General features: G+C 50.3%; 1 protein-coding gene and 6 non-coding genes across 9 annotated transcripts; all 7 read left to right on the top strand.

The window, feature by feature from the left end:
• Positions 1–24,910: 24,910 nt before the first annotated feature.
• TBRG4 (transforming growth factor beta regulator 4) lies at positions 24,911–53,564 on the top strand. 3 transcript variants are annotated; one of them, XM_073334886.1, is made up of 11 exons: positions 24,911–25,049; positions 26,831–27,329; positions 31,087–31,410; positions 34,011–34,182; positions 37,432–37,589; positions 38,229–38,339; positions 41,177–41,321; positions 43,363–43,608; positions 44,765–44,876; positions 46,307–46,421; positions 51,845–53,564. In XM_073334886.1, the coding sequence occupies exons 2-11, from the start codon at positions 26,907–26,909 to the stop codon at positions 51,944–51,946; spliced, it is 1,908 nt and encodes a 635-aa protein (XP_073190987.1). In that variant the 5' UTR covers positions 24,911–25,049; positions 26,831–26,906; the 3' UTR covers positions 51,947–53,564. The 3 variants fall into 3 exon arrangements, with proteins under 3 accessions (XP_073190987.1, XP_073190989.1, XP_073190988.1); XM_073334888.1 differs by lacking the exon at positions 24,911–25,049 and adding an exon at positions 25,320–25,585; XM_073334887.1 differs by lacking the exon at positions 24,911–25,049 and adding an exon at positions 25,602–25,948.
• LOC140907993 (small nucleolar RNA SNORA5) lies at positions 28,064–28,201 on the top strand. The gene has a single exon (XR_012157704.1). It is a non-coding gene; the product is annotated as a small nucleolar RNA SNORA5 (small nucleolar RNA).
• On the top strand, positions 32,553–32,692 carry LOC140907992 (small nucleolar RNA SNORA5). The gene has a single exon (XR_012157703.1). It is a non-coding gene; the product is annotated as a small nucleolar RNA SNORA5 (small nucleolar RNA).
• Positions 36,969–37,094, top strand: LOC140907998 (small nucleolar RNA SNORA5). The gene has a single exon (XR_012157709.1). It is a non-coding gene; the product is annotated as a small nucleolar RNA SNORA5 (small nucleolar RNA).
• LOC140907995 (small nucleolar RNA SNORA5) lies at positions 42,322–42,458 on the top strand. The gene has a single exon (XR_012157706.1). It is a non-coding gene; the product is annotated as a small nucleolar RNA SNORA5 (small nucleolar RNA).
• LOC140907994 (small nucleolar RNA SNORA5) lies at positions 44,274–44,411 on the top strand. Its single transcript, XR_012157705.1, has one exon. It is a non-coding gene; the product is annotated as a small nucleolar RNA SNORA5 (small nucleolar RNA).
• On the top strand, positions 50,595–50,733 carry LOC140907997 (small nucleolar RNA SNORA5). Its single transcript, XR_012157708.1, has one exon. It is a non-coding gene; the product is annotated as a small nucleolar RNA SNORA5 (small nucleolar RNA).
• Positions 53,565–67,234: the final 13,670 nt, after the last annotated feature.

A 67,234-nucleotide genomic window follows, 5' to 3' on the forward strand; every position in this document is an offset into this window, starting at 1 on the left:
TGTCTTGCAGGATTTACGGGATCTAAGGTTCTTGTGAGTGGGAGAGGGAGAGGGATAAAAATGCAAGAGACGGTCCACTATTACAAACAGTGGCAGTATTACAGAGCAATGTATCTATGGCAATAGCTTCTATACAAGCACAAAGACGAATAATGTGGTAAAAGACGTAAGGGATGGAATGAATGGGATCCTCCCTCTAGAAATAAGAAGTGTAATGTGAAAGCATGCCACTATTTTTGAGCAAAAGTTGTATTCTTGGTGGGAAAATGATAAATTTTACACATAATCTACAATTAAATCAAATTACCACCTATATAGTAGTAGTGTCTGATGCTCAAATAGAATGGCTATCCCCTATTGTAGCACTGGTTTTCATGAGGATTGTGTGTTATATTAAACAAATGACTAACTTCAAACAATTTACACCAACTTCTAATACATACACATTTGTTCCCTATATACACAACTACAGATCCATTAAATGGAAAAGGATCTAGTTGGTAGTGACACTCTTTTCTGAATTTAAACATATCATATGGTTGTACAGCATCATGACTGCAAACATATCCAATACTACGTTCTTCCATACAAGCTGCAAGTTCCAGTTTTTCATACACAGGTTTGTTTTATGGCCATAATCTGTGTTCCACTGGTTGCATCACACTTACTAGCATTTAATCCACTTTTGAAGGCACTCAGTTTGTTTTGAAATGAAGTGACATTGCCGTGGAGATCCACTACACTGCAATTTCACCCCTGTAGCTTTAAATTGAAACCATTTAAGTGGCCTGTCAAATCAATATGGAAAGCCAGGATGCTCATGCATGCAGCATCGCTCATAAACATGTAGCTCTTCTGCCTTTTTCCCTGGAAGTTTATGTAGATATTCTTCCAAGTGAACTCAAATTTCCCACAGCCTTCTTAGTACTTGCTCTCTGCTCAGACAACAGATGTCATTATGAACCCACAGGTCATCATACTCGGCAGATACTTCTGAAAGAAAACTTTTGAACTTTGTGTTGCAGTGCTCACTTGGACCAAAGAAGTTGACAAGTTTAATCACCGTTGACATTATATTAGTCTCTTCAAAAGTGATTTGCAGAGTTTGTCAAGGAGCAAGCACTTAATTTGAACTATCATCAGTTTCCACCCATAAAAAATTGAGAGTATGTTCCTTTTTTTAAAAAATTACATTTTCCACTGTATGCTCATAGGCTCATTTACACAGTCCTGACACAGTCAAGGAATTATGATGTGATTGGAATAACAGAGACTTGGTGGGATAACTCACATGACTGAAGTAGTGTCATGGATGGTTATAAACTATTCAGGAAGGACAGGCAGGGCAGAAAAGGTGGGGGAGTTGCAGTGTATGTAAGAGAGCAGTATGACTGCTCAGAGCTCCGGTATGAAACTGCACAAAAACCTGAGTGTCTCTGGATTAAGTTTGGAAGCCTGAGCAACAAGGGTGATGTCATCCCCCAGACCAGGGGGATGAGGTGGAAGAGGCTTTCTTCCAGCAACTAGCGGAAGTTACTAGATCGCAGGCCCTGGTTCTCATGGAAGACTTCAATCACCCTGATATCTGCTGGGAGAGCAATACAGTGATGTACAGACAATCCAAGAAGTTTTTGGAAAGTGTAGGGGACAATTTCCTCGTGCAAGTGCTGGAGGAACCAACTAGGGACAGAGCTCTTCTTGACCTGCTGCTCACTAACCGGGAAGAATTAGTAGGGGAAGCAAAAGTGGATGGGAACCTGGGAGACAGTGACCATGAGATGGTCGAGTTCAGGATCCTGACACAAGGAAGAAAGGAGAGCAGCAGAATACGGACCCTGTACTTCAGAAAAGCAGACTTTGACTCCCTCAGGGAACTGATGGGCAGGACCCCCTCGGAGAATAACATGAGGGGGAAAGGAGTCCAGGAGAGCTGGCTATATTTCAAAGAATCCTTATTCAGGTTACAGGGACAAACATTCTGATATGTAGAAAGAATAGTAAATATGGCAGGCAACCAGCTTGGCTTAACAGTGAAATCCTTGCTGATATTAAACACAAAAAAGAAGCATACAAGAAGTGGAAGTTTGGACAAATGACCAGGGAGGAGTATAAAAATATTGCTCAGGCATGCAGGAGTGAAATCAGGAAGGCCAAACCACACTTGGAGTAGCAGCTAGCAAGAGATGTTAAGAGTAACAAGAAGGGTTTCTTCAGGTACGTTAGCAACAAGAAGAAAGTCAAGGAAAGTGTGGGCCCCTTACGGAATGAGGGAGGCAACCTAGTGACAGAGGATGTGGAAAAAGCTAATGTACTCAATGCTTTTTTTTGCCTCTGTCTTCACAAACAAGGTCAGCTCCCAGACTACTGCACTGGACAGCACAGCATGGGGAGGAGGTGACCAGCCCTCTGTGGAGAAAGAAGTGGTTTGGGACTATTTAGAAAAGCTGGACGAGCACAAGTCCATGGGGCCAGATGTGCTGCATCCGAGAGTGTTAAAGGAGTTGACAGATGTGACTGTAGAGCCATTGGCCATTGTCTTTGAAAACTCATGGCAATCGGGGGATGTCATAAATATAAAGGGAAGGGTAAACACCTTTAAATCCCTCCTGGCCAGAGGAAAAACCCTTTCACCTGTAAAGAGTTAAGAAGCTAGGATAATCTCACTGGCACCTGACCAAAATGACCAATGAGGAGACAAGATACTTTCAAAGCTGGAGCGGGGGGAGGGAAACAAAGAGTTCTCTCTGTGTGTTGCTTTTGCCGGGACCAGAGCAGGAATGCAGGTCAGAACTCCTGTAAAGGTCTAATAAGCAATCTAGTTAAATATGCGTTAGATTCTGTTTTGTTCAAATGGCTGATAAAATAAGCTGTGCTGAATGGAATGTATATTCCTGTTTTTGTGTCTTTTTGTAACTTAAGATTTTGCCTAGAGGGATTCTCTATGTTTTGAATCTGATTACCCTGTAAGGTATTTACCATCCTGATTTTACAGAGGTGATTCTTTTACTTTTTCTTCAATTAAAATTCTTCTTTTAAGAACCTGATTGCTTTCTCATTGTTCTTAAGATCCAAGGGTTTGGGTCTGTGTTCACCTATGCAAATTGGTGAGGATTTTTATCAAGCCTTCCCCAGGAAAGGGGGTGTAGGGTTTGGGAGGATTTTGGGGGGAAAGATGTTTCCAAGCGGGCTCTTTCCGTGTTATATGTTTGTTAGACGCTTGGTGGTGGCAGCAATAAAGTTCAGGGGCAAAAGGTAAAATAGTTTGTACCTTGAGGAAGTTTTAACCTAAGCTGGTAAAAATAAGCTTAGGGGGTTTTTCATGCAGGTCCCCACATCTGTACCCTAGAGTTCAGAGTGGGGAAGGAACCTTGACATGGTGTCAGAGCGGTGGGATTAACCTGAAATCATTTTGAGATCAATTTGAGATTTTTTGAACCAGAAGCACAGATTTTAAAAAAGAACATTGGTTTTTTTCCTTTGGGCTGCTGGAAAGCAGGTTTTCAGCTGAAAGCAGTTAGAAGTTTTTTTGTCTCTGCTTGGGGGGCCAGAGCAGAGAAAAAAGGGAATTGTCTTTTGTGAGCTGGAGTTTTCTCTACCTAAAGGCAGGGTAGTTAACCTCCTGAAGGGAAATTCACAAGTCTTCACAGACCTGAAGTTGTTTTTTAGCTAAGAGCAACTAGAGGGGTTTTCTGTCTATTTGCCTGGAGACAAAGGTGTTAGGGTTTTTTTGTTTTTTTGGTTTTTTTTAGGGATTTTTCTGTAGGCTGAAATTCACTATCAGAGAACATAGGTATCCGGTTACAGCACAACCTATATATATATATTTTTTTTTGACAGGCCAAGTTTTTTGTTTGATTTTTAACTCTTGGGTGTAAAATTAGTTAAAAACAGAGAGGCTAACGTGACAGAAACCAAGGCACAACACAAACTGGAGTTAACCAGACTGGAAGCAGCGGAAGAGGCAGAAAAAGCCCTAGAGGCTGTCTACAGGAGAGCTATGATGGCAAAGGACAAAGAAATGTAGGCAAAGGAAAAAGATATGAAGGCAGCGAAAAAGGCAGAAAAAGCCCTAGAGGCTGCCCACAGGAGAGCTATGGAGGCAAGGGAAAAAGAACTGGAGGAGAAGAAAAAAGAGAGGAAGCATGCACTGGAGATGGAGAAGGTAAGGGCTGAGCGAAATCTACCAGATGACCCTAACAATCCTTCCCCAACAATCCACAAATGGGAGCGATTATGTCTACAGTATGCTGAATCCAGTGATATTGCTGAATATTTTCTCACCTTTGAGAGACTGTGCACTCTCCATAAAATTCCTGAAGCTCACAAGATGACCACATTGGTCGCAAAATTAACTGAAAGAGCTCTGGACATATTCAATAAGATGACTACTGATGAGGCTTCTGACTATAATAAGTTCAAGGATTTGATTTTAAAGCAATTTCAAATTACATCTGAAACTTACAGAGTAAAATTTCGAACCCTTAAGAGAGGGCCTGGACTAAGTAATGTGGCTTATCTAAACCAGATGAAGGATCTGTTAGATAAATGGGTCCAAGAAAGCAGTGTCACTAGCTTTGACGGAATGTGTGATTTGATAGCTCAGGAGCAATTCCTGAATATGTCCAAGGAGGAAATAAAACAGTGTTTATGGGATAAGGAAATGGACTCAGCAGAAAGTCTTGCTTCTTATGCTGATCAATACAAGCAGTCCCAGACTGCCAGAGAGGCAGGGCAAACCAGAACAAAACGGGTGGAGGGAGGAGAGAGGAACAACCCTGGTCGCAGTTGGAGCGGATACCAAAAGGGACACCCTCAGACCACACCCTACTACCGGGGGCAGCCCAAGGCCCCAACTACACACCAAGGAATACTCCAGACACCTTATCGTCCTGCCACACCGTTCTTCAGCAACCCACCTCACCCCAGTGACCCGTCAGCTGGACGATGTTTTAAATGTAACGAGCCGGGGCATGTGAAGGCCAACTGCCCCAAGAACCCCAACAGATTACAGTTCATTGCACAGGAATCACACCAGTGATCCTCAGGCCCAGACACCTCCCAGATACCCTTGGAACGGAGGGAAACTGTGAGTGTGGGCGGGAAGAAGGTCACCGCGTGGAGGGACACCGGAGCACAAGTGTCAGCTATCCATGCTTCCTTAGTGGACCCCAATTTAATCGACCCAGAGATCCAAGTGATAATTCAATCCTTCAAGTCCAACTCTTTCAATTTGCCTACAGCCAAGTTGCCTGTCCAGTACAAGAGCTGGTCAGGAACGTGGACTTTTGCAGTATATGATGATTATCCCATCCCCATGCTGTTGGGGGAAGACTTGGCCAATCATGTGAAGCTCGCCAAGAGGGTGGGAATGGTCACCCGCAGCCAGGCTAAGCAAGCCATCACGCCTAGCTCTGTTCCGGAAACTTCTACCAGAACCCAGTCAGAGGTGATGGAACCGCAGTAGTGAATCCAGTCCCAGAGACCCAGACAGAGCCAGTCCCAGAACCGGAACCAGTGGAACAACCAGCACCAGACCGATTGCCAACACTGAATCCAGTACTTGCAACCCCAACACCAGAGGGCCCCACCGAACCTGAACCGGCAGCAGCCGATAACCCTACACAAGAGGCTCAGCCGGAGCCTGAACCCCAACATAGAGCACCAGCGGAGAGCGGTTCACAGTCAACAGAAACAGCCCCATCCCCTACATTGCTTACAGAGGGACAGAGCATAGGTCCACAATCCAATGAGGAACTGATGTTTCCAGCACCAAGGGAACAGTTCCAGACCGAACAGGAAGCAAATGTACGCCTCCAGAGAGCTTGGACGGCGGCACGGAGCAACCCACTGCCTCTCAGCTCTTCTAATCGATCCAGGTTTGTTGTAGAAAGAGGACTTTTATACATGGAAACTCTTTCTGGTGGACACCAGGAAGACTAGCATCCTCAGAGACAGTTGGTAGTTCCAAATAAGTACCAGGTAAAGCTCTTGAGCTTAGCCCACGATTATCCTAGTGGCCATGCTGGGGTGAACAGGACCAAAGACCGTTTGGGGAGGTCATTCCACTGGGAGGGAAGGGGCAAAGATGTTTCTACCTATGTCCGGTCTTATGAGGTATGCCAAAGAGTGGGAAAACCTCAAGACCAGGTCAAAGCCCCTCTCCAGACACTCCCCATCATTGAGGTTCCATTTCAGCGAGTAGCTGTGGATATTCTGGGTCCTTTTCCAAAAAAGACATCCAGAGGAAAGCAGTACATATTGACTTTCGTGGATTTTGCCACCCGATGGCCAGAAGCAGTAGCTCTAAGCAACACCAGGGCTAAAAGTGTGTGCCAGGCACTAGCAGACATTTTTGCCAGGGTAGGTTGGCCCTCCGACATCCTCACAGAAGCAAGAACTAATTTCCTGGCAGGAACTATGGAAAGCCTTGGGGAAGCTCATGGGGTGAATCACTTGGTTGCCACCCCTTACCATCATCAAACAAATGGCCTGGTGGAGAAATTTAATGGGACTTTGGGGGCCATGATACGTAAATTCGTACATGAGCACTCCAATGATTGGGACCTAGTGTTGCAGCAGTTGCTTTTTGCCTACAGAGCTGTATCACACCCCAGTTTAGGGTTTTCACCATTTGAACTTGTATATGGCTACGAGGTTAAGGGACCATTACAGTTGGTGAAGCAGCAATGGGAGGGGTTTACACCTTCTCCAGGAACTAACATTCTGGACTTTGTAACCAAGCTACAAAACACCCTCCGAACATCTTTAGCCATTGCTAAAGAAAACCTAAAGGATGCTCAAAAAAAGCAAAAAGCCTGGTATGATAAACATGTGTAAGCAGAGACAGGGTGGGCTCCACCCTGACATCTGGTGGTGAGGTGTGGCAAGTTGTGGAAAAGAACTTCAGGGGCTGATCTCATTTGCATAGGCACACCCACCCCGCCTAGAATGAGGCCATAACTGCCCAAATGGTCACTTTGGCTGCTGTGGGATGCCCAGTGTCTCTGTTATTGGGGCGGGAAGAATAAATTGTTAGTACCCTGATTATGGGAACTGTGCTTGGAACTGTACTTGGCCTTTTTGTTATGATGGAGGACTCACCATCAACTGAGTAGCACTCACTAGGCAAGGGACATGGGTTCCAAAACTCTGTGAATTGAGAGAGACTTGAGACAGGTATTAGTGCCTGGTGGTGTAGGCCCCTTTGTGAGGGCCTGAAGCACCAATTGCACCTCTGTCTCTCTCCACTGTGGAATGTCAGAGCTAATTTTGGGTCTATTAAGAGTTTTGTTACAGGTACTGTGCTGAATTCACTTCAGCCTTATAGTGCACCAGCACTAAGGCTACCACTACTATGAGCTGAAATCACTGAGCACTGTGTCAAGTAGTGGGGAACCGGAAGATCTAGTGTGCAGTGGAGCCGGTCGTGAGACAGCGGTGTGTTCGTGAGACGGCGAGCTGAGCGGAGCCGGTCGTGAGACAGCAGTGTGTTTGTGAGACGGCGAGCTGAGCGGAGCCGGTCGTGAGACAGCGGTGTGTTCGTGAGACGGTGAGCTGTGCAGAGCGGAGCCGGTCGTGGTGGAGCGGAGCAGAGCCCTGTGGGGCAGTCAGCTTCAGGACACGTAAGGTGCCCCTTACCTCTTTCCCCCACACCCAGGCACATTTTAGCCAGATTGGGGAGTAACACTCTGCAGGTGAACTTTTGAACTCCGGGGCTGGACTTTTTTTGGACTTTGGGTGATTTGTGGATTGCTGGACTCAAGAGACGTTTGGGTTCTGGGACTCAAGAGCCTGAGGGAAAGGATGTGGCCCAATTTTTCTGGGGTGGATCAGTGTTCATGGTTTGGTTAATGAACACTAGTTGTGGTGTTTCCCCAATTTAATGCTGATGTTGTTTGCCTCATGTTATTAAAGATTCTCTACTACACCAAGACTCTGTGCTTGCGAGAGGGGAAGTATTGCCTCCTTGAGGCACCCAGGGGGTGTGTAAGATTTTCCTAGGTCACTGGGTGGGGGCTCGAGCCAGTTTTGCATTTGCTTTAATGAGAGGGAACCCCTGTGTACTGAACCCGGCCCTTGCTGCTATCAACTTGGCCTGGCAGAAGGGTTACACATGTCAGAGAGCATTCCTTCAAAGTAGGGGACCAGGTCATGGTCTTAAAGGCGCTCCAGCCCATAAAATGGAAGTGTCGTGGGAAGGGCCATTCACGGTCCAGGAGCGCCTGGGAGCTGTTAATTATCTCATAGCCTTCCCCACTTCCAACCAAAAGCCTAAGGTGTACCATATTAATTCTCTAAAACCCTTTTATTCCAGAGAATTAAAGGTTTGTCAGTTTACAGCCCAGGGAGGAGATGACGCTGAGTGGCCTGAAGGTGTCTACTACGAAGGGTAAAGTGCTGGTGGCGTGGAAGAGGTCAACCTCTCCCTGACCCTTGGGCGTATGCAGCAACAGCAGATCAAGGAGCTGTGCACTAGCTATGCCCCAACGTTCTCAGCCAACCCAGGACTGACTGAACGGGCATACCACTCCATTGACACAGGTAATGCTCACCCAATTAAAGTCCAACCTTACCGGGTATCTCCACAAGCTAAAATTGCTATAGAACAGGAGATCCAGGATATGCTACAAATAAAAGTAATCTGCCCCTCTGGCAGTGCATGGGCATCTCCAGTGGTTCTAGTTCCCAAACAGATGGGGAGATACGTTTTTGCGTGGACTACCATAAACTAAAAGCTGTAACTCGCCCAGACAACTATCCAGTGCCACGCACAGATGAACTATTAGAGAAACTGGGATGGGCCCAGTTCACCTCTACCTTGGACTTAACCAAGGGATACTGGCAGGTACCACTAGATGAATCCGCCAAGGAAAGGTCAGCCTTCATCACACATCGGGCTGTATGAATTTAATGTACTCCCTTTCGGGCTGCGGAATGCACCTGCTACCTTCCAAAGACTTGTAGATGGTCTCCTAGCGGGATTAGGAGAACATGCAGTCGCCTACCTTGACAATGTGGCCATATTTTCGGATTCCTGAGCAGAACACCTGGATCATCTACATAAAGTCTTCAAGCGCATAAGGGAGGCAAGACTAACTGTTAAGGCTAAGAAGTGTCAAATAGGCCTAAACAGAGTGACTTACCTTGGACACCAGGTGGGTCAAGGAACTATCAACCCCCTTCAGGCCAAAGTGGATGCTATCCAAAAGTGGCCTGTCCCAAGGTCAAAGAAACAGGTCCAATCCTTCTTAGGCTTCGCCCGTTATTACAGGCAATTTGTACCACATACAGCCAAATCACCACCCCACTGACAGACCTAACCAAAAAGAAACAGCCAAACGCCGTTCAGCGGACCGAAGAGTGTCAGAAGGCCTTTAACCAGCTTAAAGAGACACTCATGTCTGACCCTGTACTAAGGGCCCCAGACTTAGACAAACCGTTCCTAGTAACCACAGATGCGTCCAAGTGTGGTGTGGGAGCAGTTTTAATGCAGGAAGGACCGGATCAAGAACTCCACCCTATAGTGTTTCTCAGCAAGAAGCTGTCTGAGGGGGAAAGCAACTGGTCAGTCAGTGAAAAAGAACGTTACGCCATTGTCTACGCTCTGGAAAAGCTATGTCCATATGTTTGGGAATGGCGTTTCCACCTGCAAACCAACCATGCTGCGCTACAGTGACTTCATATCGCCGCGGGAAATAACAAAAAACTTATTCGGTGGAGTTTAGCTTTCCAAGATTTTGATTTCGACATCCAACACATCTCAGGAGCTTCTAACAAAGTGGCTGATGCACTCAACCGTGAAAGTTTCCCAGAATCAACTGGTTAAAATCGTCCTTGAGATGTGGAAAATATTATTACTCTTTATATACTTGGTAGTATATTTAGAGGTGCGTCTTATTAACTCTGTTTTCTCCTAGAGCTCCAGGAAGAAATCACAGCCAGCATTTCATCCTATCTGTGATTTGGGGGGCGTGTCATAAATATAAAGGAAAGGGTAAACACCTTTAAATCCCTCCTGGCCAGAGGAAAAACCCTTTCACCTGTAAAGAGTTAAGAAGCTAGGATAATCTCACTGGCACCTGACCAAAATGACCAATGAGGAGACAAGATACTTTCAAAGCTGGAGCGGGGGGAGGGAAACAAAGAGTTCTCTCTGTGTGTTGCTTTTGCCGGGACCAGAGCAGGAATGCAGGTCAGAACTCCTGTAAAGGTCTAATAAGCAATCTAGTTAGACATGCGTTAGATTCTGTTTTGTTTAAATGGCTGATAAAATAAGCTGTGCTGAATGGAATGTATATTCCTGTTTTTGTGTCTTTTTGTAACTTAAGCTTTTGCCTAGAGGGATTCTCTATGTTTTGAATCTGATTACCCTGTAAGGTATTTACCATCCTGATTTTACAGAGGTGATTCTTTACTTTTTCTTCAATTAAAATTCTTCTTTTAAGAACCTGATTGCTTTCTCATTGTTCTTAAGATCCAAGGGTTTGGGTCTGTGTTCACCTATGCAAATTGGTGAGGATTTTTATCAAGCCTTCCCCAGGAAAGGGGGTGTAGAGTTTGGGAGGATTTTGGGGGGAAAGACGTTTCCAAACGGGCTCGTTCCCTGTTATATATCCGTTAGACGCTTGGTGGTGGCAGCAATAAAGTCCAAGGGCAAAAGGTAAAATAGTTTGTACCTTGGGGAAGTTTTAACCTAAGCTGGTAAAAATAAGCTTAGGGGGTTTTTCATGCAGGTCCCCACATCTGTACCCTAGAGTTCAGAGTGGGGAAGGAACCTTGACAGGTCCCAGACGACTGGAAAAAGGCTAATGTAGTGCCAAACTTTAAAAAAGGGAAGGAGGAGGATCCGGGGAACTACAGGCCAATCAGCCTCACCTCAGTCCCTGGAAAAATCATGGAGCAGGTCCTCAAGGAATCAATTCTGAAGCACATAGAGGAGAGGAAAGTGATCAGGAACAGTCAGCATGGATTCACCACGGGCAAGTCATGCCTGACTAATCTAATTGCCTTCTATGACGACATTACTGGCTCTGTGGATGAGGGGAAAGAGTGGATGTGTTATTCCTTGACTTTAGCAAAGCTTTTAACACGGTCTCCCACAGTATTCTTGCCAGAAAGTTAAAGAAGTATGGGCTGGATGAATGGACTATAAGGTGGATAGAAAGCTGGCTAGATCGTCAGATTCAACAGATAGTGATCAATGGCTCCATGTCTAGTTGGCAGTCGGTATCAAGCGGAGTCCCCCAAGGGTCGGTCCTGGGGCTGGTTTTGTTCAGTATCTTCATTAATGATCTGGAGGATGGCGTGGACTGCACTCTCAGCAAGTTTGCAGATGACACTAAACTGGGAGGAGTGGTAGATACACTGGAGGGTAGGGATAGGATACAGAGGGACCTTGACAACTTAGAAGATTGAGCCAAAATAAATTTGATGAAGTTCAACAAGGACAAGTGCAAAGTCCTGCACTGAGGACGGAAGAATCCCATGCACTGCTGCAGACTAGGGACCGAATGGCTTGGCAGCAGTTCTGCAGAAAAGGACCTAGGGGTTACAGTGGACGAGAAGCTGGATATGAGTCAACAGTGTGCCCTTGTTGCGAAGACGGCTAACAGCACTTTGGGCTGTATAAGTAGGGGCACTGCCAGCAGACCAAGGGACATGATCATTCCCCTCTATTCGACATTGGTGAGGCCTCATCTCGAGGGATAGGATACAGAGGGACCTAGACAAATTAGAAGATTGGGCCAAAAGAAATCTGTGTACTGTGTCCAGTTTTGGGCCCCACACTACAAGGAGGATGTGGAAAAATTGGAAAGCATCCAGCGGAGGGCAACAGAACTTATTAGGGGACTGGAACACATGACTTATGAGGAGAAGCTGAGGGAACTGGGTTTGTTTAGTCTGCAGAAGAGAAGAATGAGGGAGGATTTGATAGCTGCTTTCAACTATCTGAAAGGGGGTTCCAAAGAGGATGGATCTAGACTGTTCTCAGTGGTAGCAGATGACAGAACAAGGAGTAATGGTCTCAAGTTGCAGTGATGGAGGTTTAGGTTGGATATTAGGAAAAACTTTTTCACTAGGAGGGTGGTGAAGCACTGGAATGCGTTACCTAGGGAGGTGGTGGAATCTCCTTCCTTTGAGGTTTTTAAGGTCAGGCTTGACAAAGCCCTGGCTGGGATGATTTAGTTGGGGATTGGTCCTGCTTTGAGAAGGGGATTGGATTAGATGATCTCCTGAGGTCCCTTCCAACCCTGGTATTCTATGATTCTATGATACACTGTTGAAAGCTACAGTCCATCCATTTCCCGATGCGACTAAGCTGCCGGGACACTGCAGACGTGAATCAGATGGCATCATCTCTGAACAGGCTTCTTCAAAACTTCCAGCAGAGGTTCCAAAAATTTAAAAGTGTTAAAGGCATCTTCCTGTTTGTAAGAAACCCATTCATGGTACAAGCAAATGGCACTTGTTGCAATCAAGCAAAAGCATCCTTTCCCGATGCTGAAAAAGCAAAACTACAGCTGGAGCTTACTGATTTACAAGTGGATGAAGTGCTTAAGATGCGGCACACTGAAGCCACATCTGAAACTTTCTTGACAACCCTGGTGCTGGACTCGAAGTATTCACACTTGAGGAAGGTGGCATTTAACATCTTGACTATGTTTGGCTCGACAAACGTGTGAGTCAGCATTCTCATAAATGAGCATTACATTGCATAATCACTCAGTTTTGACTGATAATCATCTATGCAATTGCCTCTGTCTTGCCTTGACTGAACTCTCCAAACTGCAAGGCCCTTGTTGATACAAGAGGTGTTTAGCTGCTCTATGCTCTGTAAGAAAAGCAGCACCAAGAACAGCACCCAGCCATGCAGCTGAAAGCACACAGAAAGGGACAGAAAACATAAAATTCACCTACCCCAGTTAGCATAACAAAAGTGGTGATAGTATCATAATGTCTAAACATGCAGTTTTAAGGCTTTTGATAAGTAATAAATAGTGATAGTTTAAAGCTGGTTTTCCAAAATGGTGGCCACAATTTTATATCAGAAAAATTAAAATGGAGGACTCAGGCTGAACTGATCAATAGCAGAAAGGTACCTGGAGTGAAATAAAGTTCAGCAAGGTGAGGCTAAGTTCACTCCCAAATACCTGAAGAGAGGGGTCAATCACGTGAGGAGGAAGTTCTCAGTCAGGTCCGGCTCAAATGACAGGTAAAGCTGCTTGGCTGAATAGGTACCACACAGGGAGGAACTAGCATTGAGAAAGCAACTGATCATAGGGTTACCATACTCCGTATTTTCTCCTCAGGCTTTTTGGTTCTTAAATCGCCGTCTGGGAGGAATTTTTAAATATCTAAAACCCATTATTGCCATTATTATTTTTCCCCAAAGAAGAGTTGATCATTCGAGAAAGAGAGGGAATGTTGATCACTCGAGAGAGTGCCCGCTTTTTCCCCCTAGCTCCCAGCGCTTGCGCCGCGAAGCAGCTGGGAGGGAGAGGGGAGGAGGGGAAACGCGGCACGCTCAGGGGAGGAGGCAGGGCCGGGATTTGGGGAAGGGGTCCAATGGGGCAGTGAGGAGGCGGAGTTGGAGCGCGGCCGGAGGCAGGGGGGCGCGAGCAGCCACCGGCGCCGGGGAAATTTGGTGCCTAGCCCTATGGTTCCAGACAGGTCTGATCATTTTTCCATAGTGGTAATAGTGCAACGTCAACAATTTCAGTGTCTTTTCTGAGTTCATACTGTGCGTGGTAGTGCTTCCTTAAGAGCTCTTTACTCGATATTTTATTTTACTACCCCCAAGCCCAATGCGAAAACGGTAGTGTAAATTCACTGCAGAACTAAAGACGAAATTCCCGTGTTTTCAAAGTGGCGGAGAAGAATGGGAAGCTGAGTTCTTGGTATGTAGACCTGGTACTTACGTCTCTGTGAAAAATAAAGGCACTAATGATTTACAAACTCAGGTGGACTCAGACAAGCACAAAAAAGCAGTTCGAGGAGAGAGCTCGTCAACAAAATTGACAGATTAGTTTGTAAAACCAGGCAGCGAACCAGAGGATGCTGTTACTGCAGCAGAGGGTGGTTTTGTATTTCACACCATTCAGCGTCATGATCACTTTAAGTCAATGGATTGCACATCTGTCTTGTTGAAGAAGACATTCCCTGATTCTGAAGTAGCACGGAAATTTTCAAATGCCAGAACCAAGACAGAAGCTCTGTGCTTGCATTGCATTCTGTTGATGGTGTTCTGAAAACGTTTGACAAAAATGACATAGCTTACTGTGGAGTTGCTACAGATGGAAGCAATCATGGTTCAGTGAAAATATTTCCAGTAATTATTCAGTATTTTGACGGAAACAATGGCGGTTTGCAGTCAAAATTGATTGAGGTCCAGAACACATCTAATGAGACTGCCGACACAATTGCTCATTACGTAAAAGAAATGCTTGAAAAAAATTGTTTGTTTGAGAACTGTATTGCTTTTACAGGTGACAACTGCAATACAGTGTTTGGAGGACTCCGGCGTGATGAAGATGGAAAGAATGTGTTTGCAAACTTAAAGAAGTTGTTGCAGAAGAGAACATTAATTGGTGTTGGTTGCCCAGCACACATTTTGAACAACTGTGTTCACCATGCAGCAAAAAGAATGAACGTTGACATTGAGAACATTATTTTTAAAATATACCAGTACTTTCATAGCTACACCGTCCGAACTGAGCGGCTGAAGTACTGTGAGTTTGTTGATGCTGAATACAGAAAGCTGCTTTCTCATAGCAAGACACGATGGGTGTCATTATTTCCAGGCATTACAAGGCTAATACAGACATTTCCAGCCTTGAAATAATTCTTTCGGTCACAGAACAAACCACCCACAGTGCTTAAGACATTTTCTGAGCATGAATTAAGTGAGATTTACCTCTGGCACATGCATTCACTCATGAGTGTATTCCAAACTTACATCCAAGAAATCAAAAGGGAAAGCAATTCTGTCATGGAAGTGCTGAAAAGTTTGAACTCAGTTCACAGTATCCTTCTTGAATGCAAGACTCACAACTTTATGTCCCTGAAAGTTAAAGGACTACTGGCACAAAAGTGCATGGAAGAAATTGATGAAGAGTGTGACAAATCTGTGCTGAAGTAGATAATATATACAGCAGATGCTTAGAATATTTGGAGAAGTGGCTTAAACCCCTGGAAGACTTATCTTGTTTCAGGTGGATTACCCTGAGACACCGAATTGGAGTGATGTGGAACCTTGTATCAAGTACCTGATCGCTAAGAGGGTGCAAATTGATGACGTGAAGTGTTTGGATCAGGTCAGCAACCTGAAGAAGTTTACGGAAAGTTGCAACAGTGATGAAGAGTTCAGTAATGTGCTAGCACACCAGAAGTGGACCAAATATTTTGACAAATCCAAAAACATTGAGTGTCATTCAGAACTGTTAAAGATTACACAGTTCTTCTTTGCTATTCCTTCTCACAATGCATGTACAGTGAATTTTTTCACTGATGCAAAGCCAATGGACAAAGGAAAGGAACAACTTGGATGTTGAGTCGCTGAAAGGAATTCTACTTGTACAGTACAACTTCAGACAACTTCTTGTAAAGACTTTCATGCCTTCTTAAAGAGCAATCAACCACTGCTGAGAAAAATGCGATCTACAGAGAAGTATGTGTTGGCACACGAGGAGAAAGGTGAAAGGAAAGGACTGGTGAAAGGACTAAACATTCTATGAAGAACTGGTGAAAGGAAAGGACTCACTACATATAAAGAAGTGCAGTAAACTCTAAATAATTAAACTTCACTTTGTAGGCCATATCACTTTTTCTTATATATACTCAATATAGACGACATGTAGCGCACAGCATATATAGCAGTATAATAACACATTCATACAACGCAAGTTGGTAGATAATCATGCAAATACCCCCCCCCCATCCCCAGAGTGTCCTCTTTTTTGAATGTTCAAATATGGTAACCTTAACTGATCAGAAAGGATCAAAAATCTTATATAAGGCAGAGAACTAACAGGCTTGGGTGTGGGTGTGTGAGCGAAGCAGGAGAACAGCAAAGGACCAGCAGGAGCGCGGATGGGGAACGGACAGAGGAGCATTTGACAGAACAAAAGGACCCATAAGACAAATCAGAGAGATTTTAAGGAGAGTAAATATAACCATTTTAAAATCCAGAGGATGTCTGTGTAGGATTGTAAATAAAGTTGGATGTCTGCATCTGAATGGATTTTTACCCAACCCATTCTATGATTGCCTGATCACCACTCATAGAATGTTTAGTCATGTATTTTAATATGCAATATTTTAATGCTGTCTTATACATATATATATAAGGGTTCTGTATGTTATATTGTAACAGGTTTGGTACTATATTGTAACGTGTTAAGGCTTTATATATGTTTTTATTTCATTTGACCAAATCCAACTTGTTGTGCTTTGACTTATAATCACTTAAAATCTATCTTTTGTAGTTAATACATTTGTTTGTTTATTCTACCTGAAGCAGTGCATTTGGCTTGAAGCATGTCAGACTCTCCCCTTGGGATAACAACCCTGGTACATATCAATTTCTTTGTTAAATTGACAAACTCATATAAGCTTGCAGCGTCCAGCGGGCATAACTGGACACTGCAAGACGGAGGTTCCAAGGGTTGTGTTTGGGACCAGACATATTGGCTAGTGTCATTCAGTTGCACAATCCAAGCAGCGGCTGGCCAAAAGTGCTCACTCACGGAGTTGGGAGCAGCTTACATGCTACAGGCTGTGTGTGAACAGCCCGGTAGTGGGGGTTCTCACAGCAGAGCAGGGTAAGGCTGGCTCCCAGAGTCGAGGACTGGAGTGACCTAGCAGATCACTGGTCCAGATAACATCAGAAGAACATCACACTCTTCTAAAGAGATTTTGCTTTACTTTCTTGTACAGATAGCGACCACCAACTTCTCTCCCTAATGAATGATAATCTCCCTTTTTGAGAGAGAATTTTATTTCTGATGGGTGAGGATTACCTGTTTGGAACAACATGATTGTAAGACTAAAATGGACCCCAGACATTCGTGACACATTATCTAGGAGATTGGAAGACTCTTAGATTTTTCAGAGATGTAATAATTATGTCCGAGAATTCCTCTCAAATTTGTGAATGATATAAGTTGCTGGTAAAGTCCTTACAATTGCTTGTCTCTAAACAAATTGATTTTGGTTTTAATATCCCAAAAATGCTTTCAAAGATAAGCGTACTTGGTTTGATGAGGACTGTGTGAAGGAAAAGTTTACTCTAGCACATAAAGCTAATAGGGTAAGATGCAGTCCCTCTCCTAACTTACTTCCTAATTTAGTAGCCACCAGAAGAGGATATAAAAAATTATATCAAAAGATCAAGAATATTTCAGATCCTAGTGGAAGGATTTTGAAACAGCAGCTAAAGTAAAACATTTTTCCACATTTTGGAAGATGGTGGCCTCAAGCTCTGGTAGATCCAGCTGAGGATCCCCATACTAATGACTGAGCACATTTTGGCCAGGTCTTTAATGATTCTCCCTGCCCAATTCTTTAAATCTAATTCTACTATACTTGATGTAATGAGGAATCCTCTCTTTGATTTACCACTCTGTCTTCCAGTAATGTACAAAAAAATCAGTCGGTTATTTTAGCCCAACAACAGAAAAAAGCTCCAAGGGAGGATTTCTTCTTTCTGAAGTTTTTTGGAAGAATCTTGATTGGTGGTCCACATTCCTGGCTAAATTATTGACTGTCATGAATCACGCTGGATAGATTCTATCTGGCTGGAAGTCTAGTATCATAGTTCCTATTTTTAAAAGGGAGCACAGAAAGAATCCTGCTTCATAGAGACCTACGAGTCTGGTAGATGTGGCACAGAAAATTTATTCCAGATTATTACTATCTAAACTTTAAATATAAATTTTGGACACTAATTTACCACATTAGAGCAGTCTGGCTTTAGGGCTGGTAGAGCCACAATTGACAAGAGTTTTATCTTACATGATTTATAAATATCATCTAGTGCTCTTAACCACAGTATACAGTGTATGCTGTTCTCATAGATCTAAAGATGGCATTTGATGCTATTAACCAAGAAACTTTGGGCACAACTAAGAATGATGCGTATTGATCTAAGACTTTTGTATATTCTAGAGGCTCTACATCAGAGCAATATGACAAATGTAAGAACTAAAGTCAATGGAGACTGTAGTAACATTTTCCCCTACTTTTCTAGCATGTCTTTTTAATTTATGTATTAATGATTTGGTGGATATTTTAAAGATAGATAATTTCCTGATGGTCTGACATGAAAGTCCTTTACCACTGCATAGGTTGCCTCTCCACTGAACTGATCCAGACCTATCAAACTAAAACTAGTGAGGGAGATTTCAGTGAAGAATGAGATTCAGCCCTGGTCTACACTAGGACTTCAGGTCGAATTTAGCAGCGTTAAATCGATTTAAACCTGCACCCGTCCACACAGTGAAGCCCTTTATTTCGACTTAAAGGGCTCTTAAAATCGATTTCCTTACTCCACCCCTGACAAGTGGATTAGCGCTTAAATCGACGTTCCCAGCTCGAATTTGGGGTACTGTGGACACAATTCGATGTTATTGGCATCCGGGAGCTATCCCAGAGTGCTCCATTCTGACCGCTCTGGACAGCACTCTCAACTCAGATGCACTGGCCAGGTAGACAGGAAAAGAACCGCGAACTTTTGAATCTCATTTCCTGTTTGGCCAGCGTGGCAAGCTGCAGGTGACCATGCAGAGCTCATCAGCACAGGTGACCATGATGGAGTCCCAGAATCGCAAAAGAGCTCCAGCATGGACCGAACGGGAGGTACGGGATCTGATCGCTGTTTGGGGAGAGGAATCCGTGCTATCAGAACTCCGTTCCAGTTTTCGAAATGCCAAAACCTTTGTGAAAATCTCCCAGGGCATGAAGGACAGAGGCCATAACAGGGACCCGAAGCAGTGCCGCGTGAAACTGAAGGAGCTGAGGCAAGCCTACCAGAAACCCAGAGAGGCGAACAGCCGCTCTGGGTCAGAGCCCCAAACATGCCACTTCTATGATGAGCTGCATGCCATTTTAGGGGGTTCAGCCACCACTACCCCAGCCGAGTTGTTTGACTCCTTCAATGGAGATGGAGGCAATACGGAAGCAGGTTTTGGGGACGAAGAAGATGAGGAGGAGGAGGAGGTTGTAGATAGCTCACAGCAAGCAAGCGGAGAAACCGGTTTTCCCGACAGCCAGGAACTGTTTCTCACCCTAGACCTGGAGCCAGTACCCCCCGAACCCACCCAAGGCTGCCTCCTGGACCCAGCAGGCGGAGAAGGGACCTCTGGTGAGTGTACCTTTTAAAATGCTATACATGGTTTAAAAGCAAGCATGTGAAAGGATTACTTTGCCCTGGCATTTGCGGTTCTCCTTGATGTAGTCCTAAAGCCTTTGCAAAAGGTTTCTGGGGAGGGCAGCCTTATTTCGTCCTTCATGGTAGGACACTTTTATCACTCCAGGCCAGTAACACATACTCGGGAATCACTGTAGAACAAAGCATTGCAGTGTATGTTTGCTGGCATTCAACCAAAATCCGTTCTTTCTCTCTGTGTGTTATCCTCAGGAGAGTGAGATATAATTCATGGTCACCTGGTTGAAATAGGGTGCTTTTCTTCAGGGACACTCAGTATAGCCCATTCCTGCTGGGCTGTTTGCCTGTGGCTGAACAGAAATGTTCCCCGCTGTTAGCCACGGGGAGGGGGGAGGGTTGAGGGGGTAGTCACGCGGTGGGAGGAGGCAAAATGCGACCTTGTAACGAAAGCACATGTGCTATGTATGTAATGTTAACAGCAAGGTTTACCCTGAAAGAGTGTAGCGACTGTTTTATAAAATGTGTCTTTTTAAATACCGCTGTCCCTTTTTTTTTCTCCACCAGCTGGATGTGTTTCAATGATCACAGGATCTTCTCCTTCCCAGAGGCTAGTGAAGCTTAGAAAGAAAAAAAAACGCACTCGAGATGAAATGTTCTCCGAGCTAATGCTGTCCTCCCACACTGACAGAGCACAGACGAATGCGTGGAGGCAAATAATGTCAGAGTGCAGGAAAGCACAAAATGACCGGGAGGAGAGGTGGAGGGCTGAAGAGAGTAAGTGGCGGGCTGAAGACAGGGCTGAAACTCAAATGTGGCGGCAGCGTAATGAGAGGAGGCAGGATTCAATGCTGAGGCTGCTGCAGGACCAAACCAGAATGCTCCAGTGTATGGTTGAGCTGCAGCAAAGGCAGCTGGAGCACAGACTGCCACTGCTGCCCCTCTGTAACCAACCACCCTCCTCCCCAAGTTCCATAGCCTCCACACCCAGACGCCCAAGAACGCGGTGGGGGGGCCTCCGGCCAACCAGCGACTCCACAACAGAGGATTGCCCAAAAAAAAGAAGGCTGTCATTCAATAAATTTTAAAGTTGTAAACTTTTAAAGTGCTGTGCTTAAAGTGCTGTGTGGCATTTTCCTTCCCTCCTCCACCACCCCTCCTGGGATACCTTGGTAGTCATCCCCCTATTTGTGTGATGAATGAATAACGAATGCATGACTGTGAAGCAGCAATGACTTTATTGCCTCTGCAAGCGGTGATTAAAGGGAGGAGGGGAGGGTGGTTAGCTTACAGGGAAGTAGAGTGAACCAAGGGGCGGGGGGTTTCATCAAGGAGAAACAAACAGAACTTTCACACTGTAGCCTGGCCAGTCATGAAACTGGTTTTCAAAGCTTCTCTGATGCGTACCGCGCCCTCCTGAGCTCTTCTAACCGCCCTGGTGTCTGGCTGCGCGTAACCAGCAGCCAGGCGATTTGCCTCAATCTCCCACCCCGCCATAAACGTCTCCCCCTTACTCTCACAGATATTGTGGAGCACACAGCAAGCAGTAATAACAGTGGGAATATTGGTTTCGCTGAGGTCTAAGCGAGTCAGTAAACTGCGCCAGCGCGCCTTTAAACGTCCAAATGCACATTCTACCACCATTCTGCACTTGCTCAGCCTGTAGTTGAACAGCTCCTGACCACTGTCCAGGCTGCCTGTGTACGGCTTCATGAGCCATGGCATTAAGGGGTAGGCTGGGTCCCCAAGGATACATATAGGCATTTCAACATCCCCAACAGTTATTTTCTGGTCTGGGAAGAAAGTCCCTTCCTGCAGCTTTTGAAACAGACCAGAGTTCCTGAAGATGCGAGCGTCATGCACCTTTCCCGGCCATCCCACGTTGATGTTGGTGAAACGTCCCTTGTGATCCACCAGAGCTTGCAGCACTATCGAAAAGTACCCCTTGCGGTTTATGTACTCGCCGGCTTGGTGCTCTGGTGCCAAGATAGGGATATGGGTTCCGTCTATAGCCCCACCACAGTTAGGGAATCCCATTGCAGCAAAGCCATCCACTATGACCTGCACATTTCCCAGGGTCACTACCCTTGATATCAGCAGATCTTTGATTGCGTGAGCTACTTGCATCACAGCAGCCCCCACAGTAGATTTGCCCACTCCAAATTGATTCCCAACTGACCGGTAGCTGTCTGGCGTTGCAAGCTTCCACAGGGCTATCGCCACTCGCTTCTCAACTGTGAGGGCTGCTCTCATCCTGGTATTCATGCGCTTCAGGGCAGGGGAAAGCAAGTCACAAAGTTCCATGAAAGTGCCCTTACGCATGCGAAAGTTTCGCAGCCACTGGGAATCGTCCCAGACCTGCAACACTATGCGGTCCCACCAGTCTGTGCTTGTTTCCCGAGCCCAGAATCGGCGTTCCACAGCATGAACCTGCCCCATTAGCACCATGATGCATGCATTGGCAGGGCCCATGCTTTCAGAGAAATCTGTGTCCATGTCCTGATCACTCACGGGACCGCGCTGACGTCGCCTCCTCGCCCGGTATCGCGTTGCCATGTTCTGGTGCTGCATATACTGCTGGATAATGCGTGTGGTGGTTGATGTGCTCCTAATTGCCAAAATGAGCTCAGCGGCCTCCATGCTTGCCTTGGTATGGCGTCCGCACAGAAAAAAGGCGCGGAACCATTGTCTGCCGTTGCTCTGACGGAGGGAGGGGCGACTGACGACACGGCTTACAGGGTTGGCTTCAGGGAGCTAAAATCAACAAAGGGTGTGCCTGTACATCAAGGAGTATTTCAGGCACGACTGCACGGAGGGTTCCAATAAGAAATGGTGCACCAAAGTTATCGTTGTTATTGGAACAAGGAGGTTAGCCTGGCCTCTGATTGATACATGGCTAGATTAACCTCGCTGCGCCTTCTCTGTGACTGACTGCAGTGTGATCTAGACAGGGGAGGAGGAAAATGAGTACAAAACAAATCTGGTCTATTTCTTGTTCTGACCCACTCCATCGATCCTTTACATCTTTGGCTGGCAGCAGACAAAAAAGGCGCGAAATGATTGTCTGCCCTTGCTTTCACGGGGGGAGGGAGGGTGGGAACAGGGTCCTGACGGTATGTACCCAGAACCACCCGCGACAATGTTTTAGCCCCATCAGGCATTGGGATATCAACCCAGAATTCCAATGGGCAGCGGAGACTGCGGGAACTGTGGGATAGCTACCCACAGTGCAACGCTCCAGAAGTCGACGCTTGCCTCGGTACTGTGGAAGCGCTCCGCCGAGTTAATGCACTTAATGCACTTAGAGCATTTTCTGTGGGGACACACACACTCGAATATATAAAACCTATTTCAAAAAAACCGACTTCTATAAATTCGACCTAATTTCGTAGTGTAGACATACCCTAATTAAGTTTCCCATAGAATCAATACCAAAAAAAAATCTTTTGTAATAGAGAATTACCTTAAAAGTCACATTCTAATTAATGTCAAGTGAGGGAATTGGCCTCTCACTAAGAATTTGCAGATCTAAGGATCATCAGGCCAAGTACAAAAATGGGGTGGGGGCACATGAGAAACTGCTTCACTTTTAAGTGCTACTACAAATTAATTATGTAAGTATCAATAAAAACAAATGTTACATGCTTTCCTAGAGGAAAGAATAATCGGACACAGTTCCAGAATGAGAGATGGGATGGGAACACATTCAGTTGAGGTGCACAGTGGGTAGTCAATGGAATTTGCTTAAAGCACAAATTTGCTAGTTGGTTGATTAAACGGGAGGTGTCTGTGCAGAACAGTAGTTATTCTGTTTATTAAGCCCAGTTGGCAGGTTTTCTAGCACCAGGAAAAGGTATAAAATTAACACCCCTAAATGGAAAACAAACAAGAACTTTAAAAACAAAATGGAAATAGCAAGTGGTACTAATTGGTTTGCTTGAATGTTGTACCCTCTGACCACCCTTCATCTATTTTGAATCTTTAGATTGTAAACTCTTCTGAGTAAGAAAAATGTTATCCTAATTGTCTGTCAGCACAAAGAGGCCCCAATGTGGATTTGCACCATTGGTTGCTACTGCTACATAAATAATCAAATGTGCAAATGATAGCAGACCAGCAGCATGCAAGCAGTGTGTAAAATACTTGTAACATAGCAGCTGGAATTTATATGCACTACTGCTGTCTATGGGTTGGAATCAGCCACACTCAACATTTATCAGACATGTTCCTTGACAGAAGCCTGAAAACAGGATATTAAATTCTATTACTCCTAACAGCTAGTAATGAACACAGGATAATAGAAGTTATAGATGAAAGGCTCTTACTGTTGCCCACTCTCATGATTTTGTCATGAGTCTCAATAATTATTTTCCTTTAAGCCCCAGCTCCTAGAGTCAAGTAGGATGTGATAATTTCAACCTTCCTTCTTAAATAATATATATATATATATATATATATATCTAACCCTCATGGCTGTTGAGAAAAACTTCAAAATACGATCCCAGTACATCCTAGAGGCTCAAAAAGCAGAAAGCAAATTAAAAGCACACCAAATCTATTTTTCAAATATAATCTCATGCCTTAAAAGCCAATCTTATGACTGGTTTCAGAGAGGTAGCCATGTTAGTCTGTAGCAGCAAAAAGAATGAGGAGGAGGTCTCTAAGGTGCCACAAGTACTCCTTGCATTAATCTTATGATCGTGAGCCTGACATGATGACTGAACATCTGGGGTTGGCAACCCTGGGAGCCGTTCCTTTCCGCACACCAGACAGCGCCCACTTAAGAAAAATGGGCCTCCACCTAGACAGTAAAATCACTAGCTTCCGATGAAGTGAGCTGTAGCTCACGAACGCTCATGCTCAGCCAAATTGGTTAGTCTCGAAGGTGCCACAAGGCCTCCTTTTCTTTCAGCTCCCCCTAGCGTTCCACCCCAAATCCCCCCTATTTCAGCAGAAGGTGGAGGGGCCTGTCCCCAGGCCTGGAACACCTATAACCGGAGCGGCCGTTCAGACACGGCAGGGACAGGCGTCGGGCAGGCGGCCAGGCCTTCGATACAGCCCTCACTGAAGCGCCTCCCCTCGACCAGGGGGGTTGCGGGGGCCCTGCATCGGGCCTGCGGCGTGCCAGAGCTTTGGGGCAGGCCGAATTGGACACTCGCCCCCCTCCCTGCCCAAGAGAGGGGCGACCCCGCCCCCCGGCCTGGGGCCGCGTAGGCCCCCCAGCAGCCCGGCCACGCGGAAGCGGCCCTGGCAACCCCCTCAGCAGAAGATGCCGGGCGCCGCTCCCGATGCCCGCGAGGGGGGCTGTCCCCCGCCTTCCCCAAGGCGCCCCCAGCGCCATCTGAGGGGGCTGCGGCTGCCGTTAGCCCGGCCGAGCCCCTCCCTGCCTCCACCCCGCCCAAAATGGCGCCGGCGCAGAGCGGCCCGCCCCCGAATCCGCCCGCGCCCAGGCGGCGCCCGGAAATACCCTCGCCCGCCGCCGCCCTCAGTGAAGATGGCGCCCGTGGCGTGTCTCTCCCCCCAGCGGCAGCCAATGGGCGCGGCGGAGGAGCGTCGCGGGGGTAGTGACGCGGCCGGCCCGCGCCCCCTCACGCGCGCTCTCTCCCTCTCCCCGGGCGCGGGCGGGCGAGGTCAGCTCGGCGGGGCCGGCGGTTGCTGAGGCGGGGCGGTGAGTGGCTGGCGGCCAGGCCCCGGAGGCCTCCCTGGCTCTGGGGGAGGGGCGGCGGACCGGACCGGGCCGGGCCGGGCCGGGCCAGTCACGGCGCCGGGAAGAGGGGTGGTCCCCCGCCCCCTCCCTTCCCCCGCGTGCCGGCCCGGATCCGTGTCCCGCCGCGCCTGGGGCTGTTCCGGCTCCCGGCCGCGAGAGAGAGGGGGGGGTGTATCCGGGCCGCGGGGGGGGGCCTGGTCTAGAAATCGGGGGGCCCCGGGCTGTGGCCGAGCCGGTTCCCCTCTCCGCCCGGCGGGGGCGGGCGGCCGTTCAACGCCCCGCGCCCGCCCTGCGTGCCGGGCCCTGGGCCTCGCCCTGGTGACATTGACCTGCCCCCGGCTCCCTCCCTGTCTCGGCCTGAGCGGCTGCTCGCGGGCGGGGCCTCCCCGTCGCGCCGCTGGGCCGCTCGGGGGTGCGGTCTGCGCCCCCACACCGCTGCGCCGGGAGAAGCCCCGAGGGCGGGCACCTTCCCCCCTGGAGCTGGGGCTGATTTGTGGGTAAATAACGTCTAGGGCTCCCTACGCTGGCAAAGTGCCCCTCGTGCAGAGGTGGCCTCGGCGGGACGCTTGTCGGTAGGAGCCGGGAAGCGGGCGATCCAGTGCAGACGAGGGGGTGGGGTCCATCAGAGCTGGGCCTCGTGTCCCTCCATGTGCTGCTGCTGCCCCAGAGGAGCTGGCCTGTGGGTCAGGGGAGAAGAGGCCCGTTCTCGGTGATTTCACAACTGGCTTCGGCAGGACTAGGAGAGGCTACCCAGAAGTACCATCCGCATTTTGTGCCTGCAGGGTGCATGTGACGGAGCAGGGTACTTACATGAGCGGGCTCAGAGCCAAACCGTACAGCAGTGCTGTGGCAGTGCTCAGGTATTGCTGGGATTGGTAGGAAGTAGATACAATCCTATGATGGATGTCAGTGGTCGCAAATGGGAGTTAATACCAACCTTCAATTTTCACTGTAACTTCTAAGCGGGAGTTTTAAATTTTCATGGGTTCCCCCTCCCCACAATTGCTCTTGATTTCAACTAAGTTACTGATAATGTGCCTAAGACTTAGGCTGATTGTTGTGAATAAATGAGTGAAAGTGGAAGGAAGTGTTTCTTGCGGGCCCAGACCTTAGTGATGCTATATAAATATCATGAATTAATGTAAAACAAACAGGGCTGAAATTCATTGACAGTTCCCAACATGAGACTACACTTTATCTTCTAGAGCAGTTGAGTGTCCGTAAGGCCTTGTCTACGCTTGTGGCAGCACGTGGGGTAGACGTAGCTATGGGCCAGAGTGAAAAACGGGCTGCTTCCCCACTGTGGTGTGTAGCTACACGTGGCTGTGAAAGGCTTTGGCCAAGGGGAGGCAGCAGTGAAATGCTCTGGCAGCAAGGATGCTACACTGCTAAAAAGAGCCGAGTAGAGGTGGGAGGCACTGCTTGGGTGTGTAGAGAGCCATGTAGGTACAGACGCCAAGGTTCTGGCTTGTCTGTACTCTACTTACCTAAGCAGTGCCTCGCTGTCTACATTGCTGTTTATACCCATGCTAGCTGGGTGTGTAGTGTGTCTACACTACACACCACTACAAATGTAGGCATAGCCTATGTGACACATGATTTTCAGTCACTACCAGCCTGGGCTAGATTCAAACCAGGCTATTGATGGAAAACTCTATGCCCTAGAGTCATCCAGTTACCTCTTCTTTTTTAACTTTCAAATATGCTTTTGTTAAAGTGTTTTGTTTTTTTTCCTTTTGTAGGGCCTCTGAAATGTGGAGTTGACCCCAGTTCAGTTTTGTCCCCCTCCTCTTCACTCCCAATAGCTCTAGCTGTGTCATGGCAGCCAGACTGGTGCAACGCTGTTGTCATCGGCTCTTTTGTGGCTCCATCTTCGCACCCCTGGCGACCCCAACTTCTCTGTTAGCACCAGCATCCAAGACAGTGGTAGCAAGAGCTCTACCTCAGGCAGCTCTTGCTTCATTACACACTTCAAGCCTTTCCAGGCAAACAGATAAACTCTCAGTCAAGGAGCAAGTGTACAGCCGACATCCAGAGCATAGAGAGATTGATGAACTCATTGAATCAGCTTCTAGCCCTGAAGATCTCTTGAACGTGGGTGAACATCACCCTCTAAATGGGAACCAGGCCTCTGCAGTAGTCATCCAACTCTCCCGACTCGTGGTGGACAAGAAACTAGAAACAGAGAGCATCTTGCAGGACAGTCGCTTCCAGCAAGTGCTCAACATTCTAAATAGCCAGGTATGTTCCCATGATGCCACGGATGGGCGCTCTTGGAGGGAGGAGTGTGACAGGAGAACAAGCAGATAAAGTCCCCTTTCCCAGCTGCTTTTAGCTGGTGGCCTGTGCAGAGTTGGCTGGTCACATGATGTTGGTTCTCCTAACTTCCAGCTGAGAGAGACAGAGCCCATGGAAGGGAGAGAGAGAGTGACCGACTGCTTTCACAAAAGGCAGAATACTTGCTGCACTGGAAACAACTAAAAACGCAACATTACTTGGCTATTCCATTTCTGTGTGTTCAATGGCTGTAGTGGCTGTGGGTGCTATGCGTCCCAGTGGATGGGCACGGGCAGGGATTGAGGTGATAGCCTAGCACACACAACATTGCCTTCCCAATTTGCAGTCTCTTTTTTTGAGATTATGCTGCTGCGCCTCCCCTATCGGTGACACGAGGCAATGGTGCTTCAGAGAACCCTGCTAAGTTCTGTTGTCTTCACAGGGGCTGCGGTGAACAGCAGCACAAGGACTAATAAAGTTTGAATTGGACTGAGCGTTGGTGAATTCTGCCAGCAGCAGTGTTGTACCCATGTTAAGAACTTTAGTTTCCCCCTTTGGGCATATCACTGAATCCACACCCAGCTCTCAACAGCCACATGGAACCCTGGATTAGCCCAATGAAATCTCAGTAAAATGATAAGAATGAGAGTGGGTTTCACATGTTACATTATGTTCTCCACTATCTATTCTTAAACTACAGCAGCCATGTCAAATTCAGTACTGTCCTTGTCTGTGGTTGGTACTGGCCCAGCTGGCTGCCACAGCAATATCTGTAGTTCATGGGCCCCATGTCTCTATTACTGGACCCTGGGGATAAAAGAATGCTACAGACACCTTGTATAGATCAGTAGAAATACTGAAGCATCTCACCCTAAGAGCATGCATACACGGGGATGTTAAATTGGATTCGTTTGTTTGCTCTGAGTGCACCAATTTGGTGCACTTAGATCTGGAAAAAGGGGTAAACAGTGAGATGGCAAAATTTGCAGACAATACAGAACTACTCAAGATAGTTAAGTCCCAGGCAGACTGCGAAGAACTACAAAAGGGTCTCTCAAAACTGGGTGGCTGGGCAACAAAATGGCAGAAGAAATTCAGTGTTGATAAATGCAAAGTAATGCACATTGGAAAAGATAATCCCAACTATATGTATAAAATGGTGGGGTCTAAATTAGTTGTTACCACTCAAGAAAGAGATCATGGAGTCATTCTGGTTAGTTCTCTGAAAACATCCATTCAGTGTGCAGCAACAATCAAAAAAGTTAACAGAATGTTGGGAATCATTAAGAAAGGGATAGATAATAAGACAGAAAATATCATATTGCCTCTGTATAAATCCATGATGCACCCATATTCTGAATACTGCGTGCAGATGTGGTCGTCCCATCTCAAAAAAGATATACTGGAATTGGGAAAGGTTGAGAAACGGGCAACAGAAATGATTAGGGGTATGGAACGGCTGCCATATGAGGAGAGATTAATAAGACTGGGACTTTTCAGCTTGGAAAAGAGACGACTAAGGAGGGATAGGATAGAGATCTATAAAATCATGACTGGTGTGGAGGAAGTAAATATGGAAGTGTTATTTACTCCTTCGCATAACACAAGAACTAGGGGTCACCAAATGACATTAATAGGCAGCAGGTTTAAAACAAAAGGAAGTATTTTTTCACACAACGCACGGTCAATCTGTGGAATTCCTTGCCAGAGGATGTTGTGAAGGGCAAAACTATAACAGGGTTCAAAAAAGAACTAGATAAATTCATGGAGGATACGTCCATCAATGGCTATTAGCCAGGATGGGCAGGGATGGTGTCCCTAGCCTCTGTTTGCCAGAAGCTGGGAATGGGTGACGGGATGGATCACTTGATGATTACCTCTTCTGTTCGTTTCCTCTGGAGCATGTGGCATTGGCCACTGTTGGAAGACAGGATACTGGGCTAAATGGACCTTTGGTCTGACCCAGTATGGCCATTCTTATGTAAATTAACTGAGTGGCATTCACACTACTTTGTTATGCCACGCTGCTCTGTGCTACTCAATACTGCTATCAGAAAGTGCCATACCTAGCTGTGTGCTAGCATTTAAATGGGGATCTGGTTGAGATGACCATGGAGCAGTGAAGGTGCACAGACAGATCCATAGACAGGATGATCCAGGTGTGAAGCAGTGCACTGTGGGATGGCAGTGGGAGGATTGCCAGAAGCAGAATAGTTAAGGATTTGTCCACATGAACCTTAAAGCAAATAAACTCACTGCAATGAGGAGTTACTTCTCTTCCAAAGAGGATTAATTGCTGCCATCTAAGTTACTAAATAACTTGATTTTAAAAAGAAGTTGAGTGTGGGCACAAGACACTCTAATTCAAACAAACTAAAGTTAAGCTGATATAAGACCCCGTGTAGACAAGCCCTGAGATATCAAAAGACAGGTAGGGGTGGACCAGGCCAGCAATTGGACAGAAGTCTCTCAATGGAATTTGGTATCAAAGTGCTGCAGGAAATAGTGTTGGTGATTTGTATTGAAAGACTGAATGGGGCACAAGACTGAGAGTGGGAATACTGAGGTTCTGTTCCTGGCTTGCCAGTGACCTGTGTGATCTTTGGTAGGTCATGATATGTTTCTTCAGCTGCCTAATGGGTGATACTTGTTTACAGACCCTTTGCAATCCACTCTGAGATCTCTAAGAATTACTGTTCTACAGTGGTGATCATCAGCCTGAGTCAGTGTCCAAGCCTGGCTCTGAGAGGCTGCTGTGCTCCTTGAAGCGCCAAGTTTCTGACAAGTCTTAAGACCGAAGTCTTGGTTATTATGGTGCCTGTGATACCATTTGCCAGAGCACTAGTAGAGCACCCTGGCCACATTCTATCTGAGCCGTTACAGTCTACTTCCCTTGATACCTTCTGCAGCTTCAAGCTGAAAAGTGATTCTTCCGTTTCCTTAAACTGTTTTGTCATGTTGTTAGATAGCTGTCATGTTCCACCCCAGAGGTGGCTGCAATTTGGTGATATTTTCTTTGTTTTCTGCACAACCCGTGGGGATTCTTCAGCATGAAAGGTGCTTTAGAAGCTAGACTATCATCTGTGCAACTTTGGGCTTCTGTTTTTTTTTTTCCAGCTGCATATTAGCTTTTCTCACTGGAACTGCCAAGTTGACCCCATTGCCCAGCAGCGATAGCCCTACGCTGCCCTGTGGGTGACCTGGGTCATTGGATCTTGCACATATAGTCAAGATCTGGAAGCATAAGAATGATGGCCTTTCAGCTTCATCATCAGTTTCTCCTTGGAGAAGAGCCGCAAGTGCCCTGTGCCTTCATGAGGCAGTTGTGGAATGTACACGGGGGCGGGAGGGGAGTTTGGTCTGAACATAGAGGAAAAAGAGAGAGAAATGTTGACTGACACTAAAGGCAATGAAAGCTCAGCCCTGGGAAAACTAGAGCACCACTGCTCTGTCTCCAGACCAGGGCTGGACATAGCAGCTGCTCATGCTGCTGGGAAAGCTGCAGGCTGTGAGTGAAGTTAAAGGGGCAGTGAATGTGGAGTGTAGACACGGGAGCACTAAAACCACTCTTTCGGGGGTGCCTTCTGGAGCGTCTGGCATTTGCCAATGCTGGATGACTGATCCCATCTGATAAATCCTCTAGTCTCTAACTCCACCTCTTGCTCTGTTACAGCCTCCTTTGTGCCTAACAACATTCCCATATTTCCTCTTTGCTGCCTAGCTTTCCCAGGTCTGGAATAGCTCTTTGTTGCCCCTCTTGAAGAGCCTCTACCGTCTGGGGCTGGAGAGGAATAAAAGGGAGCTGAGATCGGTGAAGCAGGAGGTACGCTGGCGGTTAAGACGCTTGAACTTCAGGCAGATTGCTTCCCTGGCAGAGTACATAGCAGCCAGCGAGCACACGGAAGATCAGAGTGAGCTGCTGAGCGACGTGGTGAAGCACCTGGAGCTGCGCTGGACGGAGATTGGGGACACCAGAGTTGTGGTGGCACTGATGATGAAGGTCGGGCACCTCTCGCAGACCCTGATGGACCGGCTGGAGGACAAGGTATAGGCAGCAGCTAGGACATGCGTGAGTCTCCTGCAGGGTGGATTGATTTAAATAAATCCTTTTAAATCTCCCATTTGAATCATGATTTAAATCAGCAAGCAGGTAGCCTTCATTTAAATCAGTAATTTTAATTGTGCTTTCCATTTGTACTTTCTAGTTATTTTCTTTGGCTAGTAATTATTGAAACATGTTGATTTGCAACTAAATACGGCCTCTACGTCAAATTTGGTGCTTCTTTTTGCTAACCAGGAGGATAAACTGTATCTATACACAGATATTGAACCAGTGATATAGCTTAACTTACATTTATTTAGATTCTTAATTTTTACATTTATTGCAAGAGAATGATGCATTTTTCACTTCCTAGATGATCAATTTTTTACTTGCAGTTTGTGTCAAGCTGTATTTGGATGGAAATTCACATTTAATTGCAAATGCACAAAAACAGAACTTTACATGTTTTATTTAAATAAAGTACCTTAAATGTGCTGGATACATAAGGGAAAAAAGTTCAGCAAAATTAGGGCTGTCAAGTGATTAAAAAAATCTATTCACAAATAAGGGCTCGTAGGCATTTATACAGCACGTCAGGCATGCATGGCAGCATGTTCCCTCAGGGGCCTCCTGGGTCTTTTCTGATCTGGAATGTTTTCCCACCACCACCCCAAGAATGTTGTTGTTTTTTTTAAAGCAGTGATCCTGAATCTGACAAGCCAAACAACCCACATCTGGTCTGAGGTTAAGGAGAGAACTGTTGTGGTTTACTTTACAGTTTACTGAAATGGCTCCATAGTGAGACTCTGTAAAGAGCCTGCCTCACCCCCAGGGCCAAGCTCCACTGAGATCTGAGCACAGAGTTGCAGAATCTGCTCATTGTGGGGGCACGCTGCCTTGAGACTCCCCCATTTAAGTCATCACAGATGGGGAGAAAAGGAATGTTACCTTAGTTCTCTTTCCATTCCTTTCTCCTTCCAGTTCAGCCTGGTTCTGAATCAGATGGCTTGTGAATCACAGCTCTGCAGGCCTGTGCCCGTGGATTAGCTCATTGCTTACTAGATGTCCTTCAGGCATGTGATCTGGGCTGAGGAAACGCTCCCCAGATTGAAACCACCAGTGAGGTCTCTAAGTGGTTGTTTGACTGCAGCTATGTCAAATTCAGTACTCACCTTTTCCATGGTGAGTACTAGCCCAAAAAGCTGCCATAGAAACATCTGTAGTTCATGGGCCCCACGTCTCTCTCTTTCTGGATCCTGGGGATAAATATTTGCTGCAGACATTGGTACATGCTAATAAAAATACCACAGTTTAGACTGATTGGCTTGGGATTTTGCCAGGTAGCAAATTAAACACAGTGGGGTAAGGTTAGTAATAGGTGAGATGCCAAGGGAAACACCAGGAAATGGTGTTAATGATTCAGTAGGGGTTACTCTTTCCCCTCTGTCAGTACTCACCTTGCTGGTGCATTGGTTTAGAAGCTCAGATCCCATGGGGCTGAGCCCAACATAAACCCTTAATGTTAGAGCGCTGTAATCTTTTGGATGAAATGTAAACTGAGATGCTCAGAGTTTAAGGCCAAAAGGAACCATTCGATCACCTAGTCTCCTCTCCTGCATAGGACAGGTCATTTATTTTTTTAAAAAAGGCTCCAGAGGCAGTCCGAGTAACTACAGGCCCATAAGCCTAACCTCAGTACCAGGCAAATTGGTTGAAACTGTTCTAAAGAACAGAATTATCAGACACATAGATGAACACGATTTGTTGGAGAGGAGTCAAAATGGCTTTTGTAAAGGGCGAGGCATGATTTCCCATCTATTAGAATTGTTTGAGGGGGATCAACAAACATGGACAAGGGGATCCAATGGATATAGTTTACTTAGACTTTCAGAAAGCCTTTGACAAGGTCCCTCACAAAAGGCTCTTAAGCAAACTAAGTAGTCCTGGGGTAAGAGGGAAGGTCTTCTCATGGGTCACTAACTGGTTAAAAGACAGAAAACAAAGAGTAGGAATGAATGGTCAGTGTCTCCGAGGAATTAGCCAAGATGGTCAGGGATGCAACCCCATGCTGTGGGTGTCCCTAAGCCTGTGACTGCTAGATGCTGGGGCTGGGCAACGGGACAGATCATTAGATAATTGACTTGTTCTGTTCATTCCGTCTGAGGCATCTGGCATTGGCCACTGTCGGAAGAGAGGATACCAGGCTGAAGGGGCCATTCGTCTGATCCAGAATGGCCATTCTTATGTTCTTAAATTTCACCCAGTTACTCCTGTATTGAGCCCATACTGGCCACTTATAATAGATCCCACAGTATTTTTTGCAATAGTATTCAATGTAGCACTGATATCCTGACCAAATTCAGTCAGAAGTAATTACGCCCTGCCTCCATTAATTCTCCCCTCTGGATACAATGGTTTTGACATCATTTCTTATACTGTTTATTACTGTGATCTGCTGTGTTCTGCTCCAGCATTTCAGCGCTGGATGATCTTTGAGAGGGTATGTTTTGTTAAGATACTTTGAAATGTGAGATATGTAAGCAGTTAATCGTGTAAATTGCTTTATCCCACCTTTACTCTCTGTGCTTAATGTCTGTTGGCAGGCTTTGGAATTAGCCGAGCAATTCACTGCTGAGGACATTCGGAAAGTGGCGTTGGTTTTAGCTCTCCAGAACCGGCGCTCTGTCCCCCTGCTCCGGGCCATTTCCTACCATCTGGTTCAGAAGCACTTTACCCTCAGCACTAGTGTTCTTGTGGACTTGGCCTTTGCATATGGTAAGTGAGTCCAGCCGTCCCCTGAACTACTCAGTCAAGTATCACACCAGCAGAGTCCAGTGCAGCACAGTCTTTGCATTGAACTAGGACTTCAGAGCATCAGTACCATGATGATGCAGTCCTGGCTGAGGAAGAGGAGGACCACCTTGAGTCCTAAGCTCATACATTCAAGTACAAATAACTTTACCCAGCGGGTTGAAATCTCTCTTGACCCTGCTTTGGAGAGTTAACTGTCGAGTTATTTGGTACCTCTAATACACACCCACAATGGAATTGATTTTCTCAGTTACAATGCAGACCTTACAGTGCCCTCAGCTTTTGCATTCTATTCTATTTAGTTTCTTACCATGCTCATCAGCCTCATATCAAAGCACCTTCCAATAGTGCATTAAGTGTCACCATCCACATCTACCACGGACTTCTAGCAGCAAAGGCTTTCAAAGAAAACTACTTAAACCTGCACAGTTTGAAAGAGACCTTCTTTGAGCACACAGCAGAGTGGCAGAAATTCCCAAATTCTAATCCCAGCTCTGCAGCGGATTCCCTCTGTCACCAAAGGCAAGTCATTTAACCTATGTGCCTCAGTTTCCCCACCTGCAAAAGGTAGGTGTTACTACCTGCCTGTTTCAGCAGGCCAGAAGTGCTGTGGTTGTGGGATTGGCAATGAACTGGATTGCCCAGATGGAATTAGGCGTAAAGGGGTGATGTTACAAAATTATTTGATCTCTCTCCATCAGAGTATTAGTTGAGGAATATTTGTAAAGTGATACTATTTTATCCAGTGACTAATATACTACATAGTACAGTAGGTCTCTGCCTGTGCTCTTGGGTGTGGCGGGCCAATGTATTTCAGTCTTAACTCGGAGATATCTCTGTTTGCAAGCTACAGCATAGATCAGAGTTTTCTGATCCATCACAATAATGAACCTAGTCATAGCATGCTTAGGTATAAACATTAATTTGAGCAGAAAGTAACACACCCATTGGTATAATAATGGGTTTCTTAGTTCTCTGACCCCTCCTTGCTGGTTTCTGCAGACATTTTGCCTCTCATCCTCTGCAGGACATCACAAACGCTGCTTTCTTGTTAGCAACAGTCCAGACAAATGGGCAGTGTATCCTCCTACCAGGTAGAACAGTGACATGAGCCCCTCTGTTAAACTGGCTGATTCCAGCTGAGCAGTCCACTTCATTGTCTGTCTTGCACGTGACCAACTGGCTGAACTACGACTACCTAGATGGGGTGGTTATATACTCTAAAAAGCGACAGTAGAAATGGCATTCAGAGCATTCCCTGCTTCTCTCAGTGAATCTAGACTAGATCATCTCTCCTGTAATTTGGGTGATGAACCACTGGAACAAACTACCAAGGGAAGTGGTGGAGCCGCTATCTCTTGATGTCTTCAGAGCTACATTGGATGCATTTCTGGAAGATGCTTTAGTCCAATACAAGTTACTGGGCTCAGTACAGGGGGAATGGGTTGAAATTCTCTGGCCTGTGTTATACTGGAGGTCAGACTGAGTGATTGATTAACCCCTTCTGACCTTAACATCTATGAGGAATTGAACAATCTATTGACTGCCAGCCCCAGGACTCCTATAGTCTTAGAGTCTTACTGGGCTCTTGCTGGTTCGTGCATCGCCACAGAAATTCTGCCATTAGAATGTATTGAGATAAAGGTTCTGTTGGCGTGAGCCAGAAGAGAGTCCTGCTCGCGCTCCCAGAGCTGCGGTGGTTCTGCAGCGATAACAAATGTAGCTTACGTACGACTTGAACTCCTGGAGCAGATCTGTTCAGTAATTAGGTACCAGTTGGCCACAGGTTTGTTACCCTGACCATAACTGAACTTAAGTTCTTTTCCAAACTTCTAAACTCGGCAGAATTCGGTAGTTCAGTATTACTCCGATGGACTTTCACAGGTTTTTCTTCTCCCCTCCCTGTCTTCTGGAGAGCTCTCCTGGCCCATCTGACACTGTTTCACTTCCCTTGGTATTGTCTGTTTCTGGGGATTTTTGCCCACAACACTCCTCACCTATGATGATGGTTCTTTAGTTCCCTGTTTTCTGTAGCATCCATCACCCTAAATCCTAATTTTGTTTTCGGATACAGCTTAGTATTAACTTCAAGCTTGTAGCGAATTTATTCCTCAGCCAAGACAAGCTCCTTTGTGTGTTGAAGAAAGTTATTCGGATTTAATGAAGATTTTAAAATAAGTACCATCCCTAGGTGTAGAGCTGCAGGGACATGCACCCAGTGGAATGGGAATATCTGGAGCTCTGCGTTCTGAAATGGTGCACGTGGGTTTGTTTATACGATTAGGAAGGCAAATGAACATGCTAGCGCTTTGCTCTCAAATTATTTTCATCTTGCAGACATTTTAAGTACATTGACAACAGCCCTGGGGAAATAGAATATTATCTCCATTACGCAGTTGGTGCAACTGAGGCCCCAAAAGGTTAAGTGACATGCCAGAGAGGGAGTCAGAGAAAGCTGAGCTAGCAACTGCAAAGTTCCTGCCTCCTGGCCCTTGTCACTACACCTCTTCCCACTAGTACTTTGATTTGATTACTTCAACATCAGTGTAACGGTGCTGCTTGATCATTTCAAACACAAGGGCCCCATGCGCCTATCTGGGGCTGTGTGTTTGACTTTCCCCTTGGAAGTTTCACCTGGTGGCTGGCTCAGCGCTAATGTGGATACCATGAGTACTCCTATGGGATTTAGGCTGCCCCTTGGTATTAGTTAATGAGCCTACAGTCAGGCTAGCATCAGGTGTGAAGCACTCTGCAGCCTTGTCAAATGCAGTGCTCTCTTCCTCAGTGATGGGTACTGACCCAAATAGCTGCCACAGAAGCACCTGTAGTTCATGCCATGTCTGTCTAGAGGGGATAAAAATCTTCCACAGGCACCCAGCACAGGCCAGCATCATTAGTCTGAATCCCTTCTCAGCACCGCCTGGTGATCGAGAGAGGCTGATGGGCTTGGGGCAGAGGCCTGGCCTGGTTCTCTGTAGTTGCAAGAGTATGGTTGTGGCTAAGATCTGATTTCGAGGTGGGGAGGGAACAGCATTCACCCAGAGCCTCTTCCTCTCCAGGAATACAGCTTGATGCTTTTGCTTGTCTCCCCCTGTGCCTTACCCCCCCCCCCCCCCAGACGTCCCGCTCCCCCCTTGCACTGCTCCCACTGGTGCTTCGGAGCTCCCGGCTGACTCCTCTTAAGCAGGTGCTGATTTCTTCTGCCTCTTTAAGGAAAGCTGAATTTCCACCAGACCCAGGTCTTCCAGAAGATGGCATCAGACCTGCACGCCCGCGTGCCCGAGATGGCTCATGGTGACGTGGGGCGCTGCATCAAGTCCTTTGCTTACCTCAAGTGGCTCAACCTGCCCCTCTTTGAGGCCTTCGCTCAGGTGAGGAGACTTGAGTGGGGAAGGAAAGGGGGAAACAGCCATTGTTGGGCCCCTCTGCTTCAGTTTCCCAAGCTGTAAGATGGGGTAATGATGCTGAGATGTATTTGTAAAGTCTAAAAAGTCTAAACACTATGATACCAAGCTGATACCTTGCTCAGTGGTAGCACATACAGCTCTTTGACTTGGCTAAGTGCAAGACAGCATGTGTCAGTAAAAATGGCTTCAATGTCTCTTCTATGTTGGTTACAGTATGGGGCACATCATAGCTGGCTTGCTGCAGATGGCTGCCTGGTGTGGTAGCAGCTTACGCTGAGAGGGGATCATTGAGGGGAGCCCCGGACTGCTTGGCAACTAATCCCAATTCATCCCCGACTATCCTGTCTGTGCTTCTGTTTCTCATCGGGCAGCTGGTGTATTCTGTCTATCTCAGTTTATACTTACACACCCATATCTTTGTGCTCCTTGAATATAGTGCTGGATGCTAATACAAAATCCTTAACAGGTCCATAGGGGCCATTTGGCTTATTTCCGCCCTGTGTCATCGGGGCAGCGCTGTCCGTGGGTTGGATTTTGTAAGCGTCAGTGTTTGCTTTGGAGCAGTTCGGGTCTACACTTATGCTTTCCCTCTCTGGTTTCCAGTACACCTTGGACAAAGCTGACAGATTCACCATGCTGCAGCTGTGGAACGTCATCCTGTCTTTCGCCCGCCTGAACTTCCAGCCCAGCAGAAGCGAGAACTACTTTAACATGGTAACGTTCCTTGCCCATCCCGTCCCCCGTCATGCCCTCGGGCTACATCAGAACCAAAGTGAGGTCTGCCAAGGCTGCAGATCTCCTGAAGACATCTGAGCTTGCAGACTTAGGGGTGTCCAGAATATCTCCAGCTCTGACTTCTGTAGGAAAAGGACAGCCATGCCATAGCCCCGCAGTTACACACCCATCTCCCAGAACACATGCATGATCTACAATCTGTTCAAACCTGGGGGGCACCGCAGCTCATCTCGAGTAAGTGCTCATGTTTGCTCAGTGAAGTCCTTGGATTTGAGCTCTTGAGAACAGGAAGCAGGGCATCCCAGCAGGGCCCCGGCACTCGCTCCATCCTGCTGCATGTGGCAAAGTGCCAGGCTCAGTGTTTTCAGTCAAGCATTGACTTGGAGGCCCTACACTATGGATGATGTGATACGGTAAAACAATTATCAGGAAAGGGTTATGGGCAAACCTGCCTGTCAGGACTGGGCCGGGGATTTAAAGGAAGGGTGTGTCTGGGGACTGAGAGAGGCAAGGAAAAGCCCCCCCAGAAAGACTCCCCCTTCCCTTAAATTGCCTGCTGAGACGTGACAGGCAGGTAGGCCGTAACCCTCTCCTGGCTATGTCATCCTGACACAGGTGGCTGGGAAGGAGAATGGCTCTCCTTGCTGCCTGTACTGGTGACCAGTGTATGTAATACACCCAGAGACAATAGGCATATAATCACTTAATGCAATGGGGCTATGACAGCCCTCCAGAGGGGCACATCTGGGTTGGGGGGACTGGAGCTTTTAGACCAGGCCTCAGTGCCTGTGCACTCACCTGCCGGTCTCTGGCATGCCGTGCTTTGCCTGTTATGCCTGCTTGTGCCCTTCAGAGCTGGGGCAGCCGCACACCTCAAGCCAGGCAGCGAGGGCCGCACGGTGCTCGCAATTCATTTGCTAGGTAGGCATGGATGATCATAGTAGCATTCTGAGCAAGAGCTAATCTAGCCCAGCTCTCTGGCTAATCTAGCCCAGAGCTAATCTAACCCAGCTCTCTGGCTAATCTAGCCCATCTCCCAGGTGCACCATGAGAGCTGGTTAGATGCAGGCAGAAGTATAGATTTTAGGCAACGTGTTCTCTACCTGTTCACACAGAGCAGGCAGGAGCTCAGCTACCTCATAGTCCCATCACCTCTGCAGCAACCGGCCTGATGTGTAGTTCCTCATCCCAGAAGGTGCAGAGCTGAGATGGCTCTGCTGGGGCTTGAGCCAGAGGCTTCAGTGCGTCTTGGCCTTTCTGACCTGATGCTTAGTTCATTAAGCCACCCTGTAGCAAAGCTGCTGCCTCAACACAGCCCCTCCTGGCTGGATGTGGCATTGCAGCACCGTCACCTCAGTTTCCCCCACTGTCCTTTGGCCTGCTCTGTACCATCTGCTGAGCTGTCTGATACCAAAGTTTCAGAGTAGCAGCCGTGTTAGTCTGTATTCGCAAAAAGAAAAGGAGTACTTGTGGCACCTTAGAGACTAACCAATTTATTTGAGCATGAGCTTTCGTGAGCTACAGCTCACTTAATCGGATGCATACCAAAGTGACCAGCTCCCTGGAGGCAAAGTGCAGGGATGGTCTGAGGTCCGTAGTTCCAGGAGTCCTCCTCTGGTCTGTTCCACTTCCATATTCACTTACCAGCCTCTGGGGCCTCTGCCTGGTCTCCATGGGGCCACTCACCCTTATGGGGTCTCTCTCCAGGGCAAGGGGGAGGCACAGTGGCTGGGCAGTGCCTGGGGCACCTTGCCTTGCTGCCCCATGCCTGTTGTATGCATTCATCGAGGGCCCTGGTCTGCAGGGTTGTCACAGACACCAGAATTAGAAGCTCTCTCTAAAGGGGGGGTTTGTTAAGCCATAAACTACCAACTTTGGCTTATTAAAAATATGTTAAGGTCTGTTATAAAGAGGATGCTGACCACCAAAGGCAGGAAAAGACGTAAATGGGCTTAATCTGCAGCAAGGCAGATACTTTCTAGCTCTAAAGGTACTTCAGCTCTGGACCAGGTTTCCAAGAGAGGTTGTGGAATCCCTGTCACTAGAGGTTTTGAGAACAGGCTGGACAAACGCCTGTCAAGGGTGGTCTAGGTTTATTTGGTCCTGCCTCAGTGCAGAGGGCTGGACTAGACAACCTCTCGAGGCCCCTTCCAGCCCCACATTTCTGTGAGTCCATGAAAGCCTCTGCCTACAAATCCTCTGTATAATGGTAAGAGGCCCTGCAGTGGTGAAGCTGCCCAGCTGCTTGCTGCGGACCCAGAGGGACATCCTGCCAGCACACACTGATCCAGGTGTTCTCAGGATGATAATGACACTTGGCATCCCACTGCGGTCAGGGAGGGCATGCAAGGCTTCTCATCCCGTTCATTCCTAGGCAAAGGCCGTGTTCTTTACACGTGTGACTTTGAAGCAATCCCACAGCCCTCGCTGCTCTCTGGCCCACGAAAAACACAGTGATCCGGTTGTTAGTGAGTTCTTGGCCCTTCAGAGAGCAGCAAGCGTACAATGAGCACGGTGTGTGCTGCCTCTGTCGTAGCAACCCTGCAATAACAAACCCTAGAGAGAAGGTACCATTCAGAGAGAGTCTTGCTGGGCAACCCACTTTCACATTTCCGAAGAACCAAAATGAGAAAAATCCCTTGACTGCAAATACCCCCTCTGCTGGGAGAAGCGTTTCTCTAGCTAAGATGTCTCACACTAGGTGTGCTCAGGCCAAGCCACCCAGGTATCGGTCCAGTGGCCTCTGAATTCCTAGCAGAGCTAGGAAGACCCAGCCCAGGAAACCCATCTGACAGCTTGTGACTTTCCTTCCCCAGGTCCATGAGAAGCTTGGTGACCAGCTGGACAGTCTGGACCTGCACCTGCTGACAGATCTGGTGTGGTCACTGTGCGTGCTGCAACAGGCAAAGACTCCCTACCTGCAAAGGGTGCTGGCCCCACAGTTGTATAGCCAGCTTCTGGGTAAATGTAGATGTATCAAGGACTTGGGATGTGCCTGTATCTGCCAGTGGAGATGGAGAGAGCGGGAGCCTTTTAAGACCATGGGGAACCTGACAGCTCAAGGGATTGGGAATGGGAGTATTGTGCCTTTGTCCTCCAGGTTGTCAGTTCCTGTCTGGCCCAGGTGACGGTCGGGGTCGTTGCCTATCCCATGATGGGTGAGATGAATGTAGTCTCAGTTCCATTGCCGACAGATGTCATGTCACAAATCCACCACCAGGTGGCCCTGTTGTAACAGTTGCAGCAGAGAGGTGAAGGATTGAATGAGTGACGGTATCAGTCTGTCCAGGCCGGGCCCGGGTGAGGCACACAGGCTGGGTCACGTATGGGGAGCTGGCCTCGCTGCTGTCTGTTATAACCCCCAGGACAGTCCTGAAGTGGCTGGAAGTGGGAAGCACAGCAATAATTCAGCAGCCAGGCCGTGGGGCATGGGGGCTGTGGCTAACCCAGCAGCACTAGCTCCTAATCTCTGCTGGGCATTCGCGTTTGGGTTTGTGGGTGTGATGGAGAGGGCCCCGGATGGAAGTGAGTGTAATGCTCGTGAAAATGAAGTGCCAATAGCATTGACTTGAGTGTGTCCTCCCCCACAGTGTTCTTCCAGAGGGCATCCCTGCTCATCTACCGCCCTGAGCTACTCCAGTCCTGGCCCCACATAGCCCTTCTGATGCACTTTAACTGCCCCCCGTTGCTCTCCCAGCCCTGGGCACGCTGGCGCTGTGTATTTCTTTATGTGGGTAACTCTTCACCAAGGAGTGGTTTGATGCCACCAGCCTTGGATTTTTGATTTGTCCTGGAAGCTGGAGTCTGAGCACAGCTCTGTAATGTGAAAAGGCTAGTTTGCTGCTCTGTTCCTCACTCACCCACCCATTCCTGCTGAATTCTAAAGTCTGGGAAGTGCGTATGTGAACAGCAGCTGTCAGGTCCACCCAAGAACTCTGCAGCTTCCCCTTCCCCCTCCCCCTGCAGCCATGTCAAATTCAGTACTTGTCTTCTCCCTGGTGGGTACTGGCCCATCCAGCTGCCACAGCAACACCTGTAGTTCATGGGCCCCACGTCCCACTCATGGACCCTGGGGATAAAACCGTGCTACAGACACCCAGCCTCTGTGAGGTTTGCAAAGCTGCTCTAGTGGGCAGGGAATGAGATTTGTTCTGCCAGCTCAGCAATCTGAAAGGCCGTGAGCCCTTCTCAGCATGAGTATACCACAGAGGGGGTTGGCAACGGCCTCTGGTTAGAACAGCCACTTCCGGAGTCTGCCACAGGGGGCATCTGTCTAGCCGAGTGACATCCTTTGGGTGGTGCTGCCCGCGGGGGTTCCCGTGTGGTGCTGGCTCTGCTGTTAGTGATGACGTGAAACACTGGGCACGCTCCTTCCTGGAGTGACTATGGCCGGGTACGCTTGGGTCTGTGTGCTCACGTCTCTGTAGCACAGAGCTTCTCCTGACGTGGAGACCCACGGGGTAGTGATAATGCTTGTTCCATGCCAGTGCCACTGAATCGCAGCTGGGCACAGGGATCTTACCCCACACACCTCAAGGACCCTGTGCCGGGCAGAGCGCATGTCCCTTCCCCGTGCTCCTGGGCGTTCCTCCCTCAAAGCCCGCCTCACAGGCTTGGTGCTGCCAAAGCTGCAACTGCCCAGTCCCTGGAGATCAGGCGCTAGATGCAGCAGGGGGTAGGTGCCCCCCTCAAGCGTGCATTGCAATCAGTGGGAGGTTGTTCAGCACCTATGTCTAATGGGACATAGCGTTGGATGGGACCTGCTGTGTCACTGAGTGCAGTCCCTGCTGTCATGGGCAAGCCCCAGCGTATAATCCCACTCGTCACTGTGGGCCCTGCAGGACCAGGTCCTGAGTGGCAGATGTGGGGCTAGAGCCCACAAGCCCCGAGTCCTGCTATGAAGTGGACTGAGTTGGACTTTTAGGAGATCTGAGTGGCTGAGCCCTCGGTCCAGGCCCCTCCCTTGGGCCAGGTCTTCATTGCTGCCCTTCTTACCCAACAGCCGACCAGACGCCCAGAGGACAGAACTACAGGCTCAAACTGATGCATATCAATGCTGCTGCCAGGCTGGAGTGCCCGGGCTACCAGGGGCCCTTCCTTCCGCCAGAGGCCCTGAGTGCCACGGAGCCAACCAGGGACACGAAGGCCTCTCCGCTACAGAGCAGCCTGCAGGAGGTGCTGAACAGGGTGGCCAAAGACGAGGTTAACAGGCGGTTCAACGTGCACACCATTTATGGCTGGCAGCTTGGTGAGTGTGTTCTTGGGGACCCGAGCCCAGGGCTGCAGTGACTTCAATGTGAATGAACTGGGGAGCTCCTGTGTTGTCCAGAGAGCACATGGCGTGTAAACTCCTCCCTCCTGACATTCACCCACTTGCATGGGAGTCCTGATGCAGCCCTCCTGTTCACCCACTGATCCATCACCTGGCTCCCACCGCAGCTGTGCCAGGGCACCTCCCTCCTGACGTGTGCATCAGTCTGAGGTGCCTCCTTGCCCTGCCAGTGCACCTCCCTCCTGACCCCTCTGCTATTCCAGTCCTGAGCAGAGACAGCTCATGGGGCCAGATGGTTTTGGCTTTGTGAACCCCGTGCACCTGACCTTTCTACCCCCTGGCTCCAGGGGTGACAGGCTCTGTCCTGCCGTGCTCCCCAGCTCCAGGGCTCTGGATCACTGGTGGTTAGTTAGCACAGAGTGGAACACACTGTTTCTCAGACATATGCCTGACTGTCTCAGGGAAGCGACAAGGCAGATGGAAAATTGTCTCCCCTCTGGGTTGGCTAGACCAGTCCCTATGTCCCAGCCTGCAGAGCTGCTAGGCAGACCTCGGGGAGGAAACGCCCTGTCCTCCCGTACCATTGTGTGAACAGCAGCTGTCAGGTCCACCCAAGAACTCTGCAGCTTCCCCCCTCCCCCTGCAGCCATGTCAAATTCAGTACTTGTCTTCTCCGTGGTGGGTACTGGCCCAGCTGGCTGCCACAGCAAGACCTGTAGTTCATGGGCCCCACGTCCCTCTAATTGGACCCTGGGGATAAAAACATGCTACAGACACCCGCCATGAGCTAGGAGAGGTGGCTGCTGTGTGTGACTGCAGCTCCCCACCATCCACACAGAGCATAAGACACAGTGGAATGGCCCTGCTGGACCCACTGCCATTGGCTAGCAAATCAAAGCCAAAATGCAACTCTGTCCAGGGGGTAGGTTGGTAGCAGGGCAGGTGCTCGATGGCTGGCACTACCCCAGCTGGCCAGTTAGTGTCACCCTCTCACGGGTGAGCCGGTGGGCCTAGGCAAGTCTTTGTGCATCATCAGATCTCCCTGGGGATGTGGCCCAGTAGAACAACTGATGTTAATCAGGAGCCAGCCAGGCCTCAGGAGTCCCTGTGGTTTCCCCTCTCTCCTGTGTAGATGCAGAGATGATGCTGAACAGCGACAACCAGCCTCTCCCCATAAAGGACTTTGCTGCCCCCTACCTGCTCCAGTCAGAAGGGACAAAACCCCCACCCCGCGGCACCAGGAGGTGAGTGCCTAGCCACACCAGAGATCAGGCCCTGCTGCGCTATGTAGGCCAGGATGAAGGGTCTAAGTCCGCCCCAGCCCTGTGGGAGTGAGGGGAGGAAGGCTGCCGTGTGTGTAAGTGCTCAGGATGAGGTGAGATGTTTCTGCACTTGCTGTAGTGAAAGCAGAACAAGTGCATTAACTCCCTGGCAGCTCATGGCACAGACCCGCTGCCAGCAATGCCACGGCTGCATCATGACCGCTGAAACTCGGGCAAAGGAAGATGGGCGCTGTGAGCAGACTCTGGGGAATGGTAACCACAAGCTGCCTAGCTCCTGAGAGTCCCCTCCCTACCTCTCCCACCTCCCTAGAAGTCCCCACAGACACACAGGATACAAGCTGATCGGGATAACCAGCATCTTCATCTAAAAGTTCCCTTAGCCAGCCACTGGGAAAGAAGTTCAGCTGGGGATCATGGGGGGACCCATACCCCTTTCCCCTGCTCAGGCTGGAATGAGTGAGCCCCCAGCTCATGTCCACACTCAGCCCAAGCAGCTGTGAGTAGAACCACTAGTTAGGGAAGGGGGAGGGGGTGTATGGGAAGATGCTGATGCTAATTGGGCAGTGCAGGCTCCCTAGCCAGCAAGGCCCCTTTCTTTCTCCTTATTAACCTGCTTGGGCCTTCAAGGTTTAGCGCCCCATTGCTCGGCAACGGCATGGATGCTGAGACTGAAACCTACGAAGCACTACTCCCGTCAGTAGTGGCTGGCTCGATCTCGGTCTAGTGCCGGGTGGAGCAGTGTCCACATCAATCTGCCACTGTAACTGGCCCCTCATCAGAGGCCGTGGGGACTAAACTGCCCTCTCACATTATTGCTGGACTTATTCTGTGGTTAAATTGTTCTAGCATCTTTCCCCAGCATTCATATTCACACACACACACCAAACAAATCGCAGGGCTGAGTAATCTCCTGGGCATAGTACTTGTGCCTGTAAATGCTCAGACAGGGGCCCTCTGATCTCTTGCCTCAGGACCTGAACTAATCTCCCGGACCCTGGCCCCTGGCATTGCTGCTCCTGACCCCAAACGTGCAGCCCTGCACAACTGAACAGGCTGCGATGCTCCTGTTACTGTCCTCTGAAGCATTAGATATTGGTGACTGCTGCATGCAGGATAATGGACGCCAGTCAGTGGGCCGGGGGTCTGATCCAGCATGCCAGCGCTCGTGCCCTGTCCGATCCAGAGCAGGCAGCAATCGCAGCTGGGTAGAGCGGCTCCTCGTAGCATTGCGAAGTGCTTGTTCCCGTGGAGCTTTGGCAGCTGCTCAGAGCCAGCAAAGCGTCCTGCCTGCAGAGCCCAGGGTACCCAGCGCTCTCGATTGTGATAGGTTTGAGCGTGCGCCTGCTCCTGAGTCATTCTGCCCCTTCCCTCTGTGTGCGTCTCCCTCACAGGATCGCTTTCCTGAGGTGGGAGTTCCCAAACTTCAGCAGCAGAAGCAAGGACCTGCTGGGCCGCTTCGCCATGGCCCGACGACACTTGCAAGCCGCTGGCTTCTTGATCGTGGATGTGAGTAGCCAGCGAGGGCCACGGCCTTCTCCCCCTGCTCCCAATGCTAGAATGAATTGGGGCTCGACCTCCGTTACCCGACAGCTGACGAACAGCACAGCATGCACCTTAGTGGTGTAAGGTAGCCCAATAAACATGGCCAGGAGCCCTTCCAGTCTCCCTCTCCCCTTGGGAGGAATGTGGCCTCGCTCAGTGATCCAAATTCATTGCATGAGTTACCTGAAAGGCAGCAGCCAAAACCATCACTGGGACTGAGGGACTGATCTGAAAGGGGACTATGAGCTGGAAACAGAAGAGACCTGGCCTCAGAGCTGACTACGGGGACAAAGGTTGGCAGAATGAGCATGGCGGGGGGGGGGATTATTTAGGTTGGTGCAGGAGAGGGGGTCGGTCTAATGCAGTGAGATGAGATGAGATGAAGGAGAGAACTTCCTGCCAGGGAGAGCTGGGGACTAGTTTTCCCGGGCAAACAGGGAGGAGCCGCAAACTGGAGTAGCCAGAGCCCAGTGACTGGGCTGTAGGGAGTCGTCCTGCACATGGTGACTAAGGAAGGGGCCTAGTGGGTCTCTTCCTGTAACTGATATTAAAGTGGTCCCCAGATCAGCAGTAGGGGCTGACATCCAAAGGAGAGCAGCCCTGTTGGTTGTCTCTTCTGCATCTCTAGGGATATGTGACCGTCCCTAGCTCAGTCTAACGCTTTGCCAAGGTGATTGGCCAGGTTTTTTTCAAATGTCCAATTTAAGGGGCCTTTTCCCAGTAAGTGCTGAGCACTCGCCCTTGAACAATGAAGTCCCTGCAGGGAGTCTCCAGTTGGGCACCCAAAAATCACCGTCGCTTGAAAGATACCCCCCACCCCCACTTCCAATGGTCGTGGATCTTGGGGACCCCCTGTTCTGAGCAGGTTCAAGGAGGTGCTTTGGCTCAGCTTGGGGGCCAGTTGTTAAAGGGTCTTGCATTGTGACGAGAAGACTCTGCTGTGCAGGTCCAGCGTGCGTCTTAGCTGCTGTGTGTTCTGCAGCTGCTGTTGGTTTGAAGACACTTTAATAGCCATAATCAAGGGCTGCCTCTGGCCCCAGCAGCTGGGACTCCCGTACATTTCAGTGTGGCGAGATAGTACGGAGGAGGGGCAGAGCTCTGAGCATACAGCCTAAGCATAGCCTGTCAAGGCAACCGGAGGGATGGGTGGGGCACCCAGTGTTGTCTCCGTCCCTGCGTGTCCAGAGAGATGGTCTGTAGGTCACCTGGGCTCAAACCCCCTGGGATCAGCAAACAATCCTCTCCTGACCACCCGTTGATCTAGACCCCAAAGATGGGGGAGTTGGGGGGATGACAGTGAAGTGAAATGTCAGCCCTGCCTCTTCCTGCCCATTGATCCATCCGGCAGGAGGCCTGCCTGCGGACCAGTCATTCATTATTTCACGTCCTGTGGGTAATAGCTCAGGCTTGTACTGAAGGAAGGTGGTTGGTAGCACCCCTCTCTGGAGAGGCAGGTGTAAATGTCCAGCAAAGAGGTTGGAAGCAGAGGGGCGACACTATATGCCATGTTCGAATGAGGCTGAATGCTGGGGCGTTGCCTTTTTAACTCTGGCCAGCAGAGGTTGCTGGGCATCACCTATGGGCCTGTGCGTGAGGAAGCTATTAGGGGATTGATTGGGCACAGCAGAGGTGCCAGGTGCCGTAGAAATGGGGTCCTGGTCCTTGTCTAGAAAATCTAGTCTATAAACCGCACTTACCTGAGAGCCCATCAAAGTATCTGGCCATTGATCAGCCTTGTCTGGGAGCCAGAAACGCCAAGGGTCTAACCCTGGATCTGACTTCTCTCCCTCGGTGCTGCTGGGCGAGTCGCTGGCTCTCTGCTTTGGGCCTTGTTTCCACGGGCGTTTTCAGCCTCCCGTGCAACTGCGCTACTAGTGCAAAGCCCTAGTGCAGACACCCCATGCGGCTGTCAGCCATGGCCTGATCCAGGACGCTGCATCTGCTCAAGGGGCCTGTGCCTCTTACCCACAATGGTGGCTGATAACCCCCGGGAATCAGTGGGACTGCTCCTGGCTCCCTGGGCTGTTGTGTGACTTAGCTAGCGCGGGGTTGACCATCCTCCAGTGCTATCTCAATACAAGGTGTTACTGTTTCTGTGGACCAGACATTAGCCTGTTCCCTCTTTCTCTGCAGATTCATTCCTGCCCAACACCTCCTCTCCTTTCCCCCTTCCTCGCGTTTGTCAAAGCTCCCCAGTTTCTAGGCACTGCATCAGCACCTGCGTTCGGTGCAACGCTTACGCTAAGTATCTGAGGAGCAAGACGACACTCACAACGGAACTCCCCCTCTGCTATTTCTCCACAGCCTGTCCTGTTCTCTTCGCCCTGCCCACTCGCTGTCACTGTGGGTCCTTGGAGGGCTTTCCAGCTCCTTGCAGCTTCTGGCTCCCCTGAGCTATATATAGAGGGGGAATCCTACCAAGCTGTAATGATTTCTCCTGGTGTAAATGACTAGATCTCTTTCCCAGGGACGGCTCTAGTCCCACACTTCCAGTGCAGCTGGAGGGAAAGCTGCTGATCCAAAGGCAGAGACAATAGGATTCTGTTTTTTCAGTACCTTTCTATCTAGGTGCCTGTCTGGCCCCGGTGTGCCGGTTCTCCTCAGTCATTCGTTATTCTCTCAGCCCCCGGGGGGCAGCAAAGCATCATCCCGCATCTTAGAGAGACCGTGATTTAAGGCCAGAAGGAACCATACTGATCGTGGAGTCTGAGCTGCTGCAGGACCCAGGCCAGGGAGTCTCGCCCCAGTGGGCATCTGAGGCACATGGACTAAGGGACTTGCCCAGGGCTCTCAAAAAGTCTGTGGCAGAACCAGGAACTGGAGTCCCAGCCCAGTGCCTTTCCCCACCACTGCTCCATGGACCGCAATCCGCAGCCCACACTTGAGAAAGCAGTAGGCTCTGCGGAAGCCTGCGCTCTGAGGCTTGTTGGTAACTGCAGCAACGTTAGCTCAGGAAAGCAAGACGCGGAGCTCCCCTCGTCCACCCTCCCTGGGCCCGCCAGCCACCTTCACTTGTTACTAAAGCCAGCTGAGTAGACCGTATCCCAGAGCAAGCAAGTGCAGAGTCGGCTTCCTTCCACTTTGTGGCCGATATCGACAGCCTGAGGCAGGACCTGATCTGAAACTAGTGCCAGAATTCCCACTGCCTCTTGCGGTGCTGCCTTGGGGCCCTGGCTTCCTTGTGGGATCTATAGACCAGTGACTTACGTTCTGCCTAGTGTGGGTCTTCCCCGCCTGGCCCAGCTGCCTTCTCCATGGGCTACACATCGCACCCTCTCCACACGGCTGCAAGCTTAAGTATCCCTTGTTGCCAAGCATCTCCTTATTCCTCATTTCTAAATCAGTGCTTTGTCTGCCTTCCACGCCCTGGTAGTGGGAAGTGATAATAAAGTGGGTGGGTGAAGAGAAGGAACTAGACCATTAACATTTGAAATGCTGTGTGTCCAATAAAAAAATAATCAGAAGCTAAACCTGTGCTCATTAAAGCTCCCCTGATTCTTTCCGGAGAGTCAGCATCTTAGCTCCTCTGCTTTAGATGGTTGCCTCTCTGATGTTAATTTGGGTGGGGTGTTGTATTCATCGCTACTAGCTTTGTACTGTTGCTGTGCTTCATTGAATAGCGGCTGTGCTCCACCCCAGAAGTGGCTGCAGTGAGTTTGCCTATCCATTTAATAATAATAGTTGGTATTTGGTTGTAGCACTTCATGCCTCTAAAGCGCTGAAGATTTATAAAGGCCTCCTGCAAGTTACCATTTATACAAACTACTTCAGAGCCTTGAATAGACACAACCTTCAAACGTCCGTGTAAGACGCTGCCCCCACCTGGCGTGGAGAGGTATATGAAAGGCTCCAGCGTGTCTGATTTGGCGGAGGCTGGCAGCTTTTTAATGTGCGTCAGAGCCACTGGCAACCCCAGAGGCCCTGCTACCCAAGTACTCCGTTAATAATAGCGGGCGGCCAGCTGCCAGCAACACTGGTGGAGCTGCCAGTGAACTGCCTGCTTGTTCTGCACGCTTCCCAAGCTGCTCTTCCACCTTTGTGGCGTGGACCCCCCCCCCAGCAGTAGGCGATGCGCCCATGCTACAGTGAACAGTAACATAGTACCTACACAGGGCTAGCCAGGAAATGTCACTTTCCTGCAGCCCTGTCAAATTCAGTACTCGCCTCTGTCCTGGTGGGTACCGACCCAGTCAGCTGCCACAGCAACATCTATAAGTTCTTGGGCCCCACATCTCTATCACTGTGTGCTGGGAATAAAAATACCCTACAGCCACCCAGTGCGGGCTAGGAGACCGTACTGATCTTGCTTTGAAATAAGGAAATGTTCCTTCAGCTGCCAGAATGGCGGAGGACTGCGTCACATGGCAGCTGTGACGGCTGTGTGGTGGCCTGCATGAAAGGAGATTGGGTGTCTGAGCCCCTTTCCGAGCAAACCCACATCTGCGTTGTAGAAACTCCCCGCGACAGCAGCTCCCTCGGTGCAGAAGGGCCAAGGACTGCCTGCAGGCTGCTCCCTGCTGGCTGGCGCAGAGCGGCTCCGCATATGCACCAGGGTTCCAGCGTCTCCGTCCACAACTACCCTTATTTATTTCTAAGCATTTTTAAAAGCATGTGCTGAGCTAACTGTGTTGCAGTCACGGGGCATGACTTTAGCTGGTGCGGCTGCCACCCCTTGGAGGGGTGAGATGTGGGGTCACTAGTCCTCCATGCACTGTCTAGTTGCATGACTGCTTTTGGGATCAGAGATTTTGCAGAGCTGCAGGGTGCTGAGTGCTCTAGATACTGTCCACCGTTAGCCCAGGCCAGCCACACACAAGCTGGGTCCCATCGGGCATTTTGCAGCGAGGTGGCCAGAGAGCTCTCCCTCCCTGGAGTGGGCTGGAGACGCCGGCTGATTGTAACTGCCTCTCCAGGCAGGTTAGGTTCTGCTGGAGTCTCATGCTGAGACTCTCAAGGGCTGTATCTTTGCTCCACGTGGTTTTTGAGGCAGCTAGGGAGAGGGAATCTGTTTTCAAGCTGAGGCTGCCTCCTGTAGCACGCACGCACACACGCACCCCCCCGCCCCCGTGGTCTGTGCTAATACCACGCTCCTGGAGGAGAGCCAGGCAGTCTCATGCCAGTGGGATAGGGCATGATGGAAGTGTTGTCCAAAGGGTCGCTCTGCGTCCCCGGCAGGCTTGGGGCTGTGATCCCTTAGACACCTCACCGCAGGGACCACCTCTCTTTTGGGGGCTGGTCAATATCACCTGGCTGATTGCTGATCACTCCTGCCTCTCTCCACCGGGGCCAAGCAAGCTGGCTCCGCAGCACTGCCCAGCCCCAAGAGAGATCAGCATGGCCGCCCCATTGTCAGTCCTGACCCCGCTCCCTGCCCTCTTCTGCTGCAGGTTCCCTACTATGAGTTTCTGGAGCTGAAATCGGAGTGGCAGAAGGAAGCCTACCTCAAGGACAAAATGAACAAAGCCGTGGGGGCAGAGATGGCTAAATGAACCCCGAACCTGACGACGGACGGACTCTAGTCTTTGCATCCAGCGTGAGACAGAGAGAGGATTGCCTCAATCGACTGGAGTGCAGCTGCTGTGAACGGGCCTTGTGCTCCCCGGGAGTGGGGAGGAGGAAGGCAGAGGTGTGGGTAGCGTTGTGTATATAAATATGTATTGGAATAAATTCCCTCTTGTACAGGCCAACTTGCATGGGGCACCGCTGCCCCACTGCACATTCACCAGTGAGGGGGGCCCGTGTAACAGCCTGCATGCCCGGCTAGCCCTCGGGTTGCTCCCCGTGCATGCAGTGTGCTCACCAAGGCTGGTGTGGGTGCTCGTCCCTGGCAGGAGGAGGTGAACGGGGCTGGTGTCAGCAGAGGCCAGGGGGAGGGGCTTGTGGACACTGAAGAGCTCCTCTCTTTACCTTCTGCCTGGAAGCTTGTTTGTTTGTTCCTCTTCGGCTGGCTGGAGGAGTCTGCCCGGAACTATCTGCCCTCTCAGCGCTGTCGGGCGATGGTGCAGAATGGAAGCAGAAGCTGCTTGTGGCCTGAGAGCAGTTCCACTGGTAGCCCAGCTGGGCTTTCTCCCTTGCTTCTCTCCAGTGCGGGAGGGTTTGGGGGAAGGGGAGGGAACATGAGGTCCTACGCAGGCTCTCAGAAGAAGTGAATTTACCTCCTGGGCTGCTGTTAGTGGCTTATCCCAGACACTGAGTATATTACAAGGAGACCTAGAAGCCCCTGGCTGGATTGGAGCCCGACAGCTCTATGGCACTTTTCATGTGACAATCTCACAGCTTTATGTACATTAACTGAGCCTCATCTCTCTGAGGTAAACTGCAGAGCAGTGAAGTGACTTGCCATGGGTCACAGCAAGTCATGGGCAGGAGCTAGGATTAGAACCCAGGATTCCTAGCCCATTAGCTGCTCTAGTTGCTAACCAGTGCTCTCCTCCTCCCGCTCACAAGCAGGGGAAGGCCCTGAAGATCATGAACTGAGCAGGGTGGGCTTCCAGGTGGTATTTTCTCTCCCTGGAATCTCTTTTTCAGCCAAGACTGTGGTATCAGGCTGACTTGGGTCATCTGAACACAGCTGGGACAAGGTCTCTACCTACCACAGCAGCAGCAGCCATGTGTTTGTGAGCATTGCGGCGGGGATAGAGCTATCTACACTCGGCGTCCGCATGGCCTAACCCAGTCCACCAAAGGTGAGAGAGGTGCTCTTCTCATCAATCTGAGGGTCAGTAGCTTTCGCTGAACCAGTGTGCCTCAGAAGAATCAGTGCGCCTTTGATAACGCCTGCAGGAATGTGTACCATGGGCTGGCAGAAATCATGCACTGAGCAGGGTCTGGGCTCGTTATTAGTGGGAGATCAGACCTCTAAGGAGGATCCTTGCCTGTTTCCAGCAGTAGCCCGACACATGTGGCATTCATCCCTCTGAGTTGAATCCAGAGGCAGGTTCTATCTTGTGGATTAAGTGCAAAACCAAGCTCAGGTGGTCACTCAGATCCCCTGGCCCTTTCCACCAGATGAGAGCTGTGGCCCACAGTGCCCTGGCCAAATCCTGTGCTCCCAGGAGCCTTGGGGGATATGTGTAACAATAAATCTGAGCTGGATCTGAAAATGAACCAGGGAGCCAGTGGAGTTGTGTGTGATTGTGAGGGGGGAAAAGGGGTTACACTTTAGTGTAGGAGGTATGGAGCAGCAGCCAGGGTGGTGGTTTCTCCCCAGTGTCACGCATTAGAGTTGCTGTGGATTGTGTCCTGAGCTGCCGGCTCTTCTGAATCCTCATGCTCCCAAGAAATACCAAACCAGCTGCTCTCTTTGTAAGGGCTTATATAACCTAGCATGCTTCCTGTGGGCTGCTGAGCATCACTGCCCATTGCTGTCACTTTCCAGCTGACTGCCCAGCAGCACATCTCTATCCCCCCTCCCCTGCGTTCAGATCCAGGATCCTTTCCTTGCTGCCGTGTTGGTTTTGGGTCGGATCAGCACCGAGTGCAGGGTGCACATTTGCTCCTGTGTGCCTGGAGCACAATAAACCCCCATGCTTTCGCAAAGGGGCCTCGGTGCTGAATGCAGAGCTCCGCACCAATATCCCACTGCCAGCCTGCAGCAGGAACCGCCTCGTATCCCTGGGGAGCTGTCGGTGCCATGAGAGGAGCCCAGTTTAACAGGCCGCAGTGACAGGGGAGAGTTTGCAGGGACCCTGGGCTCCGTGGAGGCCTGGGTTGGAAACCTTTCCAATGTGCTCAGATCAGCTGAGCCGAGAGGGAGTTGTCTGTCTGGACTTGGACGAGCTAATAGGTTCTGTCTGAGCATTTCACCCTTTGAATCGCTATAGCCATCTGACCCCACTACCGTGAGTTGGGAGCCAGTTAGTGGCCTGGATGGCTCTAAACATCCTTCGTGTCCAGTCGCAGCATTGCTGATAGTAACCCCAGCTGCAGACCGTGCTCCATGCCTGCCGCTGTGCCGGGCTGCCCCATGGATGTCTCTCTGAGACCAGTCCAACACATTGTAATTCGCAGTGGACACGGGGCCTCCTGGCTTCCGGCTCTCTGCTGTGTGCATTGCTCTGTCTGTCTGTCAGTCACACACTACATCCCCTGCTGAGGCACTCTGGGGCACCACAGAGTATCCCACACAGGTATCCCACAGATACGCCACATGGTAGGTGCGGATGCACAAACGTGGTCCAAAAGCTGCTAATGTGGAGGCAGCGGGGCTGAGGAGTGATGCACAAACTGGTGTGGTGGTGGCAGCCTGGGCTTTGGAGGTGGGTGATGTCCCTCCCTCAGGGGTCAGTGCAGGGCTGTCCCCAGCAGTCTACTCCTCCAGGCTTCCTCCAAAATGCCTCAGGCAGCGAGGCTGTTGGGATGTGCCTGCCCCGGGGTTGGAAAGTGGATTCAACGAGGAGAGACCGTTAAAGGCCGGTGCCCCCCAGCGCTGCATTCCAGAAGGAAAGTGCTTAGCCTGCCATAGCACCCTGGTAGCTACTGGGGGAGTAGCGGGGCCTCTTGTTTGGGGGGTAGGGCAGCAAGCAGGGGGTGGGGGGTTGCTCTGAGGCAATAAGCGGAAAGATGGAGAAACCACAGGGAGGAGATGGGCACAGCAGGCCCCAAGGGGCTAGCGTGATTCAGGGACATGGGGAGCTGCAGCGCTGCTCCAGGCTGGCTGGCTCGCTAAGGGGTGACCTCATTTAAGAACGCTGAAGGGAAGAGACGAGAGACACTAGAATGAGCGAGTGTTTGAACACAGGGATCCAGGCACAATTGCAGCTAAGGAAGGGGTGAGCCCAGACAAGGAATCTACCTAGCAATTCAAACCAGACTGGCCACCCATTTCCCTATAGGCTTATATGGGTCTCTGTGGGTCTAGGCTTCAGGCCAGCCTGCTGAGCTCAGGGGGAATTGACACCCACTGAGATCAATTAAAGGGACGTTGGTCCAGTTAGATTTGGCCCAGAACTTCCCACTTGTAAATGACCCCTCTGCTCAGTAGAAATCTCACCCTGGGTTTCTTTTGAAAGCCCACAGGAAATGGGGCTTTTTGAAATTAAAACAAGCAAACAAGTCACTGACCCTTTTGCCCCCCAAATACCACAGCATGGGAGGTGAACACCAGGCCAAGATACAGCAGAGGGTGCTAGCCTTCTTCCCCAATGCACAATCGCACCTACACAACACCAGCAAATGGGAACCACCGCCGATCCGGTCACCGCGTTCCACTGGAGTGCTAAAGATCATCATCCATGGCGCTCCCCACCATCCAATTCCACTCTGTGCCCACCACCCAGGCCTCGGCCCCATCCCTCTTCAGGGACCCTTCTCACAAGAGCCCGTTACAAACAGAAATACCCTAATTGCTCAGCTAGGAGTCACAGAGGAGGGTCCAACAGCCTGTGCTACTAAGTGGCACTGGCCTGGATGCTGCAGGTCTGGCATGGAAGCGACAACACCCTGCGGCTATTTGGCGCCAATCCTGCATTGCAGGGGCCCTGTTAAGAGGGGTGTTGTGAAAGGGCCTAAGAACGATGGCTGGAGCTTTGGGTCCCGCCAGCCTCACTCCAGAGAAGCAGGCGAGTGCTGGACAACAGAGCTCTGTTTCCTGCAGTTCCAGCGTCGGTACAATTCACAGCACTTCAAAAATGACCGAGGCCGCTAGCCCCAGTGGGAGTCAGGAGCCTCGATCCTTAACTGGATACAATGGTGTAAAATAGACTCGCCATCTGTGCTCCCTGCCAACGCTTACACAGAGGAGGCAGCCAGCCAAGTGCAGTGGAGCCACGTGCCTGGTAAAGTTGCCCCCTTTCCTTGCAACTGAGTCTCCCGCTTGCGTTCGTAGCAGCTGGCCCTGCTCTTTCTCAAATGAAAGCCCTGCTAGAAGGAGCAGGGAGCTGGTGGCTGCTCATTCCCAGCACAAATTGTCTTTGAAAGAGGGCGGGAGGCAGAAATTCAGTTAAAAACCAACCCTTTCGTGTCACCTGTCTGTATCCTAAAGACACTATCAAGGGTCCAGACCTGCGTCTCTTCCCGTCCAGCTCACCTTTCACGAGAGAGTGCACAAGGGGAAACACGTAGCTCCTGTTTATTAAGGCTTTCGATGCAGCCCTTCCCCAGAGGCGGTTCACATGCTGTTCTTCTCTGACAACCCCTCCAAAAAGCCAGGCACTTCCAAAGGAAAAACTGGGCCAGTCCTGGAGGCTCGAGCTGGGCTCAGCCTGTCTCGTGGCTGGCAGTAAAAAAATTCTGCAGCATCAATTCCACCCCCTGTCACACCTGTTCAGCCCCATTGTCTTGTGATTCTGCCCCTTGCTTTCAGCATAAGGGGATGACTGAGGAAGCTACTCAGCCGTGCAGCTGGCCCTCCCTCCCACTGCCAGAAGCTGGGCTGGGACAACAGGGAATGGACCACTCAATAATTGCCCTGTTCAGTTCGTTCCCTCTGAAGCAGATGGCATTGGCCACTGTCGGAAGACAGGATGCTGGGCTAGGTGGACCGTAGGTCTGACCCACTCCGGCCGTCCTTATGTTCGCTCGAATGCCCTGTGGATGATGCCTGAGCCAGAACAGAGTCTGGCCCCCTGTCACCTAGCTGGGCGGCTCTGCAGGGTGAGGCAAATCTGCTGAGCAGGGAGGGGGCAGCAGGGTGACTATGGCTGCTCAGGGGGACGAGCCGTAGCCAGCAGGGAGCCACAAGGGCTGGGTGGCCGGGTTACCATGGGAGGAGATGCACAGCACTGAAACCAGTTGGGGAGTGCATGCTGCCACTCACCAGCGCTAGTCCCGAGGGCCAGCTGTGTATGCCTCAGCCATGGTGCACCTGCAATGATCCCGAGGGCTACAGCAGATGAGGGGGCCAGAGACCCCACACAGGAGACCCACCATATATCTCTGCCCAACACTCAGTAGATGGGACTGAGTGCGCCCACGGGGCCGCTCTGCGCATGGAAGACATTTTTCGGTGGCCACTTTCTGTATATCCCCGTAGTAATGATGGGGCAAAGATGCCCAGCCGTGGATTAAACCTGGCTATAGGATCTGGGACAGCGATGAATAAACAGCCACTCTCTGTATGCAAAGAGGCCAGCCATGTGGTGCCTGGGGGATCTAGACCAGGCCTAGCCTTCAGTGTAGTCAGATTGCAGATGGGGAAACCGAGGCACGGGATGGCATAATGAGAAAGGTTGGGGGGGCCCCATGAGGCTCTTGGGGATGGGGACACAGACAATTCTACAAACCTAGTCAACTGGAAAATAAATGAGGGCGAGATGGGGCCCCAGCTCTGAGACAGCTGGGTTGCAATCCTGAGCTGGGGGCTTCTGTGGGATCTTAGACTCCTCACTTGCCTCAGTAACTTGCAGTGAGTTCCACAGAAGAACACAGAGAGACAAAGCCCTTTCCATGACACAAGATGAATTTAGTCACATGCCCTCTTGTTCTTGTGCAAGGGGATAATCCACAGGCCTTTGCTGCATCTTAATTTCTAATGCACCCGGCCAGATGCTCAGCTGGCGTAAATGAGCATATCTCCAAGCTCTGGCTCGAGCCACTCTCCTCCTCTCTATGTCCACACTGGACTGACTGAGCTGAGGTGAGTCAGGTTCCTCAGGGTCCTCATGTGTAGATAGGATGGCTGAGCTCTGTGGCATCCAACTTTTTCCGTGCAAATAGAGGCCAAGCTGTGGGGCTGCCTGGAGTTGGGGGGGGGGCAGGGGCCCAGCGGGGGGTGGTGGCTGGAGTTGGGGTGTCAGGGGCCCGGCTGGGAGCAGGCTGGTTGGAGTTGGGGGGCCAGGGGCCCAACTTGGGAGGGGCTGGCTGGAGTTGGGAGGGCCAGGGACCCAGCTGGGGGGGGGCTGGCTGGAGCTGGGGGGTCAGGGGCCCTGCTGGGGAGGGAGCTGTCTGGAGTTTGGGGGCAAGTGGCCCATCTGAGAGGGTCTAGCTGGAGTGAGGAGGGCAAGGGGCCAGCTTGGTGGGGAATTGGCTGGGGGAGTGAGGGGCCCTGTTGGGATGTGGATGGCTCCCCAAAGAGTGCACCCTCTAACTTACCTAGTGCTTGCTATCTTCAGAGGGCTTGTCTGGGGGAAGGCTTACCTCCCCCCTCGTGAGCCCCAACTGGGTCAGGATGCCCAGCACGCAGACAGGGAAACCGAGTCGCAGAGCAGTGAGGTGACTTGCCATAGCCACATGGGGCTCGCTCTCAGAGCTGGCATTCGACACCAGGACCTCCTGGCTCCCAGTCCCGTGCTCAGTCTGCTAGTCACCACGAGCCAGGTCATAGCCAGGGGCCCCAAAAGCACAGTCCTCAGCAGGGAGCCATGCTGGGGAGGGACCGGAACCCACGCGGCTGGAGCAGTCGTGACCTCACACGGCCCAGGGAAAGCTCCCAGGCTGGACAGCGCCGGGGGCCTTTCCTTTCCAGGCTGCAGAGGAGAAATCCAGCCCATTTGCCTCCCCTCTGCTGAGCTTTGGGCCGGGCGAGGGACGGGACCCGAGACAGAGCGTAACTGTGCACAGGGGCTACCCCCAGCCTCGCCCTGGCCCTTTGCAGAGCGGGCGGTTGACAGGTGCTGGGACAGGCACCCCTGAGACAGACCAGCTGGTTTCCAAGTAGTGGGGAAACCCCCGGCTGGTGCAACAGCCTCCTGTGGGCTCCAGAGGACACGCCTGACCTATACGTGTGCGTGTCCCCTGGTGCCAGCCACATGGTTCGGACCTCCACCCCCCGCCCCCCCCCCCCCCCCCGAGCCCCTTTTGATGGGAGGAAGGGCAGGGGACGGGGGAGAAAATCATAAAGATTTCCCATCTTCCCCTCATTGCTATGTAATCGGCCTGTTGGAAGCCTGATTTCACTTGCTGTCGCCATGGAGACCAGGAAAGGAAGGTTTCTATGGTTACAGGCTGGGTTGACACTGGGAAGGGCCTGTTGTTTCTTTTCCCTGCTCGCGTTACACGCCCACTCCCGGCTGCGATGGACGCCTCGGACTGGGGTCGGCCTGTCAAAATTCACCACCCCCACAGGCAGGTCGTGCAAGGCCCCTAAGCAGTCCAGGGCCAGCGAGCGCTTCGTGGCGGCACCAGGGCTTGAACTCCTGTCCCTGTGCTCCCAAAGCTCGGGGCCCAGCCCCTTGAGCTAAAGGGGGAGTTCCGCTAGCCCGGCAGGGCCTCTCTGTGGAGGCAGCCAGCAAGGAAGGCGACTGGGGGCCGGGGGGAAGGGTTGTGATGTAGCCACCCGTGCAACAGGCACTGGACTGACAGCCACCAGACGCATGGTCCACAAGGGCCACCAAGCTGCTGTCAGACAGCAGCTCCCGCCATGCGCTGGGGGGGCCGGGGCTCGGAGGCTAAGGGGCCGGGCCTGGTACCAATAGGTAGAGCAGCGGTTCTCAACCTCGCCAGAGCCCCTCCCTACTGGGCAATATGGGGCGGGCAGAGTGGCTGCCCCCGACACCCGTTTGCCAGCCCCAGGACCGAGGGGGACGCAGGTAGGTTTGACCCAGCGGCCTAGCGCTGAAAGGCTGCGCACTCCCTGCGTCCTCGGGGCCGGGTGCAGGGCTGGTGGGGGAGCTGGCAGCCAGGGCTCTGCATTGCCCAGCACAACCCCGGGGTCCATCCCTGTCTATCAATCAGTGGAGCACGTCCCCGTTCGTAGCCAGCAGGTGCTTTGGGAAGCACTCCAGGCGCTCAGCCCTGACGCCTCCACTGATCCCAGCCGCTCCCCCCGCTCGGAGCCGCTCCCACGACAGCAGGGGCTGGTGGCACTCGGGCGAACTGATAAGGGCCTCCCAGGGAGGTGGAAAATGCCAAGCATCCAGCAGGCCCCAGGGGATCGGAGACTTGCCACGGCGGGGAGGTGGCAGTCTCCAGCCCTGGGCGAGGTGGTGAGTGCCCCAGCCGCCCAAGCACTCAAGAATGCTCAAGCGCGCAGCTGGAGGCTGATCTATAAATAAATGAGAAGGGCTTGTGCTGCCATATAGGGCAGAAAATGCCACGCTGGGCTTCTCTCGCCCCGATAACACAGCCCCCGGTGCCCCCAGCCCCGCCCGCCGAGGAAGGAATCCACTTCTAATCACACGTGGAGCCCCCCTCAGCTTGTGGGTGCCAAACCGATCATTACAAATCCTGCACGCCGGGCATGTAGCACAAACCACGAGACTCCAGGTTGGGCGGGAGGGGGGAGTTACGCCCTACATTGATTATCTGGGCATGGGCACTATCCAGACCCCAGTGATCAAAGGGTTTAGGAGTGGGGAGGGCGAGGGGAAGGTGCCTTTGGAAAGGATCATAGGGCCCGGGTGAACCCCAGGCTGGGTAGTTTCTCTTTCCTTTCCTGCGTACTTTAACTGATTTGCTTCCTTGTTATGAACATCATCCCCCACTGGCTGCAGCTGCTGACTCATCACCCTGGCCTCCATTGTTATGAACCAGCATTATTACCATGAGGCTGCCCTGGAGATGGGTACACACAGCGCCCCAGGGAACAACCCAAGCAAAGGGCAGGCTAGACCCAGGGTCTGATGCTGCACCCACCCACTGTCCATGGGATTTGGCCAATCACTTCAACAGAAGCCAGATTCGGATGGGAGAAAGAAATGGAAATGCCTCGTGGAACATAAACCAGAGAACAAGGAGTAATAGTCTCAAGTTGCAGTGGGGGAGGTCTAGGTTGGATATTAGGAAAAACTTTTTCACTAGGAGGATGGTGAAGCACTGGAATGGGTTCCCTAGGGAGGTGGTGGACTCTCCTTCCTTAGAGGTTTTTAAGGCCTGGCTTGACAAAGCCCTGGCTGGGATGATTTAATTGGGGTTGGTCCTGCTTTGAGCAGGGGGTTGGACTAGATGACCCCCTGAGGTCCCTTCCAGCCCTGATAGTCTATGATTCTAAGTGGCCCATGCGCAGGAACCGGGCTGTGTTAAGAGAATCGTTACATTTCCCACTCCTGTTCAGATCCTGGCCTGCTCCTGCTTAAACTGAGAACCAACCGCAGAGATCTCCCGGACGAGACCGAGCAGTACAGGAGCATCTCTGCCAGGGCCCAACAAAATCAGTGGGAGCTAAGCAAGGATACGCGTTGCTTCTCAGGGCACAGGCCACACCTTCCAGGAGGGGCCACAAAGGCAGGGCTGACATCAGGATCTGGCTCAGGGGGGTGACGCAGGCTTCTAGATCTGTGATGAGGGACAGGTTCAGTTTCAGCAGCTGATCTAGCAGGTTTTGGGCCCGGTGATTCAGTCTGCAAAATCATCCGAGCTGGCAAGAAACTGAGCCCCCTCACCGGACCCAGAGCCAAAGCCAGCTTCAGATCTAGGATTCACTCCAAAAAGGACCTCAGATCTGAGGCTTCTGCCTGAGTCCATCTGTCCAACAAACTGCACGTGTGTGTGTGTATATATGTCACACCAGTGAAATGCGACTGTCTGCACAGCATAGCTCAAGAGCAGACCGGTCAGCGTCAGACACTTTAGTCAGCTACACCAGGGCCAACGGCTGGTCTTTCATCGGCTGTGATGGAGACTTTCATGGCTGTGCAGAATACACAGAACCCAGAGGTTTCAGGTTTAATTTGAAGAATGCTTACACTCCCTAGGCCACGTGGATTTCAGGGCTTGAAGGACACTCACCTCGCTCAGCCTCCCCAGGAGGAAGGGCTAAGAGGAGGAGCTGAACCTACGGCTCTGGAGGCAAACCTGATGCAGTGTGGGGAGGAGACACCCAAGAGGCTAACGAGCTGTGGAAGGATGTTATGAAGGGGGACGGGACCAGGTATCCCCATGAGAGGAGGCGAAATGAGAAGTAACAGGCTTGGCTTGGGCCACAGGGTAGAGATTATGGGAAACCGTGTGGGCTGGAAGGTTGAACAATGGGGCCACGTTAATGCACACAAAATACGGTTCATTAACTGCGCAACTGCACTGGTCTTGTTTTCCCAGCTGTAAAACGGAGCTGATGATATTGCCCTCCTTGGAGAACTCCTGTTGGCAAGTGCTAAAGAAGAGGCAGGTGATTATTGTGGGGATGGAAGAGCCGGGCTCTCTGGAGAACTAGGTTCAAATCCCAACTCTGGTGGGCCTCGGGCAAGTCCCTTAGAAGCCTGAATACCTGTGGGGATCTGGGCCTAAGGTCTGGTCCCTGTGGTACCTTAGTTCACATCAGAGGGACATGAATTCTAGGGTGCACTAGTGTATTGCACTAACTGGGGCCCATGTGAATCCCACTGGTGTGCATTAAAAGGTCCCTAGTGCATGTTAATGTGGAACTAGGGACTTTTAGTGCCCGCCAGCAGGGTCCACATGGGCCGGTTGGTGCGCACTAGAATTTACGCTGCCTCGATGCGGACTATGGCACTGTGTAGACAAGCCCTTACTCTCTCTGGGCCTCTGCTGCCCATCTGTAAATAGGGATGCTACTTCCTTTGTCTGGCTCATCTGTTCAGACTGTAAGCTCGTTGCAGCAGGAATGGTCTCTTACTACGAGAATGTGCAGCGCCTAGCACCATGGGGCCCCTCTCTCATTGGAGGGCTGTGGGTGCTACTCTAACACCACTGCACCCTAGTCAAGGCCCCATGGACTCCCACTACAGCAAGCTGCTCTTAACTGATGGGAGCCGGGTACTTCAAATATGTTCTAATCTGATTTGCAGGCTCAGATGCACGTTTCACATTGGGTGCATGTCATTAGATGGCAACCGTCCATCTTGATAGACCATGGGGTAAGCGCCAAAGTGGGTCAGTTACTGTGGGTCACGCGGCAGCACCACGAGTGGCTAAAACGTCCAATTCTTGAGCAGCCGTCCTTGCTTCCAATGGTGCAGGAGGACGGCGCAGGGCCAGAAGATGAAACCAGCACAGCACCGGTGCTTGAGGGCTGCTGCGCTTTCCCCTTCACTTCCCTTTCTCAACCACCTCTCTTCAGCCTCTTGGATTCCCTCCATTGTGGCCCATTGCCAGATGCCTCTTCCCAGCTTGCTGTGCTGATGCTGACAGTTTTCAGATACCTCTTGCAAATAGCCTTGAACCTCACCCAGTGGCCTTGGAGCACCCATAAGGTCTCCATACAGGAGATGCTTTGGAATGTAGCCACCCTCCGTCCAATGCCGACAACTGAGCCAATGGTGACCTCAGTTTTGGAGAATAGTGAATAAGCAATTCTGTTGTCTCAAGAACTTTGTCTTCCCACTTGATATTTAGAATAAAGTGAAGACAAGGGGTATGGAAGATATCCTCACGGAGCTGACTGAGGAGATATCTGAGCCATTAGCAATTATCTTTGAAAAGTCATGGAAGATGGAAGAGACTCCAGAGGACTGGAAAAGGGCAAATATAGTGCCCATTTATAACTAGGGAAATAAGGACAACCCAGGGAATTACAGACCAGTCAGCTTAACTTCTGTACCCAGAAAGATAATGGAGCAAATAATTAAGGAATCAATTTGCAAACACCTAGAAGGTAATGAGGTGATAAGTAAAGTCAGTATGGATTTGTCAAGAACAAATCGTGTCAAACCAACTTGATAGCTTTCTTTGAAGCCTTGTGGATGGGGGGAAGCAGTAGATGTGGTATATTTTGCCTTTAGTAAAGCTTTTGATACTCTCTCTCATGACCTTCTCATAAACAAACTAGGGAAATACAACCTAGATGGAGCTACTATAAGGTTGGTGCATAACTGGTTGGAAAACTGTTCCCAGAGAGTAGTTATCAGTGGTTCACAGTCATGCTGGAAGGACATAACGAGTGGGGTCCCGCAGGGATCGGTTCTGGGTCCAATTTTGTTCAATATCTTCATCAATGATTGAGATAATGGCACAGAGAGTACACTTATAAAGTTTGCGGACGATACCAAGCTGGGAGGGGTTGCAAGTGCTTCGGAGGATAGGATTAAAATTCAAAATGATCTGGACAAGCTGGAGAAATGGTCTGAAGTAAAAAGGATGAAATTCAATAAGGACAAATGCAAAGTACTCCACTTAGGAAGGAACAATCAGTTGCACACATACAAATTGGGAAATGACTGCCTAGGAAGGAGTACTGCCGAAAGAGATCTGGGGGTAATAGTGGATCACAAGCTAAATATGAGTCAACAGTGTAACACTGTTGCAAAAAAACCAAACATCATTCTGGGATGTATTAGCAGGAGTGTTGTAAACAAGACACAAGAAGGAATTCTTCCAGTCTACTCCGCGCTGATTAGGCCTCAACTGGAGTATTGTGTCCAGTTCTGGGTGCCACATTTCAGGAATGTTGTGGACAAATTGGAGAAACTCCAGTGAAGAGCAACTAAAATAATTAGAGGTCTAGAAAACATGACCTATGAGAGAAGATTGAAAAAATTGGATTTGTTTAGTCTGGAGAAGAGACGACTGAGGGGGACATGATAACAGTTTTCAAGTACATAAAAAGTTGTTACAAGGAGGAGGGAGAAGAATTGTTGTTCTTAACCTCTGAGGAGAGGACAAGAGCAATGGGCTTAAATTGCAGCAAGGGCGGTTTAGGTTGGACATCAGGAAAAACTTCCTGTCAGGGTGGTTAAGCACTGGAATAAATTGCCCAGGGAGGTGGTGGAATCTCCCTCATTGGAAATTTTTAAGAGCAGGTTGGACAAACATCTGTCAGGGATGGTCTAGATCAGGGGTGGGCAATAATTTTTGCAGGGGGGTCACTCCACGAATTTTGGTAAGTCGTCACAGGCCGCACATTTCTACTATGTTAATGGAGGGGGTGGGAGGGAGTTTGGGTGCAGGAGGGGGCTCTGGGCTGGTGCCAAGTGTTGGGGTGCAGGAGAGAGTGAGGGGTGTGCGCTCTGGGAGGGAGTTTGTGTGCAAGAGGGGGTTCTGACCTGGGGCAGGGGGTTGGGGTGCAGGAGGGGGTGCAAGGTACAGGCTCTGGCTGGGAGGTGCTTACCACAGGCGGCTCCAGGCCGGCAGTGCAGCAGGGCTCAGGCAGGCTGCCTGCATGCCGTGGCCCCACATCACTCCTGGAAGTGGCTGTGGCTGGCTGCTGCTGGCATGTCTCTGCGTGCCCCCTGGGGGGACAGGGGGCAGTGGATCTCCGTGAGCTGCCCGCACCCGCAAGCACAGCCCCTGCAGCTCCCATGGGCTGGTTTCCGGCCAATGGGAGCTGTGAGGATGTGCTGGGGGCGGGGGCAGTGCACAGACCTGCCTTCCCCCCCACCAGGGCCGGCCACTTCCGGGAGTGGCATGGGGCCACAGCGGGCAGGCAGCCTCCCTGAGCCCTGCTGCACCACGGGACTTTTAGTGACCTGGACTCGGAGATCGCAAGGGGGCAGAGGAGGCTGGACAGAAATGTTAGATGGGCCAGATCTGGCTCACGGGCCTGGTCTAGATAATACTTAGTCCTGCCAGGAGTGCAGGGGACTGGACTAGATGACCCCTTCCAGTCCTATGATTCTATGATTCGCCATCTGTCATGGTGCCATAGATGGATCAGCTGTCGCCACCATAGAGCTGTGAGCTCAAAATGCACGTCCGGTAGACCCGTATCGCGGCATTCATCCTGTTATCCCACTCACACTTGGTCAGTTGGCCGAATGTGGTAGCTGCCCTTCCAATGCAAGAATTAAGCTCGTCAACCAGCGATAAGTTATCCGATGCAGTTGGGCCTCGATAGCAGAACTTGTGTAACCCTTCTAGTGGGGTGCAGCGTGGCCCTGTAACAACTCCCGGGCCAGTTTGGCCATGGCGCGTACTGCCGGGGGAGGTGGTGGGCTTGCCTTCGGTGGAACTAGAGATCTCAGGCTCCATATACCAGGCCTTCTGTTGTCCCATTGATGTCACTGGAAGCAGGCTCTGGCCCTCGGTAAGGAATAACTTTCCCCTGCATTTTCTGCTTGCAGCCTCCTGCCAATGGGAGTGAACTGGCAGGTGAAACTGACTAGGAAGGAAAGGGAAGGTAACCCCTCAGAAAAGGGAAACTGACCAGTCTCTTCACTGGATCCCAAACTGGCTGACACTCAGAGTTAAGCTGCAGCAAAAAACAGTGACAATCAGATCAGATCCCTCCAACCCTTTACGCAGGGCTAGCCCGAGGGTGTTAGTGACACAGGCTAGGGAGTTGGGGTTTGTAAAAGACATTCATTTTTCACCTGACACTGTCCCTTTAAGGCTGCGTTTCCATCTATTTCACTTGCCCAAAGACTGTACCTTTCTGTATAAAGGAGAGAGACCAGCCTCAGGGAGCCGCTGGGCACTGAGCCTGCCCCTCCTCCACCCAAGGGAAATGTTTCCTCCACAGTCTTCCTAAAGCTATTTTCCCTCTCGGCTGTGGCAAGGGAGGCGCCCCATTGCCGAGCCAGCCAGGGTAAAAAACACTGCCGTGCAATAGGACGGCATCAGCCAGAGGCAAAGGGAAAAGACAGGCCCTACGCTCTGGGGAACAGAGTGCAGAGAAACCCAAGCTGAGCTAGAGAGCTGACATCAGCTGCAGGCCCTGGATGATGCAAAAGATGAGTGAGCTGGTGAATGCCGGGGGAGAGCAATCCCCGAGTCGCTGAGCTGGGGCGGCAGCGTGGGACCAGAGCGGGGGCAGATGCAGCGAGTCTTGGTGAACTCCACCAGGTTAACAGCCCTGGAGAATAAAGCCCTAGACACAGACACAGCCGCTGTGACGGAGGGACCCCTTTCTAGAGCAAAGCTCCGACCCCAAGCCAGACCCATCCCGAGGCTGCTGCAGTGCTCCGGTGAGCATGGGCTGGAGCTGTGAGTACCTGCTCAGGCCAGGACTGATCCGGTGGGCACCCGCCTTTGGATCAGGCCTTTGGGCCTGGATGGAGACCCACCCA

Source organism: Lepidochelys kempii, chromosome 2, assembly GCF_965140265.1.
Source record: "Lepidochelys kempii isolate rLepKem1 chromosome 2, rLepKem1.hap2, whole genome shotgun sequence".
Classification (NCBI taxonomy): domain Eukaryota; kingdom Metazoa; phylum Chordata; order Testudines; family Cheloniidae; genus Lepidochelys; species Lepidochelys kempii.

Excerpts from the sequence above, each read along its gene's own strand:
- TBRG4 (XM_073334886.1), top strand. The coding sequence starts at position 26,907 with ATGGCAGCCAGACTGGTGCAACGCTGTTGTCATCGGCTCTTTTGTGGC. Across the intron at positions 38,340-41,176 it reads GCGAGAACTACTTTAACATG|GTCCATGAGAAGCTTGGTGA; the intron begins GTAACGTTCCTT and ends TTCCTTCCCCAG. Across the intron at positions 43,609-44,764 it reads CATTTATGGCTGGCAGCTTG|ATGCAGAGATGATGCTGAAC; the intron begins GTGAGTGTGTTC and ends TCTCCTGTGTAG.